Source organism: Dendronephthya gigantea, unplaced genomic scaffold, assembly GCF_004324835.1.
Source record: "Dendronephthya gigantea isolate DGI-Jeju-01 unplaced genomic scaffold, DenGig_1.0 000014F, whole genome shotgun sequence".
Classification (NCBI taxonomy): Eukaryota; Metazoa; Cnidaria; class Anthozoa; order Malacalcyonacea; family Nephtheidae; genus Dendronephthya; species Dendronephthya gigantea.
This window is the reverse complement of record NW_021163024.1, coordinates 900358-952158: the sequence shown is the minus strand read 5'-3', so window position 1 is coordinate 952158 and position 51801 is coordinate 900358. Positions and strand designations below refer to the sequence as shown.

General features: G+C 36.1%; 1 protein-coding gene across 7 annotated transcripts; it reads left to right on the top strand.

The window, feature by feature from the left end:
- The first annotated feature begins 7030 nt into the window (after positions 1-7030).
- Positions 7031-50044, top strand: LOC114519690 (fibrillin-1-like). Of its 7 annotated transcripts, XR_003686609.1 has the most exons (28): positions 7034-7274; positions 10970-11073; positions 11415-11487; positions 12015-12120; positions 12411-12640; positions 14031-14154; positions 14450-14679; positions 23269-23391; positions 23538-23660; positions 24240-24293; positions 24942-25057; positions 27183-27250; positions 27920-28116; positions 28707-28841; positions 30326-30448; positions 30541-30663; positions 30887-31009; positions 45021-45143; positions 45366-45488; positions 45711-45833; positions 46056-46178; positions 46413-46535; positions 46766-46888; positions 47148-47270; positions 47529-47651; positions 47891-48013; positions 48918-49253; positions 49558-50044. XR_003686609.1 is itself a non-coding variant. In XM_028539861.1 (27 exons), exons 2-27 carry the CDS (start codon positions 11068-11070, stop codon positions 49133-49135), a joined length of 3267 nt encoding a protein of 1088 aa, XP_028395662.1. In that variant the 5' UTR covers positions 7034-7274; positions 10970-11067; the 3' UTR covers positions 49136-50044. The 7 variants fall into 7 exon arrangements, 6 of the variants coding, with proteins under 6 accessions (XP_028395666.1, XP_028395662.1, XP_028395665.1 ...); XM_028539861.1 differs by having other exon boundaries at positions 14462-14679; positions 48918-50044; XM_028539864.1 differs by having other exon boundaries at positions 49039-50044.
- The last annotated feature ends 1757 nt before the right edge of the window (positions 50045-51801 follow it).

Sequence of the window (51801 nt, the reverse complement as noted above, 5' to 3'; positions counted from 1 at the left end):
ATAACTACGCTCTAACTTTTGTTATTATTTTATTCAGATATCGATGATTGTGGTGTGAGTTCTCATAATTGCCATGACAATGCCTACTGTAACAATACTAATGGATCTTTCAATTGTACATGTAAAAATGGCTACTCAGGAAATGGAACTGACTGCCGAGGTTTGCCGAAATTATTTCATGAATTACTGCATTTGAATCTATATTTCTCTTTTTTTGGGCTCGAAAGTCGATGTAACAAAATGAAAATTTTTAATTAGAATATTTCACTCTTATAGGCAGATTATTTTGTATAAACTTTCTAATGCACATATCTCTACCAATGTTATACATGGGTTCACAACCTCCATTGTAATGCCTGCTTCAGAAAACTGAGTTTTTTTTGGCAAAATATCAGAATTAGGAGGAAAATATGAACAATATAATCATAAAAAATCCTAACCCTTTCGTTTAATATTTTCTCAGATGTCGACGAATGCATTGCAGAATCTCATAATTGTCATCATAACGCCTACTGCAATAATACTGACGGTTCTTTCAATTGTTCATGCAAGAGCGGCTACTTAGGAAATGGAACTGACTGTGAAGGTTAGCCGTACGTAAATATTAGAGACGAAATATTTCTAAATTCGCACGCTTAAAAACTTTGAAGAAATTTTAATTATCCTGTTCATTTTTCAAAGAGATATAAATGTATAACTACGCTCTAACTTTTGTTATTATTTCATTCAGATATCGACGAATGTGGTGTGAGTTCCCTTAATTGCCATAATTGAATCTATATTTCTAATTATCTGGGCTCAAATTAGGTCAATCATAGGAAATGAAAATTTTGAATTAAAATATTTCGCCCTTTATATAGTCAGAAGATTTTGTATAAACTTTCTCATGCACATATCTCTACGAATGTTATGCACTGTTTCACAAACTCCATTGGAATGCTTTCTTGAAAAAACCGAGTTCTCTTCGATGGCACTTGCAAAACATCAAAATTATTAGAAAAACATGAATACTATAATTATAAAAACAATCCTAATCCTTATTCAAATATTTTTTTAGATATCGACGAATGCATAGCAAAATATCATAATTGCCATCATAACGCCTATTGCAATAATGCCGATGGTTCTTTCAATCGTTCATGCAAAAGCGGCTACTTCGGAAATGGAACTGATTGTGAAGGTTAGCCGTATGTAAATATTAGAGACGATATAATTCTAACTTCGCAAGGTTCAAAACTTTGAAGAAATTTTAATTAGTTTGTTGATTTTTAGAACAGATATAAATTACTACGCTCTAACTTTCGTTAATATTTCATTCAGATATCGATGAATGTGGTGTGAGTTCTCATAATTGTCATTATAACGGCTACTGTAACAATACTGATGGATCTTTTAATTGTACATGTAAAAAAGGCTACTCAGGAAACGGAACTGACTGCCAAGGTTTGCCGAAAATATTTCATGAATTACTGCATTTGAATCCATATTTCAATTTTTTTGGGCTCCAAAGTCGATGTAAAAAAATGAAAATGTTTAATTAGAATATTTCGCTTTTATAGGCAGAATATTTTGTATAAACTTTCTCTTGCACATATCTCTACGAATGTTATGCATGGTTTCACAACCTCCACCTTAGTGCCTACTTTAGAAAACTGAGTATTGTCGTTGGCAATTTCAAAATATCAGAATTTTGAAGGAAATATGAATACTATAATTTAAAAAAAAAATTAACCCTGTCGTTAAATATTTTTTCAGATATCGATAAATGTGCTGCTAGTTCACATAATTGCCATCATAACGCCTACTGTGACAATTCTGATGGTTCTTTCAATTGTACATGTCAAAATGGCTACCTCGGAAATGGAACTGACTGTGAAGGTTAGCCGGACGTAAATATTTGAGACGATATAATTCTAATTTCGCACGCTTTAAAACTTGGAAGAAATTTTAATCGCCCTGTTCATTTTTAAAAGAGTTATAAATAACTACGATCTAACTTTCGTTAAGATTTCATTCAGATATCGATGAATGTGGTGCGAGTTCTCATAACTGTCATCACAACGCCTACTGTAACAATACTGATGGTTCTTTCAATTGTACATGTAAAAAAGGCTACTCAGGAAATGGAACAGACTGCCGAGGTTTGCCGAAAATATTTCATATAAATTACTGCAAATGAATCTATATTTCTGATTTTCTGGGCTCAAAAGTCGATCAAAGGGAATTAAAATTTTGAATTAGAATATTTCGCTCTTATATAGGCAGAATATTTTGCATAAACTTTCCCTTCCACATATCTCTATGAATGTTATATTGCATGGTTTCATAACATCCACTCTAGTGCCTGCTTCAGAAAACTGAGTATTGTCGTTGGCAATTTCAAAATATCAGAATTTTGAAGGAATTATGAATACTATAATTGTAAAAAAAGTTGACCTTGTCGTTAAATATTTTTTCAGATATCGATGAATGTGCTGCTAGTTCACATATTTGCCATCATAACGCCTACTGTAACAATTCTGATGGTTCTTTCAATTGTTCATGCAAAAGCGGCTACTTCGGAAATGGAAATGACTGTGAAGGTTAGCCGTATGTAAATATTACAGATGACACGATTCTAACTTCGCACAGCCCAAAACGTCGACGAAATTTTAATCGCTCTTATAATTTTTCAAAGAGATATAAATTACTACACTGTAACTTTTGTTATCATTCCATTCAGATATCGATGAATGTGGTGCGAGTTCTCATAATTGCCATGGCAACGGCTACTGTAAATACTGATGGTTCTTTCAATTGTGCATGTAAAAATGGCTACTCAGGAAACGGAACTGACTGTGAAGGTTAGCCGTACGTAAATATCAGAGACGACATAACTCTAACTTCACACGGTTGAAAAGTTCGAAGAAATTTTAATCGCCCTGTTCATTTTTTAAAGAGATATAAATTATTTCGCTCTAACTTTCGTTATTATTTCATTAAGTTACCGACGAATGTGGTGCGAATTCTCGTAATTGCCACGACAATGCATACTTGTAATAGTACTGATGGTTCTTTCACTATAATTATAAATATAATTATAAAAAAATCCTAATCGTTAATTAAATATTTTTCAGATATCGACGAATGCATTGCAAAATCTCATAATTGCAATCATAACGCCTACTGCAATAATACTGATGGTTCTTTCAATTGTTCATGCAAAAGCGGCTTCTTGGGAAATGGAAATGACTGCCAAGGTTAGCCGTTTAAATTGTAATGTCTCTTTTATAGCTTGCTTTCATTAGTTTCATATTTAAAAAGTAGCTTGTCATGACGAGCTCTGTTTTCTGTGCTCTAAAATCTCGTATACAATAAACAACTCTAACACAGAGTTGGAATAATTTTGGCAATGTGCGTAATTCTATAACGCACATGCCGATTTATTAATTATTATTATATAACATGCAGTGTTTTTTACTGACGAATCCGCCACTTTGAAAAGCGATAATAACACACGTGCGATTATTCATGATAATAACACATGTGCGATTATTGTGTTTGATCTACCGATCTGGAATCAGGAAGGCGGATAAAAAACTTTTCAAAAAAACCCAGTTTTTTATCATCCCACCAAGGTGGGATGTAACGAAATAAGTACAAAGTGTGCAGTAGGTCAAGACCACATGCACGAAAAATCAAAGCCGAATCAGCAGTGTTAATGCTTGACCAACGAGTGTACGAAAAATCAGATAAACCACGACGCGCAAAATATTCAAGTAATGTCTGTGCAAGATAAATCTGAACAGCGATGAAGTGTAAAAGAAACATTAATGAAACATCAACAAAAATTAAGTATGGAGCCTCAATGCCGTGCGATAGGTAGAGATTGACGATGGCTGCACACCAGATTGAATTAACTGCGAGGTAATAGCGGCCAATGGTTTGGTTGAAGGTAAGACCGTATGACTGTTGGTGTTGGACGAACGCCCACCGGAGTTAGCCGTTTGAACTTCGAAGGCCTACAAGCAAAATAAGGAGTCAGTCAAAACATTTCTAACCTCCCCCCCCCGTTAAATGGCGAGCGCGAAAGAGAATATCAAATTGTAAACAAGCGAGCACCAGGCGGCGAACAAAAGTTTTGCAATTGTCGGGCCAGGCACCGTAATACCACTCAAAACCAAAAAGCGCGCCGTAGCCTACCTAGCCTAGCCGCAGACTCGGTGTACAGGTTACGGTTAGCAGAGTCATGCAAAACAACTGCCAAAGTTCGAGATCTGCCTTAACAGACTAAGTAAGGCGAATGAAATGATGATCACACACCGTACCCCTGTGGTCTCCTACCTGGTGCGGAGCACCGTACGTGCGAGGGTTCTAATTCCACCTGAAGATTAGGAATTACACCCGGGTATTCTTTTTTAACAATTTACGAACTTCTGAAATCCAATGAAATAATGCATTCGTGTATGATTCGAACCAAAAGCCGGTATCAGGCAACTTGCATCCCGCATAGTCACAGCGAAAAATTCAGGAAACTTGTAAAAAGATTGCTGATTTTTCTGACACTTCCAGTGTCGTTTACGACAAAAAAAATGGCTAGTAGTTTAGCAAAGATATCTTAATTTACCTCTATGCAGTTTTTTGTGTTCTTTGCTGCTTAGTTCCAAAGTGTTTTTTTTTACTATTTCTCCCAAGGTACGTGTTGGCTTGGAGAGAAATTGCCAACCTTGTCAATATATAATACAGTAATTAGTACAGACAGTATAAGCTCACCGCGCGCGTACACAATAATGTAGTCGAAAACTGAGTACAAGCTGATTTCTGGGCTGCCTATGGCAAAACAAGCGCGTCGTCACCTTGTTGACGACGTACTTTCACAGATTTTACGGCGTCGTAAATTTTTATTTGGATTCTGGTATTTTTTGTTGATATGGCTGAACTTGTACCTTCAACAAGCAAGAAGTAAGTAAATAATTATTCACTTATATGAATTCTGAAAAACTATTCGTTGATATTTCATTCAAAACGGAAGTGGAGAGCTGGAGAGGTGAACCGGAAGTTTGCGATCTGATCAGGACATCAGGTATTAAATAAACATTGTTTACATTTTGGTTTGCTTGTATATCGATAAACTTGCAGCAGTTTTTTACTTTCTTTTCGTTAAAACACACACGGAACTTAGCTCGAAAAATGCGATATGATTATAAAAGGCCTTTATCTTATTATGTTTTCTTTAATTTTTATGTGTATTGCTAAAATAGCAATGCACATAAAAAGAAAACATAGCGTTTTAAATACATCTATATAGTCATAGCATTTCTATTCACATTTATTCCTTGTATATTTGTATAGGTTTGCGAAAGCTCCGATTATGTCATGGACATCGTTTTCCTTTTACAATATTTAATGTATAGTGATTATATTATTGCTGTGAATAAATACTGTAGAAAGAAAATACGACAATAAACAAATATCGTATTGTTGGGTTTTCAAAACGTACTATTTTCATTAAAACAAGTAACAACTTACCAACAGGCCCATAATTTTATAAATTAGCTATCATCGGCAAACATTGTCATTGATCTGATTTATAGAGACGGCTTATCCGTCTGGAGGAATAAACATAGATAAATCTGAATATAAACATATAAGGCAAACTATCTAGGCGAACTATATATAGACGAATATTTCATACGGAACAGACTGACGAACATGCATGGCAGGGAAATCCAAATTCAAAATAATGGAAAAAATTTAATTAGTCTGATAAAGGAAAATTAAATTAATATTTTTTGTGGTAAAAAGAGTGCAATAGGGCAATAATTAGCGAATGTCCAATACTCTCGAAAGGATATACTGACGGAAAAGATTATTCACCCTCGGGACCCCAGCGAGCTCTTCTTCGAATTAGGCTCTATAGAATTGTCCTTAAACAAAAACACAATGTTTTTAACGCCTTATATCTTACTAAATCGGTACAATTAAAAATATACAACAGCCACTTTGCCATAGCTCTTATTTAAAGGAGAATTTCAGCCGCGTCGTCGTCGTGTTACCGTCCAATATGCTTAAGGTCCCTAGTGTCATCGCTTGCGAATACTTTACATTCAATGATTATTCCTGTACTTCTGCTCGACGAATGAAAGTTTAAAGTATAACCAACGTCTCTAAGGGGCTGTTTATCATGTTATCTGTTTCCAACAACTGACAACATGTTAGATGAAGTATATACTGTTTTAGCGCGCTTTTCAGTTGAACGCCATTTTTGTTAATATTGTTGTTTTTCCTATAGCTATTCATGTTTTATACGAAGAATCTAAATAAAACCAACTATAAACATCTGATAGCTCGGTCTTCAACCAAACGAAAGTGTTCTTATATCCATTACGCCTAGGTTTAGCACTAAAGGCCATGTTACACAGTGCAATTTTTCTTCCAACTTCCAATGTAATTCTACTTTTAAGAGATGTAAATTCGTGACGGGTTCTCGAAATGTAGGTGTAAGAAACGTCATGGAGTGTATATAATAAAGACAAAAGTTGTGTAGTTGCCAAATTTACTTTTAAAAAAAGAATTGCATTGAAAGTTGCAAGAAAAATCGCACTGTGTAAGAGAGCCTCTTTAACTATGGGTTAAATTTAACCTGCTTTTGAACAACCGGCCCTTGGTTTTCATACAACATGCAATAAGACCCGTTTCACACCATATTTAGTTCTATATGAGCGAATACATTAATCAAAGCAATAGATATTGAGGCATTTCCGTTTAATATTGATTGTCTATGATGTATTTGGCATGTCAAAAAACGGCTTTTGAAACAGACGTGACTCGTCATAATGCGTCGCCATTCACTGATATGTCATAATTTGTTGTAATTCTGTTTTCATATGTCAAATTTCGCATAAAAACGGATTACTACAATTAGATTATACGTTCTCAAGCAGCTTATAGCATTCGTAATCGTATATAATTACATGTAATATATTTAATTTGTAATTTCAACTCGATTTATTTGTCTATTCGAAAAACAACGAATATTTATGTCATATTAGTGTTTGCCCTTTTTGAATCCAACCTATAAGGCGGAGCAATTTGGCAAGGAATTGACAACCTCCTGTGGCCTATCAGCATAAAAAAAAGGTTTTAAAGTATTCAAAATATTATCTTGTGACTTGTGATAGCTTTGTCTATATTCATAGAGGCATTGAATGCTATAACTGAATATACCAAGCTATATCGTGGAGGAATTGACCAATGCGGTAAAAGTTATTTAAAAGTATCTATTCTTCAGCAAGGTGAATATCATGATTACTGTTGTATATTTTATGGTAGTATAATGAGAATACAGTCTAGTTTAATTCTTCCGCGTTTGATCTGTATTGTGGGGAAAATAAGACTCCATTAACCATGTTTAAATTACTGTAGTCACAATACGTGTTAGTCGATACGAATGAGCGTTGTTAACTCCTGAAAGCAAGTCTGATGATTTTCGCTGTGGTGTTGCTTTCGTCTCGACGATAAGCGTCGACGTGAACAAACGTGATTTAAAGTAAATCAAAGTCTCATCTAAACATGAATTTTCCCGTCGAATATTCTACTCTATTGCTCAAGTATTGTACTCTATTGCTGTCTGTAATTTTCCTAATTGATCAGTGATCTCATATGCCATAACAAACTATATTTTCGAAGGAGTTACAATGAACTCTACATAATCATAAATTAAGACAAATTTCTAGTTGGTTGTTATAGCTACCTTCCGGAAATCGATATGTGGGTAATTAAGTTGCATATCGCGGTTAGCGAGATTAAACCAAGCTTGAAATGACTTTGGTAATGAAATGAGCAACTAACATGATTCTGGCAGTAATGTGCTTGTATGGTCTCCTAAAGACTTATTTCAAAACCTCAAAGTCGTCTCAGAAGTCTGAGTCGTCTTTACACTAGAGCGAAAGTTTCTGGATTCATCACGAAAGCGGAATGTATTAGTACCGGATTCATGTTGCTGTTTACACACGCAGCAACGAATCCGATAGAAAATGTACTCGGTTTTAAGCTGTATCTGCATGGAAACCTTGAATCCGTAAAAGTTTGTTGAAACTTCGTATCCAGAAACATTTTAATCCGGAAAATTTTCTTGTGTAAACGCTTTACACGACGATTCCGAAGAAATTCAAACGTGACGACCAAACAATTCTCCAAGAACAAGTAATGTGAGTGTAAACGGACAAATCCGCATACAGAGACAACTAAAGTGTAGTGTAAACACCTGAACGAATCTGATACATGTGTGCAACAATGAATCCGGATATTTTTACAAATCTGGAAACTTTCGTTCTAGTGTAAACGGGGTCTCACTCTTCGTTAAATGACGGCTAGCTCCTTAGATCCATTGAATTATTTTCCGACAGACAAAGCATTTTTCGCACCAGTGACATGAGATAAAGGAGACCCTGGTGCTTAGGACAAGTAGGAACCAGGCTTAATAGATACACTATAATACATTTCCCGAAATTAAATCATACCAAGAAACTTGGAGCTAGAAACTTGGAGCTAAAAAATGGCGGAAATTAGAGGAGTAGTTAAGAAAGGTCATTTTTATACCTACGTTCCCAGCGAAATATTTTTCATAATTTAAACGTGATGTAAAGGAGCAGAAAGCCTTCAAGTATCAAATGTTAAGCTTAGACGGAAAGCTGCATGCAGTCGACGCGAGAGCGAACATTCAGTGTGCGCAAGAGTTTGAAGCGGAAAAGTGATTGAACTGATATAACGGCATTCTTGCATGAATTAAAATAAAGGGGTGACACAATAGTACGATTAGTTAGTGCATGGTTCATATTTTGATTTCTAAGATTAAGAGTGTGTCGCGAACGTTGTGTTGAGTAGCTCACGTGACGTTGAAACGACATAGAAAAGTATGCGTGCAGAGAAGCTTATGACAAGGCATAGCAGTAAATATAAATTCTAACATTTGAGAAAACATTGATTATGGCGACATCCTTTTGTCACTAATGTTGTAGCAGACGGTGCCTATGGACCGAATGTGGCAGACGGTCCCTAAATTCGGGCAAGGTGAGGACAGCGAAGCCCGCCTGCCGGGTTTGGCTATGTTTGTTGTCAACCTCACCTTTTCAGTCCAAGCGCAATTAGCTAATCCAAAAACAGTTAATAGGGAGATTTTATAGCAAGGCGACATGAACGTCAAAGACGACGTGAAAATGGCGAGTAAATGGCGTGGCATGTTCATGCATATTTGGGCGCATCACGCCATTTATTCGCCATTTTCACGTCGTCTTTGATGTTCACGTCCTCATGCTAAGTCGCCCTAATATTATAACAAGACGCCTGTTCTGGCGTGACTAGCGTGAGCTCCGGAGTGCCACGCACGTGCCAGTCTTCAATAAAAAGCTTCTGAACATAAAATACAGTTCATACTCATTTATACCTTGCCAACCTTAATGTTATTCGATTGGGAAATTCAGAAGCACATCGTACTTTAAAAAGTATCGAAGTTCAATTGTTCAAAAATGTAAATAAACCGAATGATACATTCGCTTTGTCTTACACTTTGCCTTTGGAATTCGCGCTTATATAGTTATATTAATTCAAGCTGCGACGTGTCAACAATGCGCCCATACACGACCACATCTTGTTAAACGGCGAAATAGCAGCGATATTATTAAAATAGGACCAGAATCTACATGTATTAAATATATTCTTACCCCAATTAAATCTTGACTTGATCGAACAGCATCAAAAGAATCTGTTTATTTGTTCCTCTTGGAGGAATTGCGGTGCCCGCGCCAAGTTTGGCACCGCATTATATTCTGCCTGTGAGTTTGTTTGTTCGCATAAATACGTTTCCTTAATCGCCAAGTAAAAATTCCTTGCACATACTTGGAATGCTTGGAATTTTTTCGTGATTATTACTATCAATCTTGTTGTACGTTTGGCAAATTCCTTTTTTAAAGGAACGTTCTTTTTTCAATTTCAATCTCAAACTCTGATAATTGCGTGTATCTCTGCTTTTATGCACCCAAGAAGGACAAAAATACCACCATTCGATTCAGCGTAAGAAATTATACTTACAGGTCTTAAATATATTACTAAACAAGAGTATTCGCAGCGATTTATGACGTTTGAAAGACAAACGAAATTGAATTGTTGACAAATCGCTCAAAATTACTATGCTATACTTTACTAGTAATAGTAAGTTTGGTCTTTGATATCTTTCATATCGTTGGTTTTCTCTTTTAATTTTCGTCCTTAAATAAGTGGATCGGTCTTACATTGCGATTTATTTTATAGTACTTTGAGCCAAATATATTCTATTTCGAAGGTTTTAAAGTATAGTTTCAATAAGCGAACTTTATGACAAATCGCTCAAAATTATTAAACAAATTAAAAATGCAATACGCTTAATCCTTGACTTCTGTATCGTTGCTTTTCTAGTTTACGGCTCTACGCCAGTTTATTCGTCTCACGTTTCTCTTCATTTTGATAGTATTCTTATATAGTATTTTTAGCCTAAATATTTTATTTCTGAAGATTTTAAAACGGCGCAATTTTGACCTTAATGTACCAACCAACCAGGCTGCGGCCGACAGGAAATGTAAGTTGGTGATGTCGTTAGAAATGAGCGGACGTTTTATTTCTAGACAAGCATTGCGGGCACCGCATTTTAGTACTGTGTCTGGTTGCCGTATCATGCGAGCGAAATCCAATCGCGCATCGGAAAATTAGCCAAAGCTGTGCACCACAACTCTTGGGAGAAAAGACTGTGACGTAGATAAATACGGTCACATACACATCTTAAATACTAGTATATTTCGCGCTACAAACATACTTGCAACGACGAACAAAAAAATTAAAAAAAAATGTAATAACAAAACTGTAATAACTAATAACTTGGATATATTATTTTCCGGCTGTAAGTTTATTTATGAATCGAAGTATGGTCAGTTTTCGAAATATTAAAATGATTATTTAGGATTTCGAAAGAAACACCAAAGAACGTTTAAACCAGGACAATTAAGCGAAGAAGCAGAAGAGCAGCAGTGGATCCAGCACGATCCCGGCCTCCCCTTGATGAATGTATGTCACGCTGACATTGCGCAACGTAGTCATTTTGAAATTCGTAATTCTTACTCATTACATACATTTTGTTGCCCCGTTCATCCATGGGTAGCCCGATTAGATTTGAAATAGTAAAATTTGCTCCAGTCATGCTATTATTGCTTTTGCCTCGCGACCACTATGACGTCACTGAACTCACAGCGAAACTGGAGTGAAGCGCAACTGAAGCAAAATTTGACTAATTTAAATATTTACTGGAATTCCTATTGTCCATCGCTTGCGAATACATTATATTCAATGGTTATTTCTGTATTTCTGCTCGACAAATAAAAGTTTAAAATATAACCAACATCCCTTAGATGCAGTTGTGGCAATCGATATATTTGCATCTCTTTGTATGTGTTCTGGAAATTGTGTCATCAACAGGACAAGGTAAGAATTAAACAATACTTAGAGCTGTTTAAACTAGCTATACCGAATTAGCATGATCATGATCCCACGCCATCAAAAATTGCTATGTCAGAATAAATTTTCCCTCCAAAGTATGGAAGCCTGATCCAACCAAGCGTGGAATGACACACGTTCATCCGACCCTGATCGGAAAGGTCTGTTCACAGGATCCAATTTTTTTCATCCAATCCACTCTTGACGTATGAAATATAGTCGGTTGTTGATAAAGCAGTACAGGATTGGCTTCAGTGGGTTTGCTGCTCATATACACTACAAGGCCTCAGACTGTAAAATATCTATCAGAAGTGAATTGGATCCAACAAAATTGGATCTTGAATATCGTTTATACAGCATAAAGTATGCAAAAAACAAGCCAATTTCCGCTAAAAAAAACTTTCGTTCAAGAATGCAGTCTGCAGAGTTAATTTCAAACATTTAAATGACTTTTATTTTGTAGTTTTATTTAATATTATATTGTAAGTAACCTAAATATAAATTGATGTATACAGTTAGGTTTGGATTCAAAAGTTCAACCTACACCGTTGGTGAGGCAGATGGTAAATTGCAAGTTTGTCTTAATGTTAGCAATTTTGATGGGACTTCTTTTTCAGGAACGTGAGTAAATTTTCTTTATATTTATATGCACATCCGGTAGCGGACGGAATACTTTGCAATTGAATCATCCATGCAATATTGTTAAAAATTTTATACAATTTATTCTTCTCTTTTTCACTCTCGTACTGTAATTTCAAAGTGAATAGTCCTCTTTCTCAACATCTTTGATCTTTAGATGAAAAATATCAGTTTTGATGACAATAATGAATAAATCGATAAATCTGTACAACAAAGATATGCGGCTAATTTTGTGTCTATCGGGTTAATGTGTGTATCATAAATATTTTAAGATTAACGTTCAGAAATGGCACTGCAACAAGCGGAGAAGATTATTCAGATGATGGGAAATCTGTTGGAATACAAAGTTTTATTCAAAAAACTGATTGCGAAAATATTGATATAATTGATGATAACAGTTATGAAGGCAGCGAAAATTTTACAGTTGTTTTGATGTTAAATAACAATCCCAACGTTCAAATTACTGTTGGCGAAGCGACAGTGACTATCACAGATGATGACGGTAATGATTTGAAATGTATTTTCTATATATTATAGTTACTGACATTTTCTTAGTGTGCAACGCAAGTGCAGATAGCACTGACAGCATTTCTTTATTTGTTCACTATTAATTCATGAAAATCAAGTCTCGTACATGCATCGCCATTCGTCGGCACTGTTTTTGTTGTTTCATATTGATGAGTAAAATGCTGTGTCCATTTAAAAAAAAATATTTACTTAATTGATCACTCTTAATAGATCTTACAACATTGCCGATGAATCACGACATACTGTATGAGAACTAGGCCTAAGTCTTTAATTCTCATCATTTTCGCAATGGTTGCAAAGGATAAACGTTTGCAACACTTGCTTCAGTAAAATTTTTTTTTTTTTTAAAATTTCCAAATTTTAAGGTACATTAAAAATTAAATTTAATCTTCTTTAAGAAAAAGTATATAAGTGAAATATCATTTTCATGTAGGCCTCTTATCTCCTCGATAAAGGCGAAAGCGATATAGTATGTGATAAATTATATTCTTAGGTTTGAAACTTGGATGCAGTTGCTACTACATTTCTGTTCAAAAATTCCATTTACACTGTTGGGTGAATAAGATGGTAACGTTAGGGTTACCTTTTTATTATTATCAAGAAAACTTTTTAGGAACGTGTTTAGATTTCGCATTAATTGCTCTTGAAAATGAACAAATATTACAGTCTCCAAATTTTATTTTTTACATTAAAACAAAAATTTAAACTGTTTGATGAGAAATCTGCAGCGGCAAAATTTTTCATATTCGCTGATATAAAAACCAATTGCATTTACAGGTGAATATGATACGCGAACTTCATGCAAGACTACATGCGAGGTTAAAAATAGTGGGCACTGTGTTGTTTTCGCTTCCTTGACGTCAAGAAATAGCCAATTTCTGAGAGAAAATATACCGCATTCTCAACTAGAGACTTGCAGTAAACACCAAAGACTTAAAATAATTTTAAATAAATACGTGCAATAGTAATACTGGACGCCTCGATTTTTAAGCGCTTTTACAGAATTTTTAAAATACTTTTAGGAAACATTTAACTGTACCTGTTTCTACTCTACATGCTTAGGCTAGTTTTCCATTTGGTATAACAATTTTATCGCTAATTTTAGAAACCCTCAGGGTTTGCGTTTCCTCTTGCGGAAATATTACATTTTTGGAAAATATTATGCCAAATCCCCTGTGACGCGAAATCTAAAAAAAATTATCGATTAATGGACGAAGCAAAAATATCGTTGCTGACGTTCTCAATTTTTACTGAAGGATCTCCGGAAACAGTTTACTTATGTTGCTCCATATGTATTTTATCAGTTCCCTTCATATAATATATTTGTGTCCGACTTTTTTTGAGATATTTCCCAACTTTTTCAGCTGCCCCCACGGCCCCTGTTACATTTGGATTCCAAAGCTCAACTTACACCGTTGGTGAGGCAAATGGTAAATTGCAAGTTTGTCTTAATGTTAGCAATTTTGGTGGGACTTCCTTTTCAGGAACGTGAGTAAATTTTCATTATATTTATAGGTATGTACATCCGGGTAGCGGACGGAATACTTTGTTATTGAATCATCCATGCAATATTGTTAAAAATTTTAAACAATTTATTTCTCTCTTTTTCACTCTCGTACTGTAATTTCAAAGTGAACAGTCCTCTTTCTAAGCATCTTTGATTTTTAGATGAAAAATATCAGTTTTGATGACAATAATTAATAAATCGATAAATCTGTACAACCAAGATATGCGGCTAATTTTTTGTTTATCGGGTTAATGTGTGTATCATAAATATTTTAAGATTAACATTCAGAAATGGCACTGCAACAAGCGGAGAAGATTATTCAGATGTTGAGAAATCTGTTGGAATACAAAGTTTTATTCAAACAACTGATTGCGTTGATATTTTGATAATTGATGATAACAGTTATGAAGGCAGCGAAAATTTTACAGTTGTTTTGACGTTAAATAACAATCCCAACGTTCAAATTACTATTGGCGAAGCGACAGTGACTATCACAGATAATGAAGGTAATGATTTGAGATGTATTTTCTATATAAATTAGTATAGTTACTGACATTTTTTTACTGTGCAACGCAAGTGTAGATAGCATAGCATTTCTTTATTTCTTTACTATCAATTCATGAAAATAAAGTCTCGTACATCGCCATTCGTCGGCACTATTTTTTTTCCGTTCATATTGATGAGTGAAATGCTGTGTCTATTTAAAAAAAAAATATTTACTTAATTGACCACTCATAATGGATCTTACAACATTGCCGATGAATCACGACATACTGTATGGGAACTAGGCCTAAGTCTTTAATTCTCATCATTTTCGTAATGGTTGCAAAGGATAATCGTTTGCAACACTTGCTTCAGTGAAAATTTTTTTTCTTTTCAAAATTTCCAAATTTTAAGGTACATTAAAAATTAAATTTAATCTTCTTGAAAGGAAAGTATATAAGTGACGTATCATTTTCATGTAGCCCTCTTACCTCCCCGATTAAGGCGAAGAATAGTTTATTTTTCCAAAAAATACGTTTAGCAAGTCAAAAAAGCTGTCAAAGTTGCCTTGTCTGAAATTTTCCCCATAGCAACGCCTTAGCAACGCTTTTAGATACGAAATTCTCTCAAATTTTTTTCCAAAAATCGCTTAAAACAAGTTTTCGAGTGTTCTGAATCTGCTTCATTGTGATTGGCTGCTGTGGGGAGCCATTGCAACCCTATTTTCTTTGTCTGTATTGAGATAGTAAGTGCATTTGTGAAGTAAAGTGAAGTGAAGAAAAGTGTAGTAACATGGAACGCTTCCAGAACTTGGTATATACTGAGGACAGTGATATTATCTGTGTAAACGAAACATGGTTGAGAGAGGACATTGGGCCCAATAACTTGGAAATTTTACACTCTAGCTACACGATATTCAGGAAAGATCGAAAATCTCGTGGTGGTGGAGTGTTGCTAGCAGTGAAGTCATCTTCTTTTAAATCTGTGGGAGAGATCAAACATAAAAGTGACATAGAAGTTACATTAGCTGAACTAACGACTGCCTCCGATATGAAGTTACTCGTTGCTTCATGTTATCGTCCTCCTAACGAAGATCAGACTTGGATGGAAAAATTCAATAACTTTCTTGGGGATGTTTGCTCTAACAATACAAATATCATACTCGCGGGAGATTTTAATCTACCACATATCTCATGGCGCTCGCTAGAAACATCAACGGGGATCAGCGAGAATACCTTCATCGAACTTCTTCATGATTATTTTCTCGTTCAGCTAAACAACACAGCAACTAGAGTAGATAACATACTTGACCTCATTATTACGAACATCCCTGATATGGTTCAATTATGCGACGTGTGGTCTCCTGCTGAAGCTGAAATCTTCACCGACCATAACGTTATCAATTTCGAAATCTTAATCCATCCAAAACGTCCAACCAAAATACAGAGAACTGTATACGACTATCGCCGCGGAGATTTTACCGCCTTACGATTAGCTCTAGAGTCTTCAAACCTTTCAGCTAATATCTCTGCTGACGGTGATATCAACGACGGTTGGAGGAATTGGAGGAATACTTTTCTTACCACGGTATCACACTACATCCCATCTGCAAAGATACGTGGCCGGAATTATGTGCCGTGGATGAGCAGCGCGATACTTCATAACATTAAAAAGAAAAGTTCTCTACGACGTAAGCTGGCAAAATCTAAAACCACTAAAGAAGCCCTAAAAGCAAAAATCAAGGAACTTAGAACTGCCATAAAGAAAATGTGGCGTGATAGCTGCTCAAGGTACATAAATTATATCTGTTCAGACCGCATGAATAATCCGAAGCGCTTCTGGTCTCTCTTCAAACTAAGATCAAACGTTAGCAATGTACCCGAGAAGGTGTCAATAGCTGAATGTGAAGTTACAAGATCATCCGCAGAATCCTCAGAGGCCATCGCATCTGCCTTTAATTCCGACTTCACCTCAATCTTCACCAGTGATCAACCAAACACAGTCAACGATTCCTGTTCAATCGAAGCAGTTCGTGACAACTCGACGAACAACACCTTGTTGGAGAACATCACGTTAAAACCAGTTCATATTGCTTCAGTCTTAAAAACTCTTGACAACAATAAAGCGCATGGACCAGATGGTATTCCTGCACGTTTACTTACAGAAACAGCGTACCAAATAGCGCCGTCGCTTCGTGATCTATTCAACAAGTCACTGCGCACTGGAGTAGTACCGCGAGATTGGAAACTGGCCAATGTCGTTCCTGTTTTTAAGAAGGGAGATAAGGAATATGTTGAAAATTACAGACCAATATCTCTACTTTCGTTAATATCTAAAGTATTGGAACGCTGTTTGTTTGACTGCATCAAAGAACATGTGTTTAGCCAGATTAATCATTGTCAACATGGCTTCATGCCAGGAAGAAATTGCGCCACCCAGTTAATCGAAGTATTTGACAAAATTGGTAACTTGTTGGATCGTGGTAAACAAATTGATGTCTTATACCTGGACATGTCAAAAGCCTTCGATAAGGTGAGCCACAAACGTCTTCTCCTTTGTCTTCGTGATTTCGGGTTTAATGGTAACATCCTCAGATGGTTTGGTTCATACTTACAAGATCGCAGACAACAAACGACCATTCTTGGTGCAACATCATCTCCTACACCAGTAACATCAGGAGTACCTCAGGGCTCAATACTCGGTCCACTACTCTTCCTATTGTATGAAAATGATCTACCTAACAGTATCGTGAGTTCTTCTATCGCAACCTATGCTGATGACACCAAGATATTTAAAGAAATCAACTGCCTTGATGATGCTACAGCGTTGCAGGATGATCTGTCAAACTTTGAAACTAGTTTTTTGAATTCTGGTCTTAAACTAAACACATCAAAGTGTAAGACTCTACGTATTACCAGGAAGCGCAAGATAGTCAATCATTCCTACACTCTAAAAAACAAAACCCTAGAAAACTCAGAGCATGAACTTGATTTAGGTGTATGGATTTCCAACAACTTGACTTGGCGAAAACAAGTCTTGGAACAATGTTCAAAGGCAAATAAATCACTTGGATTTTTGAAACGATCTACACGGAATATTAGCAATCAATCAGCGCGTCGTACTCTGTACTTAACTCTCGTTAGATCACAAATCGGTTATGCAACGCAAATTTGGTCACCACAGTCTGTCGAGCTCATATCCCGATTAGAACGAATACAGAGACGTGCATCAAAATATATCCTTCGTCTGCCATTTCTTTGTGAAGCCAGCTACGAACAACGTCTGAAGCAATTGAAATTTCTTCCTATCAGTTATTGGCACGAGTATTTAGATATGATGTTATTATTCAAAGTAAATTGTGGTCTAATAAATCTCTCGGGCGCAGTGCTTCCTACACAACCTATGAAATTGAGAACAACAAGATCCGTTCAACAAAACTCCACCCAATTCCATATCAAGAAATCCTATACAGCAACATATCAACGATCATATTCTATCAGATCAACAAGGATCTGGAATAGTCTACCAAAACACATAACTAATAATCTGAACTCGTTATATACCTTTAAAAAATATCTACTTGATTACTACTTCTCTGCTCTAGAATGTAACTATAACATAAATGATCTTCGTTCATGGAAAACAATTTGTTTAAAGTGCAATCAGACTCGAGATCTCACTAAACCTCTTGCATGTTGTTTTTAATAAAGATGTTTTAAAAGAAATAATGTTATTATTATAATATATATAAATTATTGTAGTATAATGGGATCACAGTAATTGGCCAAAAGCTGTTGTGAATACCCTGTCACAATTGTTGTAAATTGTTTAATGTTGTACTATTAGAAATAGTGTAATTGGAGCTATCTTGCAGTGAGGACTTTCACAGATCCATGTCTATTCTAATATGTTTAATAGTTTTTTGACTGTAAAATTGAAGTCTGCAAGGATAGTTCTAATAATGTTATAAATTATAATAGTGTTTTACTTGTAAATTTAAATTGTGACAAAGCTTATAAAATTAGAAATTAAAAAAATTTGCATCTTCGGCGAAGTCCTCTTCAAATATCGTGTTTTTTTCCAACATTACAAGTCAAAAAGTTGCTGTTCTAGTTTCCCAAAGATTTCGTTTGTTTTTTTGGTTATAAATTAAAGTTATAGATGGGAAATCCGCAGAACAGAGGCAGAAAACGAGTTCGAAAAGCGCCTTCCAAAATGGCCAAGAAATGCAAGCATGGCGACGATCATCGTGACAAAGAATCTGGGCCTTCCGGGGCGAAAATCGGTCACCAGACAACAAATTTTAGTATTCATTCAAAAAATATGGACACAATAAGGGAAGGAACAGTATTCATTGACATTTCAATTTTATTCGGCGTGTTTGATGAGATTCTGAAGTGCCCTGACTGTGGGGAAGAAACGAAGTCACATTTTGATATGAAGAAAAAACATGGATATGCCCATTACATATCTTTGCAATGTGTTTCATGCGACTGGAAGTATTGTTTTCATACTTCTAAAAAGCAAGGCCAGTCCTATGAAATTAATACCAGAGCAGTCTTGGCCTTTAGAGAGATTGGTAAAGGACACAGTGCCATGGCTACCTTCTCCAAAATTTTGAACATGCCTGCCCCACCAAGTCGTGCCAATTTCACGAAGACTCAAAATAAAAAGCTACTTCCTGTAATGAAGCAGTGTGCCAATGATAGCATGGTGAACAATGCTGTTCAAGTCAAAGAAATTATTGAAAGTGATGCTGGAGAATGTGGAGTATCCATAGATGGTACATGGCAGAATTAAGCGAGGTTACTCATCCCACAATGGTGTTGTAACGGCGATTTCCCTCGACACAAAGAAATGCCTTGATGTAGAAGTCATGTCTGACAAGTGCCAGCAATGTCTCAAATGAAGCAAAAGAAAGGATGATCCAAAGTATGCTGAGTGGAAAGCAAATCACCAGTGTAAAATTAACCATACTGGCAGTTCAGGCAGCATGGAGACGAATGGTGCCTTGCGGATCTTTGAAAGGTCACACACTACCAGAGGACTGAAATATAAAGATATGCTTGGTGATGGTGATTCATCAACTTATAGTGCAATTCTGGATCGGAGAAAAAACCATATGGAGAGGATTGCATACCTAAGAAACTAGAATGTATTGGACATGTCCAGAAGCGAGTAGGAAGTCGATTACGAAAGTTGAAGAATTCGAATAAGGGTAGAAAACTCTCTGATGGCAAAGGATTATCTGGCAAAGGTCGCTTAACCACAACAAAGATAGATGTCCTACAGAACTATTATGGTTTGGCCATTAAAGAAAACCATGGAAGTGTTGAAGATATGGCCAAGGCTGTGAAGGCTTCTCTATTTCATGTTGCGTCATCAGAAAAGAATCCTCAACATCATCTTTGTCCAAAAGGAGAGGACAGTTGGTGTGGTTATCAGAGAGATAATACAACATACAAACATAAGGATGGTATTCCTGAGACCTTTGTAGAACTAGTGGAACCTATTTTCATTGACTTGGCTGACCCTGAGTTATTAAAGAAATGCACCCATGGCTTGACGCAGAGTCCAAACGAATGTTTAAATGGCATGATCTGGGACAGATGTCCAAAAGGTACTTATGTGGAGCAGGAGACTGTAGCTCTTGCCACATATTTGGCAGTCATGAAGTGTAATGATGGGGATATTTCATACATCAAAGTTCTACAAGATTTGGATTTAACTCCTGGTCTATTCACATCTAAAGGCGCCCAAGACTGTGACAGAGAAAGGATCAAGCTGTCCGCCCAAAAGAACTCAGACAAGGTCAAAGCAAGAAGAAAAACACTAAGGCATCTCAGAAAAAAAGAATTTGGAAAGTGCTGAGAGCACTGAAGGGGTAACCTATGAGTCAGGTAGCTTCTAAACACCTTAAAACATGAACGGAAACTTTGAACAGTATTTTCTCCTTTTCGCAATTTAGCATGTCTAGTTGATCTTTGTGACACTGTAATCTTGTAAATATTTATTCCAGAGGCTTGATATTTAGCAGTTTTGCTAACTTTCATATCCCCTATTATGTGAACCTCTCCAATTTTTAATATTTTCACCCTTCATGAAATAATAGGCTAATTTTTCTAGGAAAAAGTGTAAATAATTATAACATCACAAAATGTAGCTCAAATTTTTTTTTTAGATATTTTAAAGAAATTGAACAATTTCAAATGATAGATATAGTTGTAAGCTTTTCAAAAATATATAATTTGTCTGATTCTGATGACTGTTTCTTGAGATATCATGTATAAAGTGCGAAGCAATTATGTGTTAATTAGCAGCCGCCATATTGGATAATTAGGCTAATTAGGGACTTTTTGAAAAAATTTTTGCGTGGGTCATTTTTTATTGCCTGTCCCTTCCAAAAAATAATATTTTTGCACAAATCTACTTAAAAATGAAAAAAAAGGTTTCAAGTGGCAATGATCACCTTACGCTAGACCATTTCACATTACGCTAGACCATTTCACATTACGCTAGACCATTTCACAATAAACTAGACCATTTCATATTACGCTAGAACTTTTCATATTACGCTAGGCATTTCACATTGCGCTAGACAATTTCACCTTACACTAGACCATTTCACATTACACTAGACCATTTCATATTACGCTAGAACAATTCATATTACGCTAGACCATTTCACATTACACTAGACCATTTCATATTACGCTAGAACATTTCATATTACGCTAGGCATTTCACATTGCGCTAGAACATTTCACATTACGCTAGACCATTTCACATTACACTAGACCATTTCACATTACACTAGACCATTTCATATTACGCTAGAACATTTCATATTACGCTAGCCCATTTCACATTGCGCTAGACCATTTCACATTACGCTAGACCATTTCACATTACGCTAGACCATTTCACATTATGCTAGAACATTTCATATTACGCTAGACCATTTCATATTACGCTAGAACATTTCATATTACGCTAGACCATTTCATATTACGCTAGAACATTTCATATTACGCTAGAACATTTCATATTACGCTAGAACATTTCATATTACGCTAGTACATTTTATATTACGCTAGAACATTTCATATTACGCTAGACCATTTCACATTATGCTAGACCATTTCATATTACGCTAGACCATTTCATAATTTATTACGCTAGACCATTTCACAATATGCCAGGCTATTTCATATTACGCTAGACCATTTGATATTACGCTAGACCATTTCACATTACGCTAGACCATTTCACATTATGCTAGACCATTTCACATTACACTAGACCATTTTTACATTACACTAGACCATTTCATATTACGCTAGAACATTTCATATTACGCTAGGCATTTCACATTGCGCTAGACCATTTCGCATTAGGCTAGACCATTTAATTTCACATTACGCTAGACCATTTCACATTACGCTAGACCATTTCACATTATGCTAGAACATTTCACATTACGCTAAACCATTTCACATTATGCCAGACCATTTCACATTATGCTAGAACATTTCACATTATGCTAGCCCATTTCACATTGCGCTAAACCATTTCACATTACGCTAGACCATTTCACATTACGCTAGACCATTTCACATTATGGTAGAACATTTCACATTACGCTAGACCATTTCATATTACGCTAGACCATTTCACATTACGCTAGACCATATCACATTATGCCAGACCATTTCATATTACGCTAGACAATTTGATAGACCATTTCACATTACGCTAGAGCATTTCATATTTCGCTAGCCATTTCACGCAACGCTAGCCATTTCACATTATTGTGGACCATTTCACATTATGGTAGACCTGCTAGCCATTTCACATTATGCTAGACCATTTCACATTACGCGAATCATTTAACATAACGCTAGCCATTTCACATTACCGCTAGGCATTTCATCTTATGCTATACCAATTCATACTACGCTAGCCCTTTCACGTTACGCTAGCCCTTTCACATTACTCTAGACCATTTCACATTACGCTAGACCATTTTACATTACGCTAGACCATTTCACAATACGCTAGACCATTTAACAGTATGCTAGACCATTTCACATTACGCTAGACAATTTCACATTACGCTAGACCATTTCATATTACGCTAGACCATTTCACATTACGCTAGACTATTTCACATTATGCTAGACCATTTCACATTATGCTAGACCATTTCACATTATGCTAGACCATTTCACATTACGCTAGACCATTTCATATTACGCTAGACTATTTCACATTATGCTAGACCATTTCACATTATGCTAGACCATTTCACATTATGCTAGACCATTTCACATTACGCTAGACCATTTCATATTACGCTAGACCATTTCACATTATGCTAGACCATTTCACATTACGCTGGACCATTTCATATTTCGCTCTTATAGGCAGAATATTTTGCATAAACTTTCTAATGCACATATCTCTACGAATGTTATGCATGGGTTCACAACCTCCATTGTAATGCCTGCTTCAGAAAACTGAGTTTTTTTCGGCAAATTATCAGAATTAGAAGGAAAATATAAACAATATAATCATAAAAATCCTGACCCTTTCGTTTAATATATTTTCAGATGTCGACGAATGCATTGCAGAATCTCATAATTGCCATCGTAATGCCTACTGCAATAATACTGATGGTTCTTTCAATTGTTTATGTAAGAGCGGCTACTTTGGAAATGGAACTGACTGTAAAGGTTAGCCGGACGTAAATATTAGAGACGATATAATTCTAAATTCGCACGCTTCAAAACTTTGAAGAAATTTTAATGATCCTGTTCATTTTTCAAAGACATATATAGATATATAACTACGCTCTAACTTTCGTTAATATTTTATTCAGATATCGATGAATGTGCTGTGGGTTCTCATAATTGTCTTTTCGACGGCTACTGTATCAATACTGATGGATCTTTCAATTGCACATGTAAAAAAGACTACCCAGTAAACGGAACAGACTGCAAAGGTTTGCCGAGAATATTTCATGAATTACTGCATTTGAATCTATATTTCTAATTTTTTTGGCTCGAAATTCATATCACGCAGGTCCAACTTAGCTAAGTTTCTCCCACTCGTGCAGGCTCATATTGTCAGCGGACAACTTACACAAAATTGAGAGCAAGGCGTAAAACGAAAAGCTTCTAATTTTTCATGCGAAGACCGCTGGAAAACTGAGCCCTCTTTACCGGGAGAAAATTTGCCGAATATGACCAACGTGTATAGAGAAAATGAAAATTTTTAATTGGAATATTTCGCTCTTATAGGCAGAATATTTGTATAAACTTTCTAATGCACAAATCTCTACGAATTTTATGCATGGGTTCACAACTTCCATTGTAATGTCTGCTTCAGGAAACTGTTTTTTTTTGGCAAAATATCAGAGTTAGGAGGAAAATATGAACACTATAATATTCGCTCTTATAGGCAGAATATTTTGTATAAACTTTCTAATGCACATATCACAGATTATCGCAAGTGTGTTTTGGCGCGAAATATACTAGTATTTGCATGTGACCGTATTTATCTACGTTTAATATTTATTCAGATTTCGAGCAATGCATTGTAAACGGGACGAGGGCTATCGCTGATGATGATGACAGTAAGAAATTTCACATATATTTTTTATGTATAGTGACCAACATTTTTGTGGTGTAAAATGGAAGTCCAAATAGTGCAAAGAATTTAGTAATATGGTCACTTTTGACTTTTTAAAATAAATTCTGTGCACAAGGATATAATTGGAATATCGGGTCAGAACGTAGACCACGGAATCGTGTAATTTGTGGTTTTATATTGATGTAATAATTCGATCTAACAAATGATGATTAACAATTAGATAAGTAAATATAAGTTTAGGTTACATTGGGTTTAAATCATTCTATCTTTGTCGCATTCTATGTTAATATTATAAAAGTCTGTTTTACTTACTTCTTGCCGGGTCTACGCGTTCTACATAATCTTTAAATAATCACACATAAATCAAATTAAACAGGTTAGCAAACAGAACAAAAGTCCTTTTCACGCAAACGTGCTCTCGTATCTTTACCTAAATCAGTTCAATGTATCCTGGTTCATATTACCTTTAGAATCTCGTGCAATTAATTAATTAATGTCAATCAAAGTTAATATTATTAAGTTCGTACTTAGTCCCTCATCGAAACAATAATGATTGCAAATCTTGAAACTCTCGGACTGATTAATGGTATATTCGAAGTTTTTACCCATCTTTCGTTTTTGGTTTTTTTAGATAAGGCTGGTTCCGTTGTAGTTCGTGTAATTATTAAGAATCGTGAATATCAGCTGGCATTTAGTAATCGTTCAAGTTTAGAATACGCAAGAATCGCTGTGGAAATGTGTTTGACAGTACGGCAAATTCTATTTTTTTTATTATTTCCTTTTCTTAAATGATAGATGCAGTTTGAGCAGAATCCAAGAATTATTACTCAGGGTCACCGACGGAGTTGAAAATGCACCTAGGTTTTGTTTTGTTTTGTTTTTTATTATTTTTCGTGATCGCAAGTGTGTTTTGGCGCGAAATATACTAGTATTTGCATGTGACCGTATTTATCTACGTCACAGTTTTGTCTTCGAAGAGTTGTGGTGCACAGCTTTGGCTAATTTCCCGATGCACTATTTGATTTCGCTCGCATGATACGGCAATTCCTACAAGAGGAACAATTCTTTATGCTGTTCGATTAAGTTTAGATTGAATTGGGGTAAGAATATATTTAATACATGTAGTATCTGGTCCTATTTTAATAATATCGCTGCTATTTCGCCATTTAACAAGATGTCGTGGTGTATATGCGCGTTGACATGTCTCAGTTTGCACAGGATTGAATTCGATTTAATATAAGCGCAATTCCGAAGTGTGAGACAAAGTGAACATACCATGCGGTTTATTTATATTTTTGAACAATTTCTATACAGCAACAACTTCTACACTTTTTAAAGTACGATGTGCTTTTGAATGTTGCGATCCAACAACATTTTAGATTTTAAGTTCGCAAGGCATCCAAACGAGTATGAACCGTATTGTTTATGTTCAGAAGCTTTATATTGAGACTGGCACCGTGGCACGTGGCGGCACGCCAGATTTAACGCCAGAACAGGCGTCTTGTTAAGCCGAAGTTTGTCGTTATCTGCATACGAAGAAGTCCTTTGTTGATATATAACAATGCTATAGCACTGTATTAGAAAAGAGAAGCGTTACATATTTTTCAGTCGTATTTGTGTGTTTTTTCGCTTTACCGCTCGTTGGCAAATTGATGTGACGTGATAACATTGGATACCACTATTTATCGCACGTTATGTCGTAAAATAGCCTGCATAAACTAGAAGTTCCTATAGCAAGTGCTGCCGTGCACTCACAGGCCTGGAGCAAGTAATACATTAGGACGTTTGTACCATGAACACAATTTTCATATACATTTGTAGTGTGAAAACAATTTATACCGTAGTGTAATTTGTAGCTACTGTGAACACAATTTATACCTACATTTGTACTGTGAACACAATTTATACCTACATTTGTACTGAGAACACAATTTTCGCCAAAGAAGCGAATTGTTAGTTGGAATCGAATTCTTAATTGGCTACATAGCTTACAAAAGTTCCTTTATTTGCTGATTTACTAACTTTCAGGCGTGTGTGACAGCCTAATGAATATTTTTCTAATAACTCGATCCATGTTCTGAGTCGAAAAGTACAATCTTTAGCTTAATCTAATCATTTCGTTTTAAGCAGTTGAGGAAGGCTGACGTGACCCTTTATAGTGTGTAAGGCTAAAAAATAAACAAAATAGATACAGATTAAAACACACAAAATGATTATAGTCCAAATTAGAATTAGTTATTTATCATTTGTATTACATTAAGAGATGCATGTACGTATTACATATGGATTATAAGGGCTGTATAATATAGACAACTAACACGGTAGCAATGCAAATAATTATAATTATAGTATTTATATACAAGTAGCGGAATAAATACATTTGCCATCCGTATACAAATATAGATCTGTTTTAATGGCATTGCGGACACGATGCTGTTCAATAAATATTCTCATAACGATATAAATAATAAACTATCACTGGGATTATTTCTACCCTCTGATCAAGCTCAGATTTTTAAATTCGCTTTAACATCTGTTGGGTAAAAAGTCCGAAAAGTCCTCGCTAACCTTGCAGCAAAAAAATTCCACCCTACGACCTCACTTGTCGGACAAACGAGACGATGTCACATATGGCTATTAGACAATAACAGGCTGTGACCTCTTTTACATGAACAAGCGTCAGCGTGGTCAGTTTAATTAGTGCATGAAAGGCCTTCAAAATGAATATATTAATTATGTGTCAGCTGATCTGTAGTGTTTTGATTTAGCAACAGAAAGTTAATATAGAGAATCTATTATTACTTGTCTTTTGGTACTACAAATATATATATAGCTATACTAACAGCGACAACATTATTTTTATCAAATTTAGTGCATCAAAATGTTCAGAAGTGCGAACCTCACTTCGCAAGTTGCTTCATGCTTCGTTGCAAATTTAACGTAAGTGCTTTGTTCTCATTAGGAAAAATAAATAGAGCCGTTTTAGATGACGACAGCAGTTTTTGTTTAAAAAAGAGAACGTGAAACCCTGTGCATTGCTGATCTAGATTTCAAGTCATGAATTACCGGTGACCGCAATTATATTGCAAAGCGTGTCGCTGAAAGGTGGCGCGAAGCGCACTATCTCGCCAAATATAAAGAAATTCGAAATACGATATCAAGAGACATTTTAAGTTTTGGAATCCCAAATCAACGAGTTCGGAACACTCTAAGAAAACCTTATGCGTTGAAACCATTCTTAGGGGCTGTTTACATGAGCCAGGTTACCTAAGACTCAACGAAGCATGAGATTAAAATGAGCACATATAATGATCCTCCCAGTCGCACAATCACCACAACAATAGCATGTGCTTGTTTGGTGTCATAAAGACTTATTTCAACATATCAAAGTCCCCTCACGCTTCGTTAAATCTCGGGTAACCGGGCTCATGTAAACAGTCTCTTAATTTTTAAAATTAAATCCGCAATCTAAAAACCGGAATCCGGAATGCACCAGGTGGGATCCGGAATCTGATAACGAATTTACATTCTTTACATAGGGCGAACTGGCAGTCAGTATTGGTACAGTAATGATGCCTTGTAAATGTTTTCTCTATATTTTGAATTTAGTAATAGCTCTCTAGGTGTCGCCTTCGTAGCAACATTTAACGATGTAACTGGAATTACCTACGAAGATCTCCAAAGAGAATTAGCCGCAACATTGATCGTAACAAACAGCGGCACATTTCTTCCTGGCACCAACCTACAACTCAGCGCTAACACTGATCCCACTAGCACTGAATTGGCTAATCTTTTTAAATTTGAAGGTATATCTGTTCTAGCCTTCTCCGTATGCTGGCATCTCTAATGTATTAAAATTATATATTGAGCATGCCAAATATAAATTATCATCTGATTCAAGGACCTCGGATTAATACGCGATTATCACTAAAGCAGATTCTGCAAATTACGGCGAGTTATTTTGTCGACGTGATAGATGAAGAAATGCAAAGATGATAGATAAAAATACTCTACCTGAAAGCACAAAAGAAGTGAAAAATTTAGACGGGGAAACTATTTCTTTGAACGCTTCAACATTATTTTGCAAAAACATTGTTTTAATTCATATTGTAAAACTGTCGAGATATTTTGGTAGTAAATACCATACCTCTTTTTGGTGGTAAATACCATCCCGCATGGTAAATACACGTATAAGGCAATTCTGAATGTCAACTATTTAACGACTACATTAATTAACATCGTAGTTTTTAAAGTAACTGTCTAGCTATCTCTACTGTATAAAACAGTCTTTCTCTGTGGACCTCTTTAAAACAATCCCTCTCTGTGACAGAGGTAGTGAACATTTTTTCTCCCAAGATTTTTCCTATAACGCGATGACTATCTCGCTATCTTTTAGATTACGATGAGTGCAAACCTTCACAAATTATTCAAGCCCCTGATTGTGGTGAAAATGCAACATGCGTCAATAGAAATCTTACTTACGATTGTATCTGTAATGAAGGCTTGGTCAAGAATGGCAGTGATTGTATTGGTGAGTAGATAAAATCACAAGATTAGCAAAATAAGTATTGACACTTGTCTTAATTTCTTTGTCTTTATCTTGGCGTTTCATCCATGTACACAGTACCACCTGCGAGTAACTTGACGCCACTCCTTAGTAACTACAAGCGGGTGTCCGAGTCACTCGCAAGTAACGAGTAGCGATTTTACTAATTTATACGATTGCATATTTGCTCGCACTTGCATATTTGTGTTTACAATTTGGAGTATTCAAATTCTTAGACTTCGCAATTTTCACAACCTGTATAATTAGTTGTAATCGAAATTTTGCAATCCGTCTATAGGCTTTTTAGTGAGACGATTGATTGATTTTTCGTTTAATGCCTTAATTAAACCAGAAATACGTATAATGGTTACTGTTGTTGTGATATCTAAACTCTAAATATACATAAATCAGTAAAATCACAAACCCAAAATCTAAGTTATGGTTACTTAGAAGATAAGATCTTTTTATTAAACCATTTCATATTACACTAGACCATTTCATATTACGCTAGACCATTTCATATTACGCTAAACCATTTCACATTGCGCTAGACCATTTCACATTATGCTAGCCATTTAACATTTCACTAGGCCATTTCACATGACTGTAGCCATATAACATTACGCTAGACCATTTCACACAATGCTAGCCATTTCACATTATGGTGGACCGTTTCACATTAATCTAAAGCAAACCTGTCCTAAAATGAGGAAATACAATGCCAATCAAGAAACTGAATGCAAAACGATTAAGCCTTTGTTTCGCATTTTTAGCTCGCCTGCACTTTAGTGCAAGAGAGCTATTGCTATAGTCTTGGCGTCCGCGTCCGCGTCCCCGTCCCCGTCCCCGTCCCCGTCCCCGTCCCCGTCCCGTCCCCGTCCCCCCGTCCCCGTCCCCGTCCCCGTCCCCGTCCCCGTCCCCGTCCCCGTCCCCGTCCCCGTCCCCGTCCCCGTCCCCCCCCGTCCCCGTCCCCGTCCCCGTCCCCGTCCCCGTCCCCGTCCCGTCCCCGTCCCCGTCCCCGTCCCCGTCCCCGTCCCCGTCCCCGTCCCCGTCCCCGTCCCCGTCCCCGTCCCGTCCCCGTCCCCGTCCCCGTCCCCGTCCCGTCCCCGTCCCCGTCCCCGTCCCCGTCCCCGTCCCCGTCCCCGTCCCCGTCCCCGTCCCCTAATTAACTAACCTAATTTCCCCACAATTAACATTACTTAATGTCTGTCAGTCTCCAACATCTGGTCGTCTTTGCGGAAAAATTCTTGCAGAATAATTACTGGGTAGCGCTGTACTGAAAGGAAGAAATTCGCCGCCGCCGTTTACATTCCGCCTTTAACGCTATTGACGGTGAAATTTTAAGATAAAAATAGACTAAAAAAGACTTTTAGTTTTTTCAAGGACATAAAGAAAACAAAACGAATGTGTTTGTAAACAGTAGAAGAATGTCAAAAATGAAATCGTTTTTCCGGCATTGTCATTTTCAGATTTAAACGAATGTGATGCGGGGACTCACAACTGCCATCAGAATGCTCATTGTAACAATATTGATGGTTCTTTTAATTGTTCATGCAAAATTGGTTTCAGGGGAAATGGAACAGATTGTCAAGGTTAGGCCCTGACTGAAATCTTTCTCATGCTTGTTTATCGACAGATTTTCAATTGTTAAAGAAGATACTTTTTTGTTAAATTTTCTTTCAAGATTTCGACGAATGTGATGCAGGTTCTCACAATTGCCATCGTAACGCCTACTGCAATAATACTGACGGTTCTTTCAATTGTTCATGCAAAAATGGTTTCAGGGGAAATGGAACAGGCTGTCAAGGTTAGGCTTGAGTGTAGCAAAGGTTTTCCATAGTGCCACAGCTTTAAACATCGAAGGAAACTTCAATAGCATTGTCTAGTCATCGCAATTTTATTACAAAATATAGTTGCTAAAGCTTTGTTATGAATATAACTAGGAACATATAACGAACATAGGCGATGTATATGTGAATAATAGAAAATATCGGGAATTTTATCTTTTTTGCCAAAATTATTATTTCTAGATTTCGACGAATGTGATGCGGGGACTTACAACTGCCATCAGAATGCTCACTGTAACAATACTGTTGGTTCTTTTAATTGTTCATGCAAAATTGGTTTCAGGGGAAATGGAACAGACTGTAAAGGTTAGGCTTGAAATAGCATAATACAATAGTCTAACTTTCTAGCAATGGCTCAAAACTTCTGGAGCTGTATTAATGACGTTGCTCTATTAATTACCCCCGTATTTGGTAAATTCAGTAAGTTTTCTGAAAATTTCGGATTCAAAGCTTAATTTTTTCTTGATCTTTTTTCGACACAGAACGACATATTTTCGTAAATTTCATCAGTTCTGAATGTCCACGAATGTAACGTTAGAATACGAGATTGCCATTTCGATACTTTCTGCAAAAATACTAAAAACAAGTTTTCATTGTGCTTGGGAAAATATGGCCGCAGAGGTTATTATACCATTATGCCAGATTCCGTTTGAGAAGAACTGATATTTTTTTTGTTAACAGATCGCAATAACATGGAAAATGGCGGAAACGAATGGCAGGATTTATACACCATTTTAATCGTGTTGATAGTCTTTGTAGTTGTTCTTGTGTGTATTGTTGTGTTTTTTTATCGTCGGTCACTGAGAAAAAATATATCATTCAAAGATAAACCGGCGACAAACCTTTTTCCAAAGAAATCTCAAGACAAGTCATTTTGTGAAAACCTGGATTTAGCTGAGATGAATTCAGGGAAAAATAATGCTAACGAAGTGTAAAAGAAAACGTATATAGCATTCCTTACACAGTGAAACTACGAATAGTCGGGCACACAAGAATCGATATTTCACTGTAAAGACGGCGGGAAGGTATACAGAGTGTCTAAGACTAAGTTGATTGTAAGACCGATCTTAAAGGCCATGTTACAAGGTGAAATTTTTCTTGCAACTTGCAATGCAATTCTACTTTTATGAGATGTAAATTACTAAAGAGTTTTCAAAATGAAGTGTAAGACACACGATTTATGGAGTGTAAAAAAGGCAAAATCTCTCAAAGAAGAATTGAATTGCAAATTGGAGGAAAAAAGGTTTTGTTATTTATTGTTCTTGATTCGGCATGTCAAAAACCACGTATGAGATTCACTGATTCGTCGCTATTCACTAATATGTTATAATTTGTTGTAATTCGGTTTTCATATGTCAGATTTGGCATAAAAACGAATTACGACAATTGGATTATACGACGAAATATAAAAAATGAAACTTAAATTGTGTACATGAACAAGCAATAAGATTTTTGCAATGCTATAATAGCGTAATATTTAAGGCGATGAACACTCTTTGTTCTCAGGCCAGCTCAGCATTCGTGTTGAGGTACTAAACACTTCCGGACAGCGGAGTCCGCGTTAAGCATGCACTTCCGTCTTTAAAAATACGTAGAAAGAACGTTTCGATTTTGTTACATTTTAAATTTGGTAAATTAGTAAAATACTCGGTGAATTCTTGTAAAATAGATCTTTGCAGATTATCGACATTCGGTGAGACACTAACGTTTGTTATGTAAAATCTACGTGAACGTTTGTTATGTAAAATCTACGTGAACGTTTGTTATGTAAAATCTACCTGTACGTTTGTATGTAAAATCATGGTAATGTGTCATAGTTTGCGTATGATTAATGTATATCTTTATGTATTTGTATTCTGTTAGAATAAAACAAATCAACACAGTTTGTCACATTGGGCTCGATAACTAACATCGCATGTTCGCTAAGCGTATAGCGTCGGAGCACCTATACATAGACATAGTTTTATTCGAATGATCAGCCGCCGGTTTGGAGTTTTTGTCGAAGCACAAAGAGATTCTGTTGGTTTGCACCTGACATTCGTTTAATTAAGGACTGTATATTACAATTTTACAAAAAGATGCATCGCTGATTTAATGAAATATGGACTCAGACAATAGAAATACCAGATGGCGACGAAGGGATCGCGTGCAACAAGTTCTGACGAAAAGGTGTACTCCTCAAAGAGAACTAGGGCAGGTTGCTCGTGTGCGTGGTCAAATCGAATCTTTGTTAAAAGACCCAAACAATGCCGAGACTATTAGAGTACTTTCACAACAGTACGATAATTCATGGAAAAGGTTTGTTGTGGCTTATAACTATTATACGTCTATAATTAGCCTGCGCAGTCAGGAGTGCTACCATGCCATTCAACAATTTGATCAGTTATATCTCGACAAGGTCGCCTTCGTTCAGAAAATCTCAGATACCTGCTCGATGCTGCAACCTACTTTAATGAAATAATCATGGAGAATTCGCACTTGCAAAGAGAACATGTGTCACCATACGCCGAAAGCGTGGACTCTTATAGATCAAACGTTTCCAGAGGAACAAAATGTTCTTCAAGCTCAGCAGTCCTCGAAAAAAGAGCCCAAGCTGCGAAAGCAAATTTAGCCTTACGTTTAGCGGAACAAGAACAACGGCGAAAACTCGAAGGGGAAATAAAACTTTTGGAGATCGAATGGAAACATAAAGAGCTATTAAGGCAACAAAAAATGGAAAAGGAAGAGATTGAAAAACGCAAATATTGGAGACCCTAAAACAACAATCTGAAAAGAAACTGGCCGAAGCTTGACAAGGGGCAGCCCTCTTGGAATTAGAAGTCCAACTGGAAGAACAAACATGGAGAGATTAATATGAGCTTGGTCACGCAAGAAAAGGAGAACATTCTAGCCGAACCGGAGTTCACGGGCGATATCCCCAAACCCCTCGTATACGAATATTTCTTGTTCGGAGAGGAACCATTTTCAAACTTGAGTGAGAACACAGCTCATCCCACCAAGCCACTTCACTCAACGCCAGCTATACCAGCTTCACGTCTGTCGACGTCATGTCCGAACAGTGCAAGAGAAAATCAGTTGAAAATCATTAATCGATCGGCCACGTCAGTTCTAATGAACGCAACAAATATTTGACGTGCAACCAATATTAGCGACGACGCACCTATTCCCTCCCCAAACCAAAATTATCCTTACTACACTAAACCTAGCGATTTGTACCTACACTCGATGTCTACCTTCAACTACGGTATACCCCACCTGGCGTAACCCCAGCTCAGTTGACATCTGCTTCCAAAATTGTCGAGGAGCCATTAAGTTCAGATATATATGGCAAGCAACCAGTCTTCGAGGCAGAACACAGAACACCTCTATTTTTAAGCAAGCCAAGCTGTTCTCCCTAGGAGCCACCACAGAGATATGCTAGTGTAAACGACCTACAACAGGGAGACATCTGGACTATGGTAGCATCTGCTATGCAAGGCATTTCGTCAGTCCAACAGACAATAGCCTCCAATCAAAGCCTCCCTGCTATCAAACTTGACAAGTTCTCCGGCGTTCCCGAGGAATTTTCTCTTTTCAAGCAGAAATTTTAGCGGCGTATAATGGCCAGGCAAGACTTTGCTGATGGGGAGAAGATGATGGAGCAAGATGTTATTTCAATACGGACATGTCTCGCGTACGTTTAATCGAGCTGCACATGTTTAATGATGCAAGTGAGTTCGCATACGCCGCATCTGCCTAAATATGAATTGTCGACATTGTTGGGGTGATATCGTGTAGATTTAGCAAGGGAAAGTGCCGTAATTGCCCAATAAAGAAACCCACCATCCCACGACTGGAGCTTATGGCAAGCGTCCTAACTGTAAGGCAGAGTAATCTAATCAGAGCTGAATTGGATTGGAACGTTGATCATATCATCTTTTAGACCGACTCTACCACAGTTGAAAATAGGCGATTTCACCGCTTTGTGGCCACTCGTTTAAAAGAGATTCACGAACATACGACGCCAGAACAATGGCAACATGTCCCCGGAGCTCTAAACCCGGCCGACGATGGATCAAGGGGCTTGCCAATCGAAGCATTTCATTCAACGTGCCGTTGGTGGTCTGGACCCGCTTTCCTGAGCCAGACTGCAAATCACTGGCTGGTCGCAAGGGTATCCGAGGTCCCAGAGGACGATGAAGAGGTCGTGAGACCATGTATTGGTCATAACTCGTCGGCAGTCGTAATTGGTTCCCATTTGGTTCAACTGCTGAACGACGTATCGTCGTGGTCTAAACTGCAGAGATATATTTCTTGGCTAGTGCGGTTCGTGCGTCATCTACGAACCAAGCTAAATCACAAGTGGCCTCATTTCCCAAGGAAATAAGTTTAACAGAAATGAAGGAAGCGTCGACATCTATCGTGAAAGTAGTCCAAAGCCAATACTTCCAGGATGAACTCTGAGCTTTGAAATCTGGAAAGAAGATCAAGCAGATTGATGACTCTTTTGCCCGTACTCCTGCATGGACGACGTTATTTGTGTTGGTGGCCGTCTGAGTCCCGCATCTTTAACCCCATGATAGTGCCACATCAACATCACATCACCTCGTTAATTATTACATATTATTTAACAGTCATTGTGCGAACTCGAGTCGTATATGAGCTCATAGCTATTGGCCATATTATACGACGAGAGTAAGCAGAATAACTGTTTTATTATATACACAAACTTTGTCGCCTTTCGGTGCATTTTGGTGTGCTATTATCAACTAAAGCTTGGATTTCACTTTCACTCAACTCCCCAAATCTTTCGGCCATTTTGTTTACTTTCTCTACAAGATAGATATTAGCTAATATCTGTCTAGTAGCCAACCAATGAAATTGCAGCATACCTCATATCTGGCGCTTGTGTATATAATAACACTAAATATTAGGTCACGCCTGTCGAGAGCATGTACTGTCTGTGGTCCGTCAGCGTTGCTGGATCATTAACGCCCGTGTGTTGACTGGTCAGATCTTGCGTCGTTGCGTTACATACCGGAAGAGGAACGAAGCTCCAATGAATCAGATGATGGGCGACCTCCCCAAAGCCAGGCTCACTGCTTACGAACCCCCCTTTACGTATACCGGGTTGGAGCGGTACGGAGAAAGTGTATGGTTGTATTTTCGTCTGCATGCTTCAATACAAGAGCAATCCACAGTGAAGATGTCGGATCGTTGGAAGCAGACGATTTTATCCGACTTTGCGTCGTTTCGTCTGCACCCGTGGCGCCGCCAAAGAAATATGGAGCGATAATGGCACAAATTTCGTAGGTGGGGAGAAAGAGATAGGGTCGGCTATGAAGGGATGGAATCAGAAGGCTATTATCGAAGCTCTGAGCGAGAAAGGAGTGGAATGGCACTCACAACCGTTGAAAAAATGGCACTTCCAACCTCCTACAGCTAGCCACATGTTAGGAATGTGGAAAAGATTAATCCGAAGCGTTCGTAAGACCATGAAAGCCATCCTTGGGCACCCACATGCCTTCGTCAAGCGCGAAACACTGCGTACAGTGTTCGCAGAAGCAGCCGGTATTCTTAACAGGCAACCTCTATGCCCAAGTAGCGACGATCCGAACGATTGCGAACCGATCACCCAAGTAATTTTTTACAATAACGTCAAGGTCTCGCGGTGCCCCTCGGCATATTCGAAGACGCAGAAATTCATTCTCGTAAACAGTGGCGCAGGGGACAAGTTCTGGCTAACCACTTCTGGGTCCGTTGGATCCGCGAATACTTTCCCCTCATGCAGGAAAGAAAGAAGTGGATGACGAAGAAACGACTTGGTGCTTTTAGTGGATACAACTCTACCCAGGGGACATTGGCACTTGGGACGAGTTAGGAAAGTGTTTTACGGAGCAGACGGATTTGTACGCACGGCAGAGGTAAAGACGAAGACATCGAAGTCGGTGAGACCAATTTCTAAGTTATGTCTGCTGGAAGAAGCGACTTATTAAACAAGCGGAACATAAATTTCAATAAACTTTAGGAGAGATAATTAACATATATGTACATCGTAATTTTGATAAGAACCGGCAAGAATGCTGCGGCGCATTGCATGTATAAATAAATAAACTAAATACTGTATGCCATATAATAAATCCCTTATTAACCGAATACTTTCGGTCCGTACTGGAAAAATATCACACCTCGGTCTTTTATGTACGGACCTCGCTATCGCTCGGTCCGTACTGTCACGACCTCGGTCTGATATTTTCTTGTACGGACCTCAAATTCGGCTAATAGGTGGTATTTATTATATGGCACCTGTATGGCACGCGGTCTTGTGACTAAATGGCGTGCGCTGATTGGTTCTTTGTCGGTCTGGAATCCCAAAGTATTAGACCGTTGCCGTAGTAACGGTTCAACTCTCATATTTTTGAACAAAAACAAGCTTGCACTCTTATTTTTGACACAAAAAATATCGACGAAGAATGGACGGAGAAGAGCATTATTTGGTACATGTGAATATTATATTTATTCATCTTTGATTTTTGTTTATATTACTGTATCATTCTTATTTAACGAGTAAAAAACAAAGTTTTGAAAGCCAATTCAATGCTTGCTTGGCCACTGGCTGGCGAAAGAGCTGGCTAAAATGCTGCAGCGCATAATATAAATAAATAAACTAAATACTGTGTGCCATATAATAAATCCCTTATTAACCGTGTACGTTCGGTCTGTACTGGAAAAATATCAGACCTTGGTCTGATATTTTTCTAGTACGGACCTCAAATTCGGTTAATAAGTGATATATTTTTGAAGGAGTTACAATGAACTCTACATAATTATAAAGACAAATTTCCATTTAGTCGTTATAGCTACCTTCCGGAAACACGATATGTGGATAATTAAGTTGCATATCGCGGTTAGCCGAGATTAAACCAAGCTTGAGATGACTTTGGGCAATGAAATGAGCAACTAACATGATTCTGGCAATAATGTAGTCATCCTGACAATAGCATTTGCTTGTATGGTTTCCTAAAGACTTATTTCAATACCTAAAAGTGGTCTAACGCTTGGTTGAATCACAGCTAGCTTCTTTGTATATTCATCATACAATATTAATCCCATAACAAAACAGCAAGCGAAATAATAATTATATTAATATATCGAAAAAACAGACTTCGATTAATAAACAAGCTTACAGCCGGAAAATAATATATCCCAGTTATTAGTTATTACAGTTTTTTCTTATTATAATATTAACTGTTTGTCGTTTAGCTAATTGCGCTGGGACTGAAAATGGGCGGTTGACAAAAAACATAGCCAAATCAGGCATGCAGGCAGTGCTTCGCCGTCCTCGCCTTGCCTGAACTTAGGGACCGGCTGCCATGCAGGCTACAATATTAGTGACAAAAGGATGTCGCCATAATCAATGTTTTCTCAAATGTTAATTTATTTTTACTGCTATGCCTTGTCACAACCTTCTCGTCACGCATACTTTTCTATGTCGTTTCAACGTCAACGTGATCTACTGAACACAACGTTCGCGACAAACTCCCCGTATTTTTAATCTTGAAAATCAAAATAATTACCATAAAAAACTTTATTTCCTTTTTTGTATCTCTAAAAATCCGAAATTCGAAGGACCAAAACTCCCGTTTGAATTATGAAAAATATTTCGCTGGTAACGTAGGATTGAAAATGACCTTTCATTGCTACTCCTCTAATTTCCGCCATCATTTAATTCCAGGTTTCCAGTACTTCGTATATGATTTAATTCTCAGATATGTAAACTATTATAGTCTATCTATCAAGCCAGGTTCCTACTTGTCCTAAGCATTGGTGCGAAAAGTGTTTTGTCTGTCGGAGAATAGCACAATAGTACAAACCAGTAGATTAAAAATCAGCGCGCATCTCGACTTTCAAAAATTATTTAGTTTTAGGGCCTGTTTACATGGAGGGAGTTATCCCTGTTAGGCGAGGTAAAAACTCGTCGCATCAAAGGCTGAACCTGATTAGTCTTTCATTATATGCAGTTTTCACCTTGCCTAGCCGGGAAAAATAGTGCTATTGAAGTGTAAAAAAAAACGTATATAAATTATTATTCCTTACATAATGAAACTACGAATTTTTGGACACGCAAGAATCAATCTTTCACTGCAAAGACAGCGGGAGAGTGCAGAGTGTCTAAGACTAAGTTGATTGTTGGACCGATCCTTGAGGCGATGTAACACGGTGCAATTTTTCTTGCAACTTGCAGTGCAATTCTACTTTTAAGAGATGTAAATTAGTGAAGATTCTTCAAAATGTGAGGGTAAGTGCGCTTTCCATTACGCGGCCAAAATGGTCAGACCGGTCATATTTTAAATTGAAATAGAGCATTTCGTTAAGAATATAGCGATAAAACTACATTTCTCGTGCTAGGCAGATGTAAATAACGATATACTTGAATGCAGGGTTCTTGAAACACTCTAAAATACCAGTAATCTGACTGTACCGAAATACAACAGGACCGGTCTGGCCGTTTTTTCCGTATAAACGAAAGCGCCCTAAGATATGTCATAGAGTGTAACAAAGCCAAATTTATGTCTCTCAAAAAAAGAATTGCATTGCAGGTTGCAGGAAAAATTGCACCGTGTAGCAGGGCTTTTAATTGATCAGTATATTTTAAACTGTAGTTGAATACATCTTAACTGCCCTCACTTACTTTTACTATAATTTTTCGTTTGACATTTCTTCCTCGTGCATCGGTTACAGTTTTGAAGCTCGGTCTTCAACCAATCGAAAGTGTTCTTATATCCAATTTAGCCTAGACTTAGCACTAACCCTATGTTAAATTTAACCTGCTTTTGAACAACTGGCCGCTGGTTTTCATATAACATGCAATAAGACCCGTTTCACGCCATATTCAGTTTTATATGAGCGAATACATTAATCAAAGCAATAGATATTGAGGCATTTCCGTTTAATATTGATTGTCCTTGATGTTTTCGGCATGTCAAAAACGGCGTATGAAACAGACGTGACTCGTCATAATTCGTCGAAATTCACTGATATGTTATAATTTGTTGTAATTCGGTTTTTATATGTCAGATTTCGCATAAAAACGAATTACGACGATTGGATTATACGACGAAATATAACAAACGAAACTTAAATTGTATTCACGAAGAAGCAACTGCTTTTTGCACTGCTATAATAGCGTAATATTTAAGGCGATGAACACTCTTTGTTCTCAAAAAGCTCATAGCTTTCGTAATCGTATATAATTACAATTCAACTCGATTTATTCGTCTATTCGAAAAACAACGAATATTTATGTCATATTCTTAAGTCAGAGAATTATGATTTTACAGGAAGTTAAAAGCTGTTTGCAAATAGTGTTTGCCCTTTTTTGGATCCAACCTGTAAGGCGGGGCAAATGCGTCACAGTAATATTGGAAAATGAATGATTTTCATTTTTATAATTTGTGATAGGTTTGTCTCTTCAGAGGTATTGAATGCTATAATTGAATATACCAAGCTACATCGTGGAGGAATGCGGTAAAAGTTATTTAAAAGTATCTATGCTTCAGCAAGGTGAATATTATGATTACTGTTGTATAATTATTTTATAGTGGTTTAATGAGATTACAGTCTAGTTTAATTTTACCAGCAAACCTTCCGCATTTGATCTGTAGTGTGGGGAAAATAAGACCCATTAACCATGTTTAAATTACTGTAGTCAATACGTGTTAGTCGATACGAAAGACCGTTGTTAACTCTTGAAAGCAAATTTGATTATTTCGCTGTGGTTTTTGTTTCGTCTCGACGATAAGCGACGTAAACTTCAAACGTGATAAATTTTAGACCACTTTAATAAAAGATTTAAAGTAAATCAAAGTCTCATCTAAACATGAATTCTTCCGTCAAATATCGCACTCTATTGTTCGCTGTGTGTAATTTTTCTAATTGATCAGTGATCTCATATGCCATAACAAACTATATTTTCGAAGGAGTTTCAATGAAATCTACATAATCATAAAGACAAATTTGCATTTGGTTGTTATAGCTAACTTCCGGAAACACGTTATGTGGGTAATTAAGTTGCATATCGCGGTTAGCCGAGATTAAACCAAGCTTGAGATGACTTTGCATGGTAATGAAATGAGCAAATAACATGATTCTGGCAGGTATTCTGATAGGCATGCTCTATCTGCGATCGTATAAATATATTGTGGTACAGAGTTGGCGACTTCTGAAACGTTTCCGTCGAAAGCATTTTGGCTATTTGAATAATTTGATCTCCTATATACAGTATACTAATCAGCGAGAAGATAAAATAACGAGAACGCTACTACGCTCAGCTTTTATATTTGTTTTCGCCATCCTTTTCTTGCACGTAAAGTAACTATAGTATACGTAGGTACTAGGTAGAACGGAATCATAACTATTAGGTAGAAGGGCTAAAACATGCTTCCCAAGGAGTAAATCTTTGACGCTATCTGTTGCTCGCGTTTTATAATCACTGCGTGTTTCGACTTTCGAAAATTATTTAGTTTTAGAAGAGCGGAGCGAACGCAATCGACAATAAATTCCGCTAACACCAGACGCCTACAAATTATTGCTTTTCCAAGCCGTAGTACAACGGTGGACAGCAGTTGTACAACGCTATCAACTTTCGAAAAGATGAAAACTCTCCCCCCTGATGTATGTATATTACGCTGACATTGCGCAACGTAGTCATTTTGAAAATTGTAATTGTTGCTCCTTACAACAATTTGTAATTGTTGCTCCAGTGTTCATCCATAGGTAGCCCGATAAAGATTCGAAATAGTAAAATTTGCTCCAGTCGCGCTATCATTGATTTTCCTATGACGTCACTGAACTCACAGCGAAGTGGAGTGAAGCGCAACTGAAGCAAATTTGACTAATTTAAATATTGAATGTAGTTCCTATGGTCCATCGCTTGCGAATACATTACATTCAATGATTATTTCTGTACTTCTGCTCGACAAAAAAAGTTTAAATTACAACCAACATCCCTTAGATGCAGTTGTGGCAATCGATATATTTGCATCTCTTTGTATGTGTTCTGAAAATTGTGTCATCAACAGGACAAGGTAAGAATTAAACAATACTTAGACCTGTTTACACTAGCTATACAGAATTAGCATGATCATGAGCCTATGGCATCAAAAATTGCTATGTCAAAGAAAATTTTACCCCCCAAAGTATGGAAGCCTGATCCAACCAAGCAGGCAATGACACACGTTCATCCGACCCTGATCTGAAAGGTCTGTTCACACGATCCAATTTTTTTTGCATCCAATCCACTTTTGACGTACGGAATAGAGTCGGTTGTTGATAAAGCAGTACAGCATTGGCTTCAGCGGGTTTGCTGATCATATACACTACAAGGCATCCGACTATAAAACATACATCAAGATGATGATGTTTTATTGGTCTTGAATATAGTTTATACAGCATAAAGTATGGTATGCAAAAAACAAGCCAATTTCCGCTAAAAAATAAAACTTTCCTTCAAGAATGCAGTCTGCAGAATTTTAAACATTTAAATGACTTTTATTTTGTAGTTTTAACTAATATATATTTTAAGTAACCTAAATATAATTTGATGCATACAGTTACATTTGGATTCCAAAGTTCAACCTACACCGTTGGTGAGGCAGATGATAAATTGCAGGTTTGTCTTGGTGTTAGCAATTTTGATGGGACTTCCTTTTCAGGAACGTGAGTAAATTTTCTTTATATTTATCAGCACATCCGGATAGCGGACGAAATACTTTGTAATTGAATCATCCATGCAATATTGTTAAAAATTTTAGACAATTTACTTCTCTCTTTTTCACTCTCGTACTGTAATTTCAAAGTGAACAGTCCTCTTTCTCAACATCTTTGATCTTTAGATGAAAAATATCTGTTTTGATGACAACAATTAATAAATCGATAAATCTGTACAACCAACATGTGCCGCTAATTTTGTGTCTATCGGTTTAATGTGTTTATCATAAATATTTCAAGATTAACATTCAGAAATGGCACTGCAACAAGCGGAGAAGATTACAAAGTTTTAGTAGGTGATGAGAAATCTGTTGGAATACAAAGTTTTATTCAAACAACTGATTGCGTTGATATTTTGATAATTGATGATAACAGTTATGAAGGCAGCGAAAATTTTACAGTTGTTTTGATGTTAAATAACAATCCCAACGTTCAAATTTCTGTTGGCGAAGCGACAGTGACTATCACAGATGATGACGGTAATGATTGTAGATCAGAGATGTATTTTCTATATATTATAGTTCCTGACATTTTTTTAGTGTGCAACGCAAGTGCAGATAGCACAGCATTTCTTTTTTATTCACCATTAATTCATGAAGATTAACGCCTGTATTCTAAAAGCTCCCTCACACTCAAATTTATTGAGTGGGAGATCTTCATCTTCTCATAACGTTTTAATGGCGGCATTTACAGACAAATAGGGGCTTGATTTTCAGTGATTCACCTTATATCTTTCCATCTATTCAGAAAAAACTTTCTCATTGATCAGCATTAACAAAATATTTATGTCACACTCAATGAGTGTGAGTGTGAGTGAGCTTTTTGAATACAGGCGTAAGTCTCGTACATCGCCATTCGTCGGCACTGTTTTTGTCGGTTCATATTGATGAGTAAAATGCTGTGTCTATTTAAAAAAAGTGTTTACTTAATTGATCACAAATAATGGATCGTAGAACATCGCCGATGACATCGCGATACTGTATGAGAACTAGGCCTAAGTCTTTAATTCTCATCATTTTCAAAATGGTTGCAAAGATTAAACGTTCGCAACACTTGCTTCAGTCAGCAATGTCTCAAAATTTCACAAGCTCCAAATTCTAAGGTACATTGAAAATTAGATTTAATCTTCTTGAAGAGAAAGTATAAGTGAGGTATCATTTTTATGTAGCCCTCTTACATCCAGCTAGTATGTTTTTAATTATATTCTTACCTTTGAAACTTGGATGCAATTCGTACTACATTTCGGTTCGAAAGTTCCACTTACACTGTTGGGTGAGAAAGATGGTACCGTGAGGGTTACCTTTTTATCAGCAATTATCAAGAAAACTTTTTAGCAACATGTTTAGATTTCGCATTAATTGATTTCGAAAATGAACAAATACTGCATGCTCCAAATTTTAATCCACATTAAAAATAAAATTTAAACTGTTAGATGAGAAATCTACAGCGGTAAAATTTTTCAAATTCGCTAATATAAAAACCAATTGCATTTACTAGTGAATATGATACGCGGACATGATGCAAAACTATACATGCTTAGAAATAGTGGGCACTGTGTTGTTTTCGCTTTTTGACGTCAAGAAATAGCCAATTTCAAAGAGAAAATATACCGCATTCTCAACGAGAGATTTTCAGAAAACACCAAAGTTTTAAAATAATTCCAATGAAGTCAAATGACTAAATGATAAGGGATAAGAAAATCAATGTCATTGTCTGGTAATATCACAATTGTGTTAAAAAATAATTACTATGCCTTCATTATCAACTCTCTTTTAATCGTTACTGGGAACATAATATGTGCAAAAGCAATTAGTATTTGTGGACAATTAAAAAATATTTCGACTTTATCCTTTTTTAAAATTATTATTTCCAGATTTCGACGAATGTGATGCAGGGTCTCATAATTGCCATCACAATGCCTACTGTAATAATACTGATGGCTCTTTCAATTGTACATGCAAAAATGGCTACTCAGGAAATGGGACAAGCTGTCAAGGTTAGACTTCAGTATAGTAAAATTCAAAAGTTAAAATTTCCCATAATTCTACAGATTTAAATTTCGCAGGAAACTCAATGGCATTGTCTAGTCATCGCACACTTTTAGAAATAAGATCCCTATATATATTACTAGGCACACAAAGTGAAGAGAAACTATTTATTTGTGAACAATAGAAATATATCTCGATTTTTTTCTCCCGAATTATTATTTCCAGATTTCAACGAATGTGATGCAGGGAATCACAGATGCCATCAGAATGCTCACTGTAACAATACTGATGGTTCTTTTAATTGTTCATGCAAAATTGGTTTCATTGGGAGTGGGACAGACTGTGAAGGTTAGGCCAGGGTATAGCAGAGGTTTCCCATAGTTTCTAAGCTTTAAACATCGCAAGAAACCTTGACAGCATTGATTATAGTCATTGCATTTTTTTACAAATTAAATTATGGTTTCTAAAGCTTTGTTTCGAATATAACTTGGAACATATAACGAACAAAGGCGTTGTATAAGTGAACAATAGAAAATACACTATATGGAATTTTATCTTTTTTGCTAAATAATTATTTCTAGATTTCGACGAGTGTGATGCAGGGAGTCACAGTTGCCATCAGAATGCTCTGTGTAACAATACTGATGGTTCTTTTAATTGTTCATGCAAAATTGGTTTCATCGGGAATGGAACAGACTGTAAAGGTTAGGCTTGAGTATAGCAGAGGTTTTCCATCGTTCCACAGCTTTAAACATCGAAGGAAACTTCAATAGCATTGTCTAGTCATCGCAATTTTATTACAAAATATGGTTGCTAAAGCTTTGTTGTGAATATAACTTGGAACATATAACGAACAAAGGCCATGTATAAGTGAACAATAGAAAATATATGGAATTTTATCTTTTTTGCTAAATAATTATTGCTAGATTTCGACGAGTGTGATGCAGGGAGTCACAGTTGCCATCAGAATGCTCTGTGTAACAATACTGATGGTTCTTTTAATTGTTCATGCAAAATTGGTTTCATCGGGAATGGAACAGACTGTAAAGGTTAGGCTTGAGTATAGCAGAGGTTTTCCATCGTTCCACAGCTTTAAACATCGAAGGAAACTTCAATAGCATTGTCTAGTCATCGCAATTTTATTACAAAATATGGTTGCTAAAGCTTTGTTGTGAATATAACTTGGAACATATAACGAACAAAGGCCATGTATAAGTGAACAATTGAAAATATATGGAATTTTATCTTTTTTGCTAAATAATTATTTCTAGATTTCAACGAATGTGATGCAGGGAGTCACAGTTGCCATCAGAATGCTCTGTGTAACAATACTGATGGTTCTTTTAATTGTTCATGCAAAATTGGTTTCATCGGGAATGGAACAGACTGTAAAGGTTAGGCTTGAGTATAGCAGAGGTTTTCCATCGTTCCACAGCTTTAAACATCGAAGGAAACTTCAATAGCATTGTCTAGTCATCGCAATTTTATTACAAAATATGGTTGTTAAAGCTTTGTTGTGAATATAACTTGGAACATATAACGAACAAAGACCATGTATAAGTGAACAATAGAAAATATATGGAATTTTATCTTTTTTGCTAAATAATTATTTCTAGATTTCAACGAATGTGATGCAGGGAGTCACAGTTGCCATCAGAATGCTCTCTGTAACAATACTGATGGTTCTTTTAATTGTTCATGCAAAATTGGTTTCATCGGGAATGGAACAGACTGTAAAGGTTAGGCTTGAGTATAGCAGAGGTTTTCCATCGTTCCACAGCTTTAAACATCGAAGAAAACTTCAATAGCATTGTTTAGTCATCGCAATTTTATTACAAATTAAATATGATTGGTTTCTAAAGCTTTGTTATGAATATAACTATATAGGAACATATAATGAACGAAAGCGATGTATATGTGAACAATAGAAAGCATCGGGAATTTTATCTTTTTTGCTAAATTATTATTTCTAGATTTCGACGAATGTGATGCAGGGAGTCACAGTTGCCATCAGAATGCTCTCTGTAACAATACTGATGGTTCTTTTAATTGTTCATGCAAAATTGGTTTCATCGGGAATGGAACAGACTGTAAAGGTTAGGCTTGAGTATAGCAGAGGTTTTCCATCGTTCCACAGCTTTAAACATCGAAGGAAACTTCAACAGCATTGTCTAGTCATCGCAATTTTATTAAAAATTAAATATGATTGGTTTCTAAAGCTTTGTTATGAATATGACTAGGAATATACAATCAACGAAGGCGATGTATATGTGAACAATAGAAAACATCAGGAATTTTATCTTTTTTGCTAAATTATTATTTCAAGATTTCGACGATTGTAATGCAGGGAATCACAGTTGCCATCAGAATGCTCATTGTAACAATACTGATGGTTCTTTTAATTGTTCATGCAAAATTGGTTTCATGGGAAATGGAACAGACTGTCAAGGTGAAGCTTGAGTATGGCAGATATCTATCGATGTCTAACTTGCATTCTAGTTTCACAGCTTTAAACTTCGCAGAAAACATGTATGGCATTGTCTAATAATCTAGGCTTTGTTAGAAATATAATCACCATGATTGCCATGCATTCGTTATCAAAAGACTTTTAGTTTTTACAGGGACATAAAGAAAACAAAACGAATGTGTTTGTAAACAGTAAAAAAATATCAAGAATGATATCGTTTTCCCGACATTATCATTTTCAGATTCAAACGAAAGTGTTGCGGGGACTCACAACTGCCATCAGAATGCGCATTGTAACAATATTGATGGTTCTTTTAATTGTTCATGCAAAATTGGTTACTTGGGAAATGGAACAAACTGTCAAGGTGAAGGTTGAGTATGACAGATATCTATCGATGTCTAACTTGCATTGTAGTTTCACAGCTTTAAACTTGGCAGGAAACATATATGGCATTGTCTAATCATTTCAATTTTATTAGAAATATAATCCCATTATCGCCATGCATTCGTTATCAAAAGACTTTTAGTTTTTACAAGGACATAAAGAAAACAAAACGAATGTGTTTGTGAACAGTAGAAAAATATCAAGAGTGATATCGTTTTTCCCACATTATCATTTTCAGATTTAAATGAATGTGTTGCGGGGACTCACAACTGCCATCAGAATGCTCATTGTAACAATATTGATGGTTCTTTTAATTGTTCATGCAAAATTGGATGCAGGGGAAATGGAACAGATTGTCAAGGTCAGGCCCTGACTGAAATCTTTCCCATGCTTGTTTATCGACAGATTTTTAATTGTTAAAGAAGATACTTTTTTGTTAAAGTTCCTTTAAAGATTTCGACGAATGTGATGCAGTGCATGATTGAAAAAACTGAGATTTTTTCGATGACACTTGCAAAATATCAGAATTATTGAGAATATATTATTATGAACACTATAATTATATAAAAATCCTAATCCTTAATTAAATTATTTTTTCAGATATTGACGTATGCATTAAAAAATCTCATAATTGCCATCATAACGCCCACTGTAATAATACTGATAGTTCTTTCAATTGTTCATGCAAAAATGGTTTCGGGGGAAATGGAACAGGCTGTCAAGGTTAGGCTTGAATATAGTATAATACAATAGTATAACTTGCTAGCAATGGCTCAAAAGTTCAGGAGCTGTATATTAATGACGTTTTAGGTTTTAGCTATGAAACGTTTACAAGAAATATGATTACCGGGTCTTGTTTATAACCATGCACGTTTGTAACGAAAATTGGAATAGCGATTCAAAAAATAGAATGATTCAAAAAACATTTTTTTATTGTGAGAAATTATGTACAGACATAACAGAATGTATTTGGTTCTTTCTCGATTCGTTCTCAAGCGTCTTTGGGTAAATGCAGTGTCTTTGGGGGAATTTCGTTTTGACCAATTAGCAAGTTTGTTAACATTTTCAGTAACTTAATCAGAATGTATAAATTTTGAGTACTTCCAGGTAAAAAGATGAGTTATTTACCACTTTACACGACGTTTTAAAAATTAAAACATTCTGATTGACTTTGTCTAAAAAATGCAAACAAATATTATGCCGATTAGTTTTAAACGAAATCCCCCCTTTTTGGTAAATTCAGTATGTTTTCCCATTTGTGTTACAAATGAAAACGATTTCCCCCTACCCACAAGAGAACATTTCGTCGGTTCTTTATATTAAACAGCATAAACTTTATTCTGACCAGTATTTTTTTAAGAAAAGTGTCTATTTGAGTGAAAATTTCGGATTCAAAGCTTAATTTTTTCCTGATCTTTTTTGGACGAAGGACGACATATTTTCTTAAATTTCATCAGTTCTGAATGTCCACGAATGTAACGCTAGAATACGAGATTGCCATTTCGATACTTTCTGCAATAATACTGAAAACAAATTTTCATTGTTCTTGGGAAATGATGGCTGCAGAGGTTATTATGCCATTATGCTAGATTCCGTTTGAGAAGAACTGATATTTTTCTGTTAACAGATCGCGATAAAATGGAAAATGGCGGAAACGAATGGCAGGATTTATACACCATTTTAATCGTGTTGATAGTCTTTGGAGTTTTTCTTGTGGTTATTATAGTGATTTTTTATCGTTGCTCAAGAAAAAAGATATCAGTCAAGGATAAACCGGCGACAAACCCAAATAAATCTCAAGACAAGTCAGTTTGTGAAAACCTGGATTTAGCTGAAGTGATATAAGGGAAAAAATAATGCTAACGAAGTGTAAAAGAAAACGTATATAGTATTCCTTACACAGTGAAACGACGAATTGTCGGACACACAAGAAACGATTTTTCACTGTAAAGACAGCGGGAAGGTATACAGAGTGTCTAAGATTAAGTTGATTGTAGTACCTATCTTAAAGGCCATGTTATAAGGTGAAATTTTTCTTGCAACTTGCAATGCAATTCTACTTTTATGATATGTAAATTACTAAAGAGTTTTCAAAATGAAGTGTAACATGCACGATGCATGGAGTGTAATAAAGGCAAAAGTCTCTCAAAGAAGAATTTATTGCAAATTGGAGGAAAAATTGCACCATGTTACATATGCGTTGAAAGGCTTGACTTTATCAGTGTATTTTAAATTTCTAAAAACTGCCCTCACTTATTTTACTATAGTTTTTTGAGTGACAATTCTTCCTCGTACTTGGCTTACAGTTTTGAAGCTGGGTCCTCCACCAATCGAAACCGCATGATACTAAAGCCTCTTCATGATTACAATCACTTAAAACAAGGCTTATACTTCAATCTAAAGAAACTCTGCAAAGTTACGCTCCTCCATAACTACATAATACTTAGTAATAATTACTTCTGTTTAGTAATAATGTAAGCATATGTGTCCGTTCGAGTTTGTTTGTAAAATTTCTGTATTATGTCTGTAGTAGTTCAGTAGTTGTATTTTAGTGTATTTATATTTAGATAAGGAGACAATTACAAATTGGGACTTATGTCCTGTTATTGTCTACTGTCACTGCTGTAACTTTTAGTGACAAACCAATAAAAAAAAGAAAGTGTTCTTATATCCAATTTAGCCTAGGTTTAGCACTAAAGGCCATGTTACACGGTGCAATTATTCTTGCAACTTGCAATTTAACTCTACTTTTAAGAGATGTAAATTAGTGAAGAGTTCTCGAAATGTAAGTGTAAGAAACGCCATAGAGTGTAATAAAGACAAAAGTTGTGCAGTGCCAAATTTACATCTCTAAATAAGGAATTAAATTGAAAGTTGCAAGAAAAATCGCACTGTGTAACAGGGCCTTAACCCTGGGTTAAATTCAACCTGCTCTTGAACAACCGGCCCCTGGTTTTCATATAACATGCAATAAGACCCGTTTCACACCATATTCAGTTTTATATGCGCGAATACATTAAAACAATAGATAATGAGGCATTTCCGTTTATTATTGATCGTCTTTGATGTATTCGGCATGTCAAAAAACGGCTTATGAAACAGACGTGACTCGTCATAATTCGTCGCAATTCACTGATATGTCATAATTTGTTGTAATTCGGTTTTCATATGTCAAATTTCGCATAAAAATGAATTACGACAATTGGATTATACGACGAAATATAACAAACGAAACTTAAATTGTGTACATGAACAAGCAATAAGATTTTCCACTGCTATAATAGCGTATTATTTAAGGCGATGAACACTATTTGTTCTCAAGCCAGCTCAGCATTCGTAATCGTAATTATAGCTAATATTTGTAATAATTCTGATTTATCCAACTATTCGAAAAACAACGAATAATTATATCACATTTTTAAATTCCAGAAGTATGATAAATTTGCTGTTTGCAAATAATGTTTGGCCTTTTTGAATCCAACTTGTAAGGCGGAGCAAACGCGTAACAATAATATTGGAAAATGAATAATTTTCTATAGATGTTTTTAGAGAATTGACAACCTCCTGTGGCCTATCTGCATAAAAAAGCTTTTAAGTATTCAAAATATCATCTTGTGATAGGTTTGTCTCTTCAGATGTATTAAATTATAATTGAATATACCAAGCTATAAATCGTGTGATTTAAAAGTATCTATGCTTCAGCAAGGTGAATATTATGATTATCAAGGTAGGTTCTTAATATATATCTGTTGTATATTTTGTGGTGGTATAATGAGAATACAATCTAGTTTAATTATAGCTACCAGCAAACCGCTATCAACCTTCCGAATTTCATCTGTATTATGGGGAAAATAAGACTCCATTAACCATGTTTAAATTACTGTAGTCACAATACGTGGTAGTCGATACGAAAGACCGTTGTTAACTCTTGAAAGCAAGTCTGATGATTTCGATGTGATATTTATTTCGTCTCGACAATAAGCGACGTAAACAAAGTTATAAATTTTCGACCAGTTTATGTCTCTTCTAAACATGAATTCTTCCGTCAAATATTGTACTCTATTGCTCAAATATTGTACTCTATTGCTGTCTTGAATTTTCCTAATTGATCAGTAATCTCACTGTGAACGAGTTACAATAATCTCTACATAATCATGAAGACAAATTTCGATTTGGTCCTGATCAGCCCTATGTAAAAAAATATTTAAGGAACTCAAGGACTCTTTAATAGCGAAGAAAATACATTTGTCTCGTTCAGCTCTATAAGGTCATGTTTGGGCTTTGTGACATTGACAAATTTAAATATCTGGATATTGTGGGTGAATCTCGTATTAGATCTAACCATAATTTTAAGTCAAGAGCTAAACAGGCACGTACTAATTACTTTAAATTCTCTTTTTTAACCGCTATATCTTGGACTGCAACTCTTTACCAGCGGAATTAAGTTGTGGAAGCTACTTCGCTGTCTACTGTAGTTTTAAGCATAAACTACTGTTGTTTCTTCTGCAAAA

Coding starts and splice junctions, on each gene's coding strand:
- LOC114519690 (XM_028539859.1), top strand. Junction 23,661..24,239: donor AAACGGAACAGACTGCAAAG/GTTTGCCGAGAA, acceptor ATATTTATTCAG/ATTTCGAGCAATGCATTGTA. Junction 28,117..28,706: donor TAATCTTTTTAAATTTGAAG/GTATATCTGTTC, acceptor GCTATCTTTTAG/ATTACGATGAGTGCAAACCT.